General features: G+C 37.1%; 5 protein-coding genes and 1 long non-coding RNA gene across 10 annotated transcripts in view; 3 read left to right on the forward strand and 3 right to left on the reverse strand.

The window, feature by feature from the left end:
* The first annotated feature begins 14,063 nt into the window (after positions 1–14,063).
* LOC109193297 lies at positions 14,064–16,366 on the forward strand. The gene is made up of 3 exons (XM_019344163.1): positions 14,064–14,426; positions 15,308–15,510; positions 15,915–16,366. Exons 1-3 carry the CDS (start codon positions 14,331–14,333, stop codon positions 16,231–16,233), a joined length of 618 nt encoding a protein of 205 aa, XP_019199708.1. The 5' UTR covers positions 14,064–14,330; the 3' UTR covers positions 16,234–16,366.
* Positions 16,367–21,376: 5,010 nt separating this feature from the next.
* Positions 21,377–23,739, reverse strand: LOC109193298. Its single transcript, XR_002056252.1, has 2 exons — positions 23,680–23,739; positions 21,377–21,559 (listed from the first exon to the last, which is right to left on the reverse strand). It is a non-coding gene; the product is annotated as an uncharacterized LOC109193298 (long non-coding RNA).
* Positions 23,740–37,166: 13,427 nt separating this feature from the next.
* On the forward strand, positions 37,167–40,239 carry LOC109193351 (pentatricopeptide repeat-containing protein At1g71420). Its single transcript, XM_019344222.1, has one exon. It carries the CDS (start codon positions 37,308–37,310, stop codon positions 39,564–39,566), a length of 2,259 nt encoding a protein of 752 aa, XP_019199767.1. The 5' UTR covers positions 37,167–37,307; the 3' UTR covers positions 39,567–40,239.
* LOC109193352 (protein hook homolog) lies at positions 40,205–43,997 on the reverse strand. Of its 2 annotated transcripts, none has more exons than XM_019344224.1 (5): positions 43,811–43,997; positions 42,222–42,813; positions 42,005–42,133; positions 40,677–41,917; positions 40,205–40,564 (listed from the first exon to the last, which is right to left on the reverse strand). In XM_019344224.1, the coding sequence occupies exons 1-5, from the start codon at positions 43,922–43,924 to the stop codon at positions 40,484–40,486; spliced, it is 2,157 nt and encodes a 718-aa protein (XP_019199769.1). In that variant the 5' UTR covers positions 43,925–43,997; the 3' UTR covers positions 40,205–40,483. The 2 variants fall into 2 exon arrangements, with proteins under 2 accessions (XP_019199769.1, XP_019199768.1); XM_019344223.1 differs by having other exon boundaries at positions 42,005–42,139.
* An 8,116-nt stretch (positions 43,998–52,113) lies between these two features.
* On the forward strand, positions 52,114–56,077 carry LOC109193342 (uncharacterized protein At1g51745-like). Of its 2 annotated transcripts, XM_019344208.1 has the most exons (4): positions 52,114–52,468; positions 52,547–52,758; positions 53,495–54,483; positions 54,797–56,077. In XM_019344208.1, exons 2-4 carry the CDS (start codon positions 52,571–52,573, stop codon positions 55,870–55,872), a joined length of 2,253 nt encoding a protein of 750 aa, XP_019199753.1. In that variant the 5' UTR covers positions 52,114–52,468; positions 52,547–52,570; the 3' UTR covers positions 55,873–56,077. The 2 variants fall into 2 exon arrangements, with proteins under 2 accessions (XP_019199753.1, XP_019199752.1); XM_019344207.1 differs by having other exon boundaries at positions 52,114–52,758.
* Positions 56,078–70,660: 14,583 nt separating this feature from the next.
* The window catches only part of LOC109193338 (protein EXPORTIN 1A), an 11,788-nt gene continuing 10,359 nt past the window's right edge, over positions 70,661–72,089 (reverse strand). Inside the window, exons 29-32 of one of the 3 annotated variants that reach the window (XM_019344199.1) lie at positions 71,940–72,077; positions 71,719–71,856; positions 71,504–71,608; positions 70,661–71,215 (exon numbers count right to left, since the gene is read on the reverse strand). In XM_019344199.1, the coding sequence (XP_019199744.1) occupies positions 71,093–71,215; positions 71,504–71,608; positions 71,719–71,856; positions 71,940–72,077 (504 nt within the window). In that variant the 3' untranslated portion in view covers positions 70,661–71,092. The other 2 variants (XM_019344200.1, XM_019344202.1) reach the window with 2 other exon arrangements.

A 72,089-nucleotide genomic window follows, 5' to 3' on the forward strand; every position in this document is an offset into this window, starting at 1 on the left:
GGTAGTAAAGTACCACGGAATCCCCCGGAACATTGTGTCCGATAGAGACCCCAGGTTCCTCTCACAATTCTGGAAATCTCTACAAACAGCCATGGAGACAAGGCTGAACTTGAGCACTGCCTTCCACCCCACTACCGACGGCCAAACCGAGAGGACCATTCAAACTCTCGAAGACATGCTAAGAGCCTGCATGTTAGACTTCCAGGAGACATGGGAAGAATACCTAAACCTCATCGAATTATCTTACAACAACAGCTATCATGCAAGCATCCGCATGGCTCCCTACGAAGCACTATATGGTCAAAAATATAGGACACCCTTGTGTTGGGAAGACATGGTCAACCCAGTGACACTGGGACCCCAATACCTACAAGACACCATAACTAAAGTCAAACACATACAAGAAAGGATGAAGGCCGCCCAGGACCACCAGAAATCCTACGCCCACCTAGGAAGAAAGCAAGCCGAATTCTCCACTGGAGAGAATGTCTAGCTAAAAATCTCACCCACTCGAGGGGTGATGAGGTTCGGAAGAAAAGGGAAACTCAGTCCCCGATTCATTGGTCCCTACGAAATTATAGAAAGAATCGGGAACCTGGCCTACCGCCTCGCCCTACCCGCCGAACTGGAACGGGTGCACAACGTATTCCACATATCTCAGCTAAAGAAATACATACACGATCCGAGTCACGTACTGCAACCCGAGGCCGTGGACCTGGACAACACACTAACCTACGAGGAGAAACCCATAAGGATCCTGGACACTAAGACAAGGGCCACTCACCAACGAACCATAGAAATGGTAAAGATCCTCTGCTCCAACCATGGAACCGAAGAGGCAACATGGGAACTTAAAGATTCCATGAGGGAACGCTACCCCGAACACTTCACACAAGGTAACCAAGGCGAAATTGTAGGATAAGAAAGGAAGTCGACTCAGCAAACCAAAGCTTCGGGGACGAAGCTCTCTTGTAAGGGGGGGATGGTGTAACAACCCGTGTTACGGCCTCTAACCCAAACTAATTATTTAATTACTTACCCTAAAAAGAGAATTAAAATCCATTAATTAACTAAGAAGAATCCACCATAGACCATGGACCCTTATCCCTAAACCAAACCCTTAGTCCTATAAGAAATAGAATTAGCAAACCCATACCATTCAGACCCTAAATAGGACTCTTAGATATATAAATAGGGACATAGGAGGCACCTAGAATTCACACCACCATAGATATCGCCACACAAGAATTCCCAAGAATTCTCTTATCACCAACATAGGAGAAATCAAGAAGAAGAGATTTTAGAGAAAGGCCCTTAATAGCTAAGGAATCTAATTAGGGCTAAGAGGTAACCCATGTCTCAACAAAACCTATTTTCCTTGCTACAATCTTCTTCTTTGGCTCATTCTCTATGTTTGTGTCTTGATAAATCCTTTATGATGATTATGATATGATCTTAATGATTGATGAGATAATTATATGTGTGATCTTGATGATTATAAGAGGATCTTAATGATTGTGTGATATTCTTGATAAATCTTGATGTTTCTTGATTTTAAAGATAAAGCTATGATTTTGATAATCAGAATATAGTTAGAGCCCTAGGTAAAATTGGGAATTTCGTATTGTGATATTCTTGATATATTTGGGTGGGAATTCGCATGTTCGGGTGTTAATTACGTTTAGAAGTCATGATAGGATGTGTTCAATCTGATTCTTGGTTTTGATCTATTATTTGACTACGTGGTGTCATCGTTTATGTTCGAGAGTGTCTCAGCATGGTTTCGGGTTCCACAAAGGATCCCGGGACCGAAATGTTGAAAAGGAGTCAGTGGGGGTAGGTGGGGGTAGGGGAACCCGCCACCTTCCCGCTGCCCAATTTGGCGTCGCCGGCAGCGGGCAGGCGGCGACTGCCCGCCGGGTACCCGCTGCCCGGTTTCTCGCAGCCGGCGGGTGGAGTCCACTCGCTGGTTTGTCCCCACCTCGGGATGTTGGCTTCGCCGTTTGATGTTTCCCCCACCCTCGAGGTGTCCCAACGGACTCCGTTTATCGTGCCTAAGTCTAGTTTGATGTTTCTGGTACCGTTCGAGGATAAAAGTGTCTTGTCTAATGCATGCTAGTGGAATTGGTACCCCGTTAGCCTAGGTGAAAGATGTATGAACCCCTTAGATTTACTCCTAGTATGTGGATGACCACGCATAGGTTTCATTATACGTTTCCTCCCCTTTCCCAATGTGTTAATGTGGATTGCATGTGCTTGTTATGTGTTATGTGTGCATGACTCCCCAATATTGGTTGCGGTTAAAATTGGTTTTACATGAGTTGCGGTTCACATTCATAGCTGCGGTCAGAGGTTCACTTTTGGGCTGCGGTCCACCGTTGGGCTCGCCAACGGTTTTACATGAGCTGTGGTTCATAATCTTAGCTGCGGTCAGTGACACACTCTTTGGGCCGCGGTCTACCGTTGGGCTCGCCAACGGTGTGTAGGGCTGCGGTCCACCGTTGGGCTCACCAACGGTTTGATGAGTTGCGGTTCATCGGTTGGCTGCGGTCAAGCCCTTCATGCTGCGGTATGAGGCAGGGTGCTGCGGGGCCGTGTTAGCGCTATATGCGCTGACCCTCATGTATGGGCATGCAATTGGTCCTGTGGCGCCACCAAAGTTTGCTTATGTGATAAAGATATTGATTGAAAGATGACATGAATGATGTGAAACTAACCTGTGACCCTAGGATATATATGATAATGTCTTTATATGCTTGATTATAACTGTTGAATGTGCTTATCCCTATCTGTCGAGTCTATTCCTGGTTTTAAAGTCAGAGTCTCCTAAGTATATATCTTCCTGCTTCAAAATGATTTTCCTATATATATATATATATATATATATATACCTATATTGTTTTTTAACGCGTTGGAGTGGGTTACCAGCATCATTCGCTGAACAGATATATTTGGCTTTCAGGCAGAGATGATTAGCTACCGGAGCGCGCTAGAGGACCTCGGTTTAGATAGATTAGTCTTTCCTTTCGGCCTGCGTGCCTTGATGATGTAATGACATTGTTGGAGGATAACTAGTTAGTGTAGCCTGTGCATCTGAGTTCTCCAGCTCAGATGTGGCATAACACCCCAGACCCTTATATTTAGAATGCTCTGTTTGGGATTAATTAATAGAATTGCTTTCATAATATAAGATTGAAAAGTTTTAAAAATTTTGGGATGTTACGCCCTCTGCGAGGTGAGCTAAAGTAACAGAGGATTGTTAAAGGGCAACCGCCCCCACCTGTAGTGGGGTGAGATTCAGAGGAGGGGCGGACCATTTTGTTTACCTCCTTAGGGACCCTCTGCGAGGTGAGCTAAAGTTGCAGAGGATTGTTAAAGGAAAATCACCCCCTCCTGTAGCGAGGTGAGATTTGGAGGAGGGGCGGCGGAAGCTGGCACACCACCGCTGGGATGGTTGAAGAGTTGATCTCTCAAGTGCCCTCCCGACCTGTTGGAGACGGTCGGTTGAAGGCTAGGGGCCCCGTTTGGGCCGTTCTCGGTTGGGGCGTGTTGGGTACGACGGAAACCGGTCGTGTTGTGAGAGTTAGAGCTCAGCCTGGGACGCCTTCTCACGTTGCGGTTGGGCTCGGGGCTTGTGGCCCAGCGACCTCTGTGAGCATGTCTCTGTCCCGGCGGGGCTCGAGTCCCGCGGCTCGGTGACCTCCGGGAGATTGATTCTTGTCGTGGCCACCTACGGGAGCACGACTCGGCTGGCAGTGGCCCGTTGGCGGTTAGCCTCGGGCCCAACCTGTCTCAGGCCGACACACAATTGCCCCAACCTCTCCATGGCAGGCCTGGGTTGGGTTGGCCTCCTTCCATCGCCGACGTGACGGTGGTCTGCTGCGCCCCCTGGAAGGAGGTGGAGGCGGGGCCGGCATCCTCTGGGTGGCGTCTGGGTCAGCTTGCACACCTGCCCGAAGGCCTTCCGCGACCCGGGCTATAGTCGTGGAGGCTCGTTGAAGGACCGCCACCCATTCCTGGAAGAGAGCGAGATTTGGAACGGGGCGGCGGGAGGCGATGCACCACCGCTGCGGTGCTTGGTGAGTTGGTCATCATGGCGGCCCTGTACCTGGTGAGGTGCGTGCGCGGGTTCGTGGTCCCCGAGTATGCTTTGATGGTGGGAAAACGGAAATCCTTGGGTAGGGGTTCCTCCATGATAGCACCCACGAACGGGGTGGACAGTACGTCCTGGCCCCTGGGGCTCTGGAGACCCGTCCCTCTCGTTGAACTTCTTCTGGAGCTCGTCCATCCGCTCCGTACCAGCTCGATCTCTTCCCGATGGGAGTTTGGGGCTCAACCATTCATTTCTCCTGATCGCTCAACCCGGGAGGCCTGTACACGCCTCGGGAGAGCTCTGGTCTCCTGGCCTGGTGACCTAAGTGATCTCGCCTATTGTCGCGGCTGGGCTCGGGGTCCGTGGCTGTCACAATGAAGGAACGCTACCCTGAACTCTTCACACCAGGTTACCAAGACGTAAGCATAGGATAAGGGAAAAAGTCACTCAACAAAGACCAAAGCTTCGGGGACGAAGCTTCCCGTTAAGAGGGGGAGAGTGTAACACCCCGTGTTACGGCCCCTAAACAAATTAATTATTTAATCATTTATCCAAAAGAAAGAATTAAATTTTATTAATTACTTAGGAAGAGTCCACCATAAGCCCATGGACCCTTATCCCTAAAACCAATCCCTTAGTCCTATAGGAAATAGAATTAGCGAACTCATGTCATTTAGATCCTAATTAGGACTCTTAGGTATATAAATAGGGACATAGGAGGCACCTAGAACTCACACCACAATAAACTCTCACCACACAAGAATTCCCAAGAATTCCCATAGGAGAAATCAAGAAAGAAGAAATCAAGGCCTGGCAGCATTAGGACCCAGAACTAAATAAAATACGACTCGACCTAACTCAGGGAAAGGACGGACCATTCGAAATATGCGAGGATGGCAACCTCCGCTATCAAGGAAGATGGTGCGTACCCACGGCACACCCCCACCTAAAACAACAAATCCTGGAAGAATGGCACAACTCACCATACTTGGTGCACCCCGGAGGCGACAAACTATACCAAGATGTAAAAAAGATGTTCTGGTGGCCCAACATGAAAAAGGAAATCACAGACTTCGTGGGCAAATGTCTAAACTGTCAAAGGGTAAAAGCCGAACGATGCAAGCCCAAAGGACTCGTACAACCCCTTGAGATACCACAGGGAAAGTGGGACTCCATATCCATGGATTTCATTGGGGGATTGCCCACAACACTAACAGGCAAGGATAAAATCTGGGTAATAGTGGACCGGCTAACCAAGACAGCACGGTTCATTGCTATGAAAGAAACATGGACAATGACACAACTAGCCAAGGCCTACCTAAACCGAGTAGTGAAGTACCACGGAGTCTCCAAAAACATTGTGTCCGATAGGGATCCCAGGTTCCTCTCACAATTCTGGAAGTCTCTACAAACAGCCATGGGGACACGGCTAAACCTGAGCACTGCCTTCCACCCCACTACCGGCGGTCAAACCGAGAGAACCATTCAGACTCTCGAAGACATGCTAAGAGCCTGCATGTTAGACTTCCAGGGGACATGGGAAGAACACCTAGACCTCATCGAATTCTCTTACAACAACAGCTATCACGCGAGTATCCGCATGACTCCCTACGAAGCGCTGTACGGTCAAAAATGTAGAACCCCCTTATGTCGGGAAGACATGGTCAACCCAGTGGCGCTGGGACCCCAATACTTGCAAGACACCATAACTAAAGTCAAACACATACAAGAAAGAATGAAGGCCGCCCAAGACCGCCAAAAATCCTACGCCGACCTGGGTAGAAAGCAAGCTGAGTTCGCCACCGGAGAAAAGGTCTGGCTTAGGATCTCACCCACACGAGGGGTGATGAGGTTCGGAAGAAAGGGGAAACTCAGCCCCTGGTTCATCGGCCCCTACGAAATCATAGGAAAAGTCGGGAACCTGGCCTACCGCCTCGCCCTACCCATCGAACTGGAGCGAGTACACAACGTATTCCACATATCCCAACTAAAGAAATATATACACGATCCAATCCACGTGCTACAACCTGAGGTCGTGGACCTTCAGACCTCACTAACTTACGAAGAGAAACCCGTAAGGATCCTGGACACCAAGACAAGAATCACCCGCCAGCGAACCATAGAAATGGTAAAAATCCTCTGGACCAACCACGGGACCGAAGAGGCAACATAGGAACTTAAAGACACAATGAAGGAACGCTACCCCGAACTCTTCACACCAGGTAACCAAGACGTAAGCATAGGATAAGGGAAGTGGTCACTCAGCAAAGACTAAAGCTTCGGGGAGGAAGTTTCCCGTTAAGGGGGGGGAATGTAACACCCCGTGTTACGGCCCCTAAACCAATTAATTATTTAATCATTTACCCAAAAGAAAGAATTAAATTTCATTAATTAATTAGGAAGAGTCCAGCATAAGCCCGTGGACCCTTATCCCTAAAACCAATCCCTTAGTACTATAGGAAATAGAATTAGCGAACCCATGCCATTTAAATCCTAATTAGGACTCTTAGGTATATAAATAGGGACATAGGAGGCACCTAGAACTCACACCACAATAAACTCTCACCACACAAGAATTCCCAAGAATTCCCATATGAGAAATCAAGAAAGAAGAAATATTAAAGAAAGACCCTTCATAGCCAAGGAAATTAATTAAGGATAAGAGGTAACTCATGTCTCAACAAAACCTATTTTCCTTGCTATATTCCCCTTCTTTGGCTCCCTCTATGGCTCTATATACTTGTGTCTTGATGAATTTCTTTCTGATATTCGTGATATAATCTTATTGATTGATGTGATGATTTTATGGGTGATCTTGATGATCTTGATGTTAAAAAGAGGTTCTTGATATTTATGTGATGATTCTTGATGAAATCTTGATGTTTCTTGATGATAGAGATAAAATATGATTTTTATGAATTAGATGGGATTAGAGCTCTAGGTTGGTTTGGGAATTTGTATTGTGATGTTCTTAATTTATATTTGGGTGGGAATTGGCATGTTCGGGTGTTGTTCGTGTCTAGAAGTCATGTTAGGATGTGTTCAATATGATTCTTGCTTTCGATCCATTAATTGACTATGTGGTGTCGTTAATTGCGTTTAAAAGTGCCTAAGCATGGTTTCGGGTTCCACAAAGGATCCTGGGACGCGTATTTGATAAAAGAGTCAGTGGGGGGTAGGTGGGGGTAGGGGTACCCGCCACCTACCCACTGCCGAAGAATTACCACCAGGCAGCGGGCAGACGCCTGACCGCTGGCCACCCGCTGCCCAGAAGGCCATGGCCGGCGGGTGACCCCCACCCACCGGCTACCCGCTGGTCCGTTACCCACCTCGAGTCCTCGGCTTCCCCGTTTGATGTTCCCCATTCCCCGTGGTGTCCCAACGGACCCCGTTTCTCGGGCTTGAGTCTAGTTTGATGTTTCGGGTGCCATTCGTAGGATAAAAGAGTCTTAGGAATTGCATGCTAGTGAATCGGTAACCCGTTGGCCTAGGAGAAGAATGCATGAACCCCTTAGGACTACTCTTAGTATGTGAATGATCACACGTAAGTTTATTTATACATCTCCCCCTTCCCAATGTGCTATTAAGTGCTACAATATGTTATGTGATGCATGATTCCCCAATTTGGTTGCGATCAAATTGGCTATACGGGCAGTTGGATGGGTTGAGAACCATACCAACTGTTAACCAGGCCGGTTGCGATCGGTCAGGTATACAAATATTATATAGGGTTGCGGTCCACCGTTTGGTTGCGATCAAACGTTTTGCATGAGCTGCGGTACATAATCTGGTTGCGATCAGAAATACACTTCTGGGCTACAGTCCATGGGCCTCGTGTGCGGATGGTCCACCGACTGGACGCGCCAGCAGTGTGTAGGGCCACCAGCCTGAGGAAGACCATAGTCCACCGAATGAGTGATCAGGCAGTGTGCAGGGCTATGGTCGGCTACGATCCACCGAGTGAAGGGCCAGCGGTGTGTAGGGTTGTAGTCTTCGAGGATCTTCGCCCACCGACTGAGTCCCTCAGCGGTGTGTAGGGCTTGATCCACTACGATCCACCGACTGTGCTCGTCAACGGTGTGTAGGGTCGTAGTCCCCAAAAGAGGATCACAGTCCATCGACTGAGCCCGTCAGCGGTGTGTAGGGCTGTGATCCGCCGTCGAGCTTTCGGCGATCTGTACGGTTGGTTGCGATCAACCCCTTCATGCTGTGGTATGAGGTAGGGTGCTGCGGGGCAATGTTAGTGCTATACGCACTAACCCTCATGTTCGGGGCATGAGATTGGTCCCGTGGCGCCACCAAGGTGTGCTTGTGTGATTTGAATGATGACTTGAATGACGAGTGAATGATGATTGAATGATGATGCGGATGATTTGAAAGTAAACTGTGACCTTAGATTCATGTTCTTTATGATGTTGTCTCTATATAATTGTTTATCATAATTGAATGTGCTTACCCCTACTTGCTGAGTCTATCCCTGATTTTAAAGCTAGAGTGCCCTAAGTATATATCTTCCTGCTTCAAAATGGTTTCGTATATATATATATATATATATATATATATATATATATATATATATATATCTACCTATATCGTATTTCAACGCGTTGGAGTGGGTTACCAGCATCATTCGCTGAACAGATATATTTGGCTTTCAGGCACAGATGAGTAGACACCGGAGCGCGCTAGAGATCCGGAGCGTAGATTAGTTAGTTTCCCTTTTCGGCCTGCGTGTCATGATTATGTATTGGCATTGCTTTGAGGTTGTTTAGTTAGTTTAGCCTGTGCATCTGAGTTTTCCAGCTCAGATGTGGCATAGCACCCCACACTCTTATGTTAATTTTGGATTTAGTAAGAATTCACCTTTATTATATAAGCTTTAAAAGTTTCAAAATTTTGGGGTGTTACATAGTCCGAAAGGACTTGGCTCATGCGGGTAGCGCACCCTAAGGGGGCACGAAGTCCGACCTCGCGTACCAACCCCGACGGAAGAGCACGGTGGCTTAGTCCGGCAGGACTAGGACCAAGCGGCTAACATACCCTAAGGGGGCACGAGGTCTTACCTCACGTACCAACCCCGACGGAAGAGCTCGGTGGCTTAGTCCGGCAGGACTAGGCCCAAGCGGCTAACATACCCTAAGGGGGCACGAGGTCTGACCTCATGTACCAACCCCGACGGAAAAGCCCGGTGGCTTAGTCCGGCAGGACTAGACTCAAGCGGCTGACATAAGGCATTGTGTTAAAAAAAAAAAAAAATATATATATATATATATATATACACATGCCACTTGCCGTGCCTCGGAACATGGCCGGGGTACCTCACCTTAGCACCTCGGCACCTCGTCGGGGCGCGCCTTTACAGTAGCTCGGCGGTGCCAGGGCACGACGAGCAACACCTCGGTGCAATGCCGAGGTGCCTCGTTGTGTCACCTTGGCACGTTGCCGAGGTACACCGTCGTGACACCTCGGCACACCACCGAGGTGTATCTCTCCAGTACCTTGGCACAAGCCGAGGCCCTTGCAACCACGATCAAGGAGATGTCGCGACCATTGCCCTCCAAACGGCTGACAGACGACGAAAAGTGTTGGGAAACAGTAAGTAAGTGACAAAGCGTTGATTGTGCATTCAAAACACCAAGTTAATAAGGTGTGCCCACCTCCCGGAAGCAAGAGCATAGAGTATGCCCACCTCCCGGAGGCAAGAGCATAGAGTATGCCCACCTCCCGGAGGCAAGAGCATAAGGTGTGCCCACCTCCCGAAAGCAAGAGCATAAAGTGTGCCCACCTCCCGAAAGCAAGAGCATAAAGTATGCCCACCTCTCGGAGGCAAGAGCATAGAGTATGCCCACCTCCCGGAGGCAAGAGCATAAGGTGTGCCCACCGCCCGGAAGCAAGAGCATAAGGTTTGCCCACCTCCTGGAGGCAGGAGCATAGAGTATGCCCACCTCTATCTTATCCTTAAGAGTTTTTTTGTGGAGAATGAGTTCTTTCACGATAGAACTGTTATGTTGGTTGGGGGTCGGCCTATTTTTTGGGCTCGGGACGTCCGCGCTAGGAGGTCGGGCCAGAGCATGTTTCCTCTCTTTCGTTGTCGACTTATCACAACGAAGAGAGTGGAGGACTCATGACGGATGTATTACGATCGGAGCAAGACCTGGAGCCCCGACCCACGGGGCCTCGGCCTTATGGGCCTCGACCCCTGGGCCTCGACCAACGAGGCCTCGGCCTTGGGACCTCGGCCATTATTCCGCCAACCCAGCCTGGAGAAGTCGTCCGGGAGAGGTCGTCTGCGAGAGGTCGGCTGTGGAGAGGTCGTCCGGGAGAGGTCGTCCGGGAGAGGTCGACCGCGGAGAGGTCGTCCGTGAGAGGTCGGCCATGAGCGAGGCCGACCTAGAACCCGTCAAGGAGGCGCGGTCAACGTGGATCCAACCACCCCCCGCCTTAGGGGGTGACGGTTAGGGGTGGGGGTTGTATAAAAACCCCCCACCTTGTCTCATTAAGGGACACTCTACATTTATTACATACTTTGTATAAGCGAAACTATTGTAATAGCCTATTTATGGCATTTGATATAATATACGGTCCTCATGACCTACGGTCCCTGCGGCCTTACGACATCGTTTCGTGTTATTTATTTATTTATTATTCATATTCTTATCCAGATTTAGTGATTCGAGTTCACCCCGGGTAATTAAATCCATCCGTATGAGCCCTAAATTTTGGACAATTCTATATATATGATTGTATGACTATTTATATTTATGTGGTATATATTGTCGTAATTTATTTACTGATGTCCATCCTTATAGATGGAAAACATCAGTGTATATAGACATCCTCCTACCTCAACTGTAGAGAAACATGGAGTAGAAGTCCAAGGTATTGAGGCAAATCCTCAGCAGCCTATGGAAAATCATTATGTTGTTCCTACAAAGAAAAAGAAAGAGGTGGGGTCTAGATCAAAAGTTTGGGATCATTTTGAAAATATTCTTAATTTTGAGGGCAAATTGATTAAAGGAAAGTGTATGTATTGTGCAAAAATCTTTGCATGTGAGTCAAAGAAACATGACACTTCTTCTTTTACACACCATATGTTGGGCTACCTAAAAAATTAATTTATCATAGACTTGCAATTTTGTAATTATGGACGCGAAGAATTGTGGTTTAGTTTCTGATTGTTCTTGTATAAACTTGGGCCGGCCGGAGGCCTATTTAAATTACTTGTTTAAATAGTGCCCTTGGGCCGGCCCCTTACTCCTCTCCGTGGGCTCATTCAAACCTCTATATGAGGGGCGGGTGGCCCACCCATGTACACACCGGGGTATGCCCCGGTCTACTCTGTATGTTTTCTACTTTAATTTACATTTTTGATTTTCGAAAAATCCTCATTCTAAGGATACAAGGCAGTAACTTCTAACATTCAATACTGTTTCAACCTCTACAACAAGGGGTTATGAGGGGGTTTTGGGGATCTGGGCTTTTAATCAAGAGGCCATTAGGAGGGCCTTGTGTGAGGTGATAATAATAGATGGGCTTCCATTTAGCTTTGTTGAGGGACAAGGGTTTAGAAGGTTTATATATGTCAATCGTTATACCCTACACCACGGCGCGCATAGCACTGTGCGCCGCGCGCCTCCCAAAACGACGTCGTTTTGGGAGGCGCAGTAGGAAGTTGCTGTGATTATGTGTATTTGTTCACACAATTATGTGTATTTGTTCATACAGTTATGTACATTTTTTATACAATTATGTACATTCTTTTTATACAATTATGTACATCCGAATCAGAAAATTTGTGTGTATTATGTTAAGAGTTGATGTGTATTATGTTAAAAGTTTATGTTTATTATGTATTATGTTAGATTATGTGTATTATCTTTTAAAAAGAGTATGTATATTTTGTTATGTCTATACTGGATTTTATTGGATAACCTTCTACAAAAACACAGTGGGTGTAGACAGAAGATGGCATGTTGGTGGTTTAGGTTGTGAGGAGTCTGATGTTAGGGTAGAGGATATTGAGGAAGCAGTGATACATTATGATGGAATTATGAAGTCATGGCTGAATTCATTTTTGGTGTTAGGTTATTGATGAACATTTTTGAATTCATTTTACTTTTGCTTCTTCGCCCCCACTCAAAAGAAATCCTGGCTCCGTCCCTGCAATTATGTGTATTCTAGTATAACATTATGTACATTTTTGAACAACGGGTTTTTTTTTAAAGAAAAAATTACTGCCATTCACTGGGGCGGGAAATTTCAAAAAAAAAAAAAAATTAAAACGACGTCGTTTTGCATCTGGGCGCACAGTGCAACGCGCGCCGTGGTGTAGGATATAAATTGCCTATATGTTGCTTGCACTAGGTTTCAAATCCCTTTTAGATTGACAATTTCAAGAGACATATACCAAATATACATAAATGGAAGACTAAACCTTAAGAAGCTTTTTAGGTTGAGCACTCAAAAGGTCAGTTTGACTACTGATATTTGAACATTGAGGATAAATCACAAATATTTACATATGTTTATTTTTTATTTTAAAATGTGTGCATTACACGCCTATAAAAGTTATTTGAATAAGGGTCAAATAGGCCACTGAATTGCACACCAAAGTGCAATTAGGCCATCGAACTCAAAATCAATGTAATTGGACCCCTGAACTACATAAAATCATGCAATTATGTCCAAAATGACCTGTTTACCTGAAATGCAAGTTACCAATTTTAAAAATAATTTGTAAATATATTTTAAAATAAAATAATTAATTAAAATTATATAATTTAAATAAAATAAATAAAAAATAAAAACTAAACTGCCGGAGACGAATCGTCTCCGGCAGTCTTCGTCTCCAGCCATGGAGACGAAGGCTTCGGCTTCGTCTCCTGGCCATGGAGACGAAGCTCTTCGTCTCTATGGCCGGAGACCATCCCTTCGTCTCCGGCCATGGAGACGAAGAGACCTTCGTCTCCATGGCTAGAGAGACTAACCTTTGTCTCAATGGCCGGAGACGAAGCTCTTCATCTCCGGCCATGGAGACGAAGACCGCCGGAGACGCAGTTCTAGTTTTTTTATATATATAATTTTAATTAATTATTTTATTTAAAATTTATTTTTGAAATTGGTAACAGTCACGTCAGCACAATTTAAGGTCAACGGGTTATTTTAGACCTAATTGCATGATTTTGTGTAGTTTAGAGACCCAATTACATTGTTTTTGAGTTCGATAGCCCAATTGCACTTTGATGTGCAGTTCGGTGGCCTATTTGACCCTTATTTCAAAGTTATTTAAAATATATTATCATTCAATACAATTTTATCAGTTAATACCCAAAATCGTCCTCGACTATAGTGGTTTTTCTCAATTTCGTCCTAAACGACTTTGGTGACCTAATAACGTCCCAGACTTTTGTGTTTCGCTCAATTTAGTCCCAGACTTTTGTGTTTCTGCTCAATTTAGTCCCTCATTTGTTATTCTGTCCATTTGGTGTTAAATAAATAGGCAATTCAGTAATTTTAATATTGACATCTTTTTACTCATAGACATGTGAACTGCAAAATCCTTTTTTTTTTAATGAATTACTCCCAGAATTACTCCTAAAACTGCGAATATAAAATTTGATTTGCAGGTCCGGGAGTAATTCTGGATGTAATTCGTACAAGAAAAAGAAATTTCACACTTCACAAGTTGAAAGTAAAGAGAGATCAATATTGACATTACTGAATTGTCTCTTTATTTAACACCAATTTGACGGAATAACAAATGGAGGACTAAATTGAGCGAAACACAAAAGTCTGGGACGGTATTAGGTCACCAAAGTCGTTTAGGACAAAATTGAGAAAAACCACTATAGTCGAGGACGATTTTGGGTATTAACTCTTTAAAAAAGTTTTTAAAAGACTTTAAAGAAATAATGATGGAATACACCCTGAATGGATTTTATGAGTGAATCCTAAACGTTTGAAGTTACCATTTTGGTCGGAAAATATATTTCCAAATGGAAGAAGTACGTGTCGGACAGAATTTCTATTTCCGGGGGAAGAGAGAACTTTGCTCCGTTTAGACTCCAAGGACATGATAATCTCACCGTTCACAGCATTCACGTTTCCTTCTTCCATACACTTTCTCTGTCCTCTCTTTCTCTTTCCTGAGCTTTTAGTATAGAGAAGAAGAGTCACGCAGAGTCTGCTCTTTCTTGCTCAGTTGCTCTGACAGAGAGGGAGAGGAGAGAGATAGAGAATGGAAAGAAGGGTGAAAATAATTTGCTCCATTGTTGGATTTCTAGGGTTATTGTCTGCTGCAACCGCTTTTGCTGCTGAAGCGAAGCGGATTAAGGTACTTCTTATGTATATGTATGTATATACACATATATTTTACATTGCGCTTCTATATGTGTAGTAATCTATCTGCTCCAATTTTATCTCTGTTCGTTCTATTTTGGACTGCAATCCTGCTCAGGTGGGCGGGGGAGTATATTCTCTCTTTTCTCTACGAGGTTAGAATTTATCTTTGAGATGGAGAATGTGGTGTGTAGATAAGAATTTGGCAGGTTATTACTATCATATGGGGGGATATTTTGTTTCTTGAATTTTCTTCTTGTTTTTTTTTTTTTAACTAATTGCTTCTCTTTCAATTGAAGTACTGATGAGGTAAATCAGTTGATTTGAATAATTTGATAGTGAACATGAATGAACTAAGTTGAGTGATTGGTGACTGTAATCCTTAGAAAACATGCTGAAACTGTGAGGTAGTTGCTAAAGTAGGGAGTTTAGATCTCATTGTGCTGCCAATATGTTGAAATAATGTCTACAACATGATAGATTGATTTAGTGGCCTGTATAAAGGATGGGGATTACTTGGAAGATGTCCTGAAACCACAGAAAGGTTACATAAATGCATTTTCCTTAACAATTGAAAAACCTAAACAAGACTTAGCTGTGATAGACTATGGAAGTGAATAAGCCCTTAGTTTTGTTGTTAATGGCATGGCCTGAAACAAATATGGTTTCTTTGTTAGCATTCAGCCTGTATGCAGTCATTTAATTTGATCCACTTGCATAAGTGGTAGGTATATATTGTAGTCTTTTCTTCATGGTAGGGGGAAGAAAAATAAGGCTAAAAAGCTACGGAGTATAAGAGCAGAGCAGTTATTGTGGAACATGGTCTAAGCTTTCTGATACACACCCTGCTAAGTTTGCTACCTAATTGTTCTTCAGGATTCTCAGGTTCAATATACCTCAACCTCTGAATGCGTATATCCTAGGAGTCCCGCTCTTGGCCTTGGGTTGACTGCAGCTGTGGCTCTACTGGTAGCTCAAATCATTATCAATGCTGAGACTGGATGTATTTGTCGCAGGAAAAACCAACACCAATCAAATACTAATTGGACACTGACACTTGTGTGTTTTTTAGCTTCCTGGTAATTTAATATCTCTAATACTCCACTGTGATACTTCACTTGAGTATATTGAACCTCTCTAAGTAAAAGACAGATGTCTCCCACTCGGGCTTAGCTCACAGGTTTAGTAGATAGTATATAGGGCAAGAGACCAAGGTTCGAAACTCAGTTAGGATTATGCCTAAAGTGGGCAGATCCATTGTGCGTACTGGCATTTGGGGCAAGAGAAGTTGAGTCTTCTAACAACAGATGAAGCCCATTTTACCTATATTTAAGAAAATACATGTATGTTTGGGAAAACTATGGTCTGTTGTTCCACTACAAAATGAAATATATGCTCTTTGGTGGGTCAATTGCCATCTGAACATCGCACATATCTTTCCTGATAAATGAATCTCTTATATACAGTTATTTGTGTTTGGCAGGTTCACATTTTCCATAGCATGTCTACTCCTACTAACAGGTGCAGCACTAAACGATCAACACGGTGAAAAGAACTTCTACTTTGGCTATTACTATTGTTATGTTGTAAAGCCGGGAGTTTTTGCTGGCTCAGCAATCCTGTCCCTTGCAACTGTTGTTCTTGGAATCATCTACTATCTCTCTATCATTTCTGCCAAAAACATGAACAATCCTCCAAATCAAGGTGGCATTGTGATGGGGCAACCACAGTTTCCTCCACAGAGCACCCAGGAGCCAGTTTTTGTGCATGAAGATACTTACATGAGACGACAACTTGCTTAATTACTCCTAGTCAATAGCCTTAGTACAGCAATGCTAGGTGTAAAACTTGATCTGTTGTTTTGTTGTCAGCACTTAATTCTTATGTGCCCATTTTCTTTTGCCTTTTCACTTATCTGTTGTGCACTGCTTAAAATATGGTTTTTGTTTGCTGGGGGAGATTTCGGATTTTTGTCAGTTAAAACATGTTCTTTTAGCCTCTGAAACATGTTTTGCGCAAGGATGTAACAGCCTACGCCAATCACACTCTTTCGCCCCTTACATTGAACCTCAATGGTATTTTCTTTTCCACGCTTTTTGTGCCCATTTAAAACCGAGTAAAAAAAAAACAAAAAAAAAAAAAAACAAAACAAAACAAAACAAAAACAATAGAGTGGGTGGCCACTCTCTTAAAACAAATTATTCGGTGTACCTGGCTCCACCTTGCAAGGTGGATCCAGATTCAAAAATATACAATTTACATACTGAATGTTCATAATTTACATACTAAATGTTTACAATTCAAATTGTGAAACATTTAGTATATAAATTGTGCACATTTAGTATGTAAATTTTGTATTTTGGACTCAGCAAGATGGATCCGAGTCCATGGTATAACTGCTAAGGTCAACCACATTAGTGGATTTTGGACCAATTTTTGAGGTTTTGTGAGTAATGTGAATGAGAGAGAGGGATGAGAGAGAATATGTGAGCTCCTCCTACAAATATTGGTTTTTTTTGTGGGAACCGCAGGAGAGAGAAAGGATGAGGGAAAGGCGCACATGCGTGCGTGGGCGCACAGGTTGAAAGAATTTCTCCAACAAATTGAGACTTTGATTAATCTAGATCTTCATGAAACTCTTACAGGGCATTTGGTTAGAATGAGAGAATTAGGGGGGAAATGAATTGTAATTTCGTGTGAAAAGAATAATGTGGAAATTTAAATTACATTATTTGGTATGCAAGAATAGAATGATTGGAAATTGAAAGGGAAGAAGTAAATAGAGACTAATAATATAATAAGAAGGGTTAAATAGTAATACCTTAAGAATTGCAATTCCATGGTTGGAGGGAATTGCAATTCCTTCCAACTAAAACGAGTTTGGCAGAAATGGCAATGGAATTGCAATTCCCCACCCCCACCCCCACCCCCTTTGTATATATTGTATGTATAGACCCCTTATATATATATAGAGTAAACGTGTGTAAATGTACAAAAGTTTATTCAAAGGGTAAGTGTAAAATTATTTTACACGTTAAATCTTATTGGCTATTTTATTTAGTAGTGTTGTTATTAGAATTAATTAAGGGTTGTTAGTGTTAATCTTCATTTGGACCCCTTGATATCTCTCAAAGTAAATTTGAGTGGACAATATGCATTGTCAAATGAAAAGAAAGTCAGCAGCAGCGCACAAATGAAGCCTTCAAAACAAAGAGCATGTGGTTGTGGTTTATCGAAAAAAAGAGGATGCTAATATTAAGGATCAAAGTGGAGGTTTAATATGTGCTATAAAAAGAAACCACACCAAAGAGGAAGGTTGCCAACTTTGAGACTACAATTCTGATTGCATACTTTCCTTACAAAGCTTCTTAATTTAATATGCTATGTTATTCAATTGTTAAGAAGAATTAATCTGGGATACTTGATCTGTACGTGGTACTGCTGAAGCATCTTGTGAAGATTGTTTTGGCATACGTGTTTCGGTCCTGAATAGGTGTTAGAAAGAGTGGTAGTGGTAAAGGCTGGAGGCCATTTATATTTACCTCTTGTAATACTCCTTTTGGTGAACATCTATAGTGGATTGGGCAGACGCGGGTTGCCCCGCAGACGTAGGAGAAGGAGCTCCGAACTGCGTAACAATTCTTCTGTATTTTTACTTTATTTTATGCTTTCTGTCTTCGTTATTTATATTTGTTTAAAGAAATTAAATTAATGAACGTAACTGGTGCATAACTTAAAAAACAAGTAAAAATACGTTACATCTTGCTTTCAAGACTCACGGTGTAATTTCACAAAGGATGAATTAGCATAGATGGTTAGGTTTATGTTAGTTTGTGAATAGTAATGGGTTTAAAACTTAGTACATTGATTTTATAAATTTTATTTTTTTGGACATTTTAAATATTAATTGTGAGATTATAATTGTGATTTATGAGATTAATTTCTAATTCTAATTGGATTCTCTATATGTAACATTGTGGTTTTCTTTTAAATATTAATAGTGAGATGCGTGGTTTATAATGTAACTCTTTATTTGAACTATGTTTTTGTTTTGAATATTTTTTATCGCTTTAAATGTATTTTTATTTTTTATTTCTAGTCAACAATACTTATGACTTGGCCGGCCTCTAAGTGTTTCATTTTTGTTTTCACCCCGACTAAAGAAGATTTAATTTATGGATTCACCCCTGAATTCCATCATACCAAACACCCCATTAAAGTCTCTTGAATAACCAAATAATTGGCGTAGAAGCTTTTGTAGAATGCTTGATAAATTTTCTTATGTATCTCGTTATTTTCTCTTGAGCATTCTTCACTTATTTATACTTGGATTTCTACAAATTTATCTATAGGAGGGAAACATTTTCAAATTGTTATAATGTGTTTTTGCCAAAATTTGACTAGTGTAGACTTCTTTCTCAAATGCTATGTGCAACTTGTCCCCAAAGTCCAACTTTCATAGTTTTCACACCAATCTTTCTAGAAAAAAGACAAATATCTACCTTAAATAATGTGTCAACGTCTCTAAAAGCAGTAAGCATCCCTTGTACTGTAGAGGATATTTGTAAAATAGTTATGTTGCTTATCATCTTTCTCTATTGATAAGCTTTATTACTTCTCAAACCCAGCGTTGAAAAAAAACGTTAGGCGCCCCTAGGAGCTCGATTTTTTATTATTTTTTTTTCAAATAAAAATCGGAGTTCGGCCGCCTAGATCGCCTAGGGCGCCTAGGTGGCCGACCGCGGAGGAGGCCGATTTCGGCCTTCCTCGACGTGACTGGGCGCCGCCTAGCGCCTAGACGCCAATCGGCGCCTAGGCGATCTTTTTGCAACACTGCTCAAAACTTCTGTTGCATAAATCCTCTACTCTATATAAAACTTGTGCTCACTACAAGAAAAATGCACATAGACAACGGTTAATAACCGTTGTCGTAGGGGTATAATTTCTGTTGTTGAAGCCGGTGTTGTTGTAAGTCCCGCGCATAGACAACGGTTTTTTAACCGTTGTCTTTTCTAGAAACAACAACGGTTTTTTAACCGTTGTCTATTAAGTGTTGTCGAAGCCGGTGTTGTTGTAAGTCACGCACATAGACAACGGTTAATAACCGTTGTCTTTTCTAGAAACAACAACGGTTTTTTAACCGTTGTCTATTAAGTGTTGTTGAAGCTGGTGTTGTTGTAAGTCACACACATAGACAACGGTTAATAACCGTTGTCTTTTCTAGAAACAACAACGGTTTTTTAACCGTTGTCTATTAAGTGTTGTTGAAGCTGGTGTTGTTGTAAGTCACACACATAGACAACGGTTAATAACCGTTGTCTTTTCTAGAAACGACAACGGTTTTTTAACTGTTGTCTATTAAGTGTTGTTGAAACCGGTGTTGTTAAAAATCACGCACATAGACAACGGTTTTAAACCGTTGTCTTTTCTAGAAACGACAACGGTTTTTTAACCGTTGTCTATTAAGTGTTGTTGAAACCGGTGTTGTTAAAAGTCACTCACATAGACAACGGTTTTAAACCGTTGTCTTTTCTCGAAATGACAACGGTTTTGTAACCGTTGTCTATTGTGTGTTATTGAAACCGCTGTTGTTAAAAGTCACGCCCATAAACTGTTGTCTATTGTAAAATAGACAACGGTTTTTAACCGTTGTCTCAACGGCAACGGTTTTTAACCTACTTAAATTTTAATCATATAAAAAATCAATTTATCCATTCACCATCGCCAAGTGTAGTTACATAATTTTGCACAAGCTAAGGTTCAAAATACAAAAGAACTAATTAACAAGTCTAAATACTTCCATGACCAATTCAAATCGAATCATCGTCCAAGTCATATACTACAAAAAACAATTCCACGAATCAAGTCTAAATGATCACAACGTTCTAATGATCAAATCATACCTACTCTATATAACTTGATAGAATATCGGCCCATTCAGAACGCACCAGATCAATAACCGCTTTGTCATAATCAAGTTGTTGGAACTACATGTAAAAAGTGAGTAAATAAATTAGTACGTAGTCAACATAACATTATAAAAGATAGCTAGATAGATAGATAGTGAGACTACAAAAATAAGCCAAAACTACTGGCATAATGCAGTAGTATATGCAGTGGTCATTCATTATCCTTTTGCATTTGCTTGGATTTGGACAGCTCTAATATATGCCCAACAGGTACAGCTTGGATTTGGACAGCTCTACTAGTGTTCATCATATGCAATGGTATGTTGTTAGGCAGTTAGGCTAGGTCTCATGGCAATAAACCGAGCTGAGCCACATTTTTAATTGTTTGGGTCTATATTCATTAGTAATTTATGAGAACATTTAATTTAATTGTAGGAACAATCCATGTAGCCTACGAAAAGAATTCCCACTTTTTCATATACAAATTTGTGCATGGACTAAATTTAAACTTATACATTTTGAGTGCCTGCAAAAAGGAGTGAAAAAATGGTCCCATATACATTCTGGACATCATTTTAGTAATCACAACTTAGGCACCATCAGTCTGTTATCACACACCTCATTAACCATTTTTCATGTTATATCAACTTCTAAATGATGTCAAGACTTGCAAGGATAGAACTCTGAAGGGCAGGATGTGCAATCCTTCCAAAAATAGCAATAAGTGTTTTAGACAAGATTCTCATCAAATATGGAACGCACAGAGGCAGTATAGTAGGGTAGTCCCACTGATCAAAATGAAGAACAGAACAAGATATTTCTTCATGACACTCTAAATTAAGTATGTTGATCAAAGTCACAAAAAGAAACAACTAAGTTGCATATAGTTTTGGCATCATAAAATGATCAGTGGCATAGTATTTACCTGAGCCGCTTCATTGGCTGCATTTTTGGTCCACAAAGAAAGTTTGTCCTGTCTCTGACGCACACTGGCAACCACTCCACATATCTCCTCTGCTTCATCAAATTGCTCTCCAAACAATAGAATAGTAAAACATTAATGTGTATAATATTAAAATTTAAAGAATAAAATTTTTCCACCAAGGATATATTACAGTTTCAAGCCACATGGTGTCAAGAATTGCCTTCTTGCTGCTGCTGACAGTCCACTTGCCTCCATTGGCAAACTCAGGATCTTCCCATTTTGGCTCAATCCCAACTTTAAACAAATGAAAAATAAATTCATATCGCTTAAAAATATTTAAGTAACAAGACAAATAATATATATATTCAGGTCACAGAAATTGGTTCTTTCTTGGTTATTCAAGCATGAATATTTGCACACAATTTTGGTTCAATGCAGTGAAGTAACCTGTCAAATACTAAATTGCTTAACCTGTCACAATTTTGGTTTGCACACAGTTTTATTAGGGGAAAAAATCCAAAGAAACTTAACAAACAGACCTATGAACTTCTAATCAAGAATTTTCTTAACCTGTCAGAAGAATCACACAAGTGGGTCATACTTAATAGCATAAAGTAAACTAAAAGATCAACAACAATGAGTATTTATCAAGATTATAAAATGATGAAGCTTAAGGGTCCATGAAAGAAGCTAGGGTTTGAAGTCTTATCCACAAATATTATCAGAAATCTAAAGGGAAGCTCCAAATTTCTTCTTTTCTTGAATCCTGAGGCTCCTAGTTGGACCACAAGTTTCTAGGTAATATAAGAAACAAATTCTCTCAATTAAGTGCTTTCTTGTTCACATACAATGTCTACACCTAGATGGAAAAACAAAATTCACTTCATAGCTTAGATTGATACTGCAGTTGCGATTATAGAGTGGTTCATCAAGCATACACAGAGATTGAATACAAATAAACAACTCGAATACAATGCCATAACAGCTTGATTAATAATCTGCCACTGGACCAATGTGCATAAAGCCTACTGAACCAAATATGATTTTACACAAATCAAATTTACTTCAAAGACACAAAACAAAAAGCTAATAAGCAGAGTCATTACTTTAAAACAAATCAAAATTAAGAAAAGATAACATCTTGCTAAACTTCACAGATTTTAGGCAAAACATAATCTATAACCACCCATAAGTGACTACAAACTTAAATCTGATGCAGTATGCCTGGTAATCATTATGCAAAGCATTGTCAACTCATTATTTTATTCAGCTGCTCAGTTGCATATTTGTTTGCCTCAATTTTTGAAATCCATCAAATTCAAAGTGGCAAAATAAAAACCTGCCATAAAAAAGAGGAATTTGCACGTGTAATTGAAATATCATGCCTTAGTAGTAATAGCTTGATCGACGTGATGTTGTGACTCGTTAATAAATTGTTGCCAAAAAGATTTGCACTAGAGTGGTGTTATCAACGTTTTTTATGCTGGAACCTGAAAGGGGAGCATAGGAAAAGCAAGTGAATTTTTTTAAAATGCATTACAGCAATCAACCAAGATGCAGATGGTGATGGGCCTTGACAATGAATAAGAAAATATTGATGTTCTAAGACACTTCAAATATTTCAAATTGTAAAATCATTAGCAACTCTAGGAACCTGTGGGGTTAGAATGAAATAAAGTCAGGAAATATCTAGAAGAGGGGGAGAAAGGGGGAGCACAGGAAAAACAAGTGAAATTTTGAGAAAGCACAACAATGCATGGGAAAACATTGATGTTCAATTGTTAACAGCGACAACATTCCAATTTGTAAAATATAAAAAAGGGACACTTTCTTAAGTGCACCACTGAAATGGGTGATCAGACATGAAACATCATAATGTTCAATTAATCATAGCCATACAGATGAACGTGCTCTTTTGGTAATTGCTTTGATGTCTTCCTTCCCTGTCCAACATCGGGGCATTGAATCGGAATCACGGCAAAATAATGTAGAAAACCTATCAACAATTTTGGAACACTTCTCAATATGTTCACACATTTATAGTTCCAAACTTCAAATAAGAACACACTCAAACTATAAAACGAATTCATGTTTCCCCTAAAAATACTAACCATTGTATCTGATAAACACACAGCTAACATTATAGAAAAAATTCTGTTGCATATATAAAGAGGACTACAAGTTTTCAGGCATAAGAAACAATTGTGATAAACACACAGAAATTTTTGCAAATCTGTTGCAAACACACCGGACTACAATCTGTTGCATTCTCAGAAATTTTTCACATCGTCAAACCCCAATTCCCCAACCCTAGCTTCAATCCAAAATTGTTTAGCATAAACACACGCATTGATAATATCAAATAATATTTGGATGAATTTCACAGCTTATTACGTTACAAGAGAAAAACTAACCTTCAATTTTTCACACAAGTTTACTGAGTTCTTCACGGCGGCGGCGGCGGTAGAGGAGGGAGGCGGCAATGGCGGTAGAGGTTGTAGGCAGCGACGACGTCGGAGGTTGGAGGCGGCATGAGAACTGGGAATGACGGTGTTAGTCGGTGTTACTGTCCAAGGAGAAAATTTGCAATGGAGAGAAATTTTGAACGATGGTCGAATTTTGTTGAAAGGAAATTTTGCAAAGAGGGAATAATTCGCGCTAAGTTAAAACTTGTAAAGAGGGAAAGAATTGAAGAAATTATTTTTATTTTACAAAGAGGAAAATAACATAACATATATTATATATTATATACTCCGGTACTATGTACTAATATACTTTAAGGAAAATAACGAAATTTTATTTTAATTTTATAATAAACTTTCATTTTTTTCAAATTAAATAAGTACATTCATGGTTTTATAGGGACGGGGTCCACCATAAACCGAGTATATAGGTATAGAACGGGGGTAAGAAAATATTAGTTTTATTACCCGGGATGCAGACCCAAAATAGTACCGAGTATATAGGTACAGAACGCGAGATTTATAAATTTCTATGCTGTAGATTCTTAATTTCTATACTGTAAATTCATAAAATCTTTACTCTTGATTCATAGTTTCTAAACCGTAGATTCATAATTTAAATACAATAGATTCATAATTTAAATACAGTAGATTCATAATTTCTATACAGTAGATTCATAATTTCTATACTGCAGATTCATAATTTCTATATTGTTGATTCATAATTTCTAAACTGTATAGTTATCAAATTATGAACATATAGTTATGTGATTTGTGAATACAGAGTTCAACAATTAGGAATATGAACATCGAAAATTATGAACATAGAGTTCTGTAATTGTGAATATAGAATTCAATCATTATGAATATGAATTTCAAAAATTATGAATATAGAGTTCGGTAATTGTGAATATAGAGTTCAATCATTATGAATATGAATTTCAAAAATTATGAATATATGGTGCACACGGTTGTACAGCATAATTTGCCCTTTATTACCCTGATGTTTATTACCCAGACAGTTGGCGGCCCAATTATTACAAAGATCGCGGCGAACGAAATGGGCTATAGCTAACTGTACGAAATCAAGTACTATTTCATATCCATTCTCCATGTGTCCCATGCATGCCGGAAGGGTCGATTACTAACATATAGCTAACCTTGTTAGTCATGCGCTAGCCGGAAGGGTCGATTACTAACATCGGCCCCTATCATACCGCCCTTACCCGACCACACCATACCGCACCATTCTGAACACCACACCGCACCGCGCAGGGTCGTTCTAGGCCATGTCGGACCGGCGCGACCGCACAGGGCCCCCAATTGTTGGGGGCCCGATTTTTTAAAACAAATATTATAGATATAATCTATTATTTTTTTATACTTGATAATTTTTTTATTTTTTTTTTTGAATTCATAGATTGGTCTTAATTGTAATTGAAAATAAAACTTGAATGAATTGACATTGAAATTTTGGTGAATAATTTTATATTTTTTTTTTTTTGAATGCGAATAATTTTATATTTAAATATGAACAAAAATAGAATTATTAAATTAACTTTTGAATTCTATTCTTTCTTTGATAATTTTTTATGCATTATATTTGGACAAAAAAATTTAATTACATTTTTATTCTTGTTAACAACCTTAGGAGAATACTTTAGTACACAGAACGTGAGGTTGTTAATCGCCGGCCGCTCATGACGGTGGTCAAAGCTGCCAGCCCAAAATTATAGGTAAAATATAAGGTGTAACACTTTAAGACACAAGAGTTGGTGTGGCTTGGTGGATTTAGCTTTGTTTGTTATGTTAAAGGTCTTGGGTTCTATCTTTAGTGGTGGCATCCTTAACTTATTTTATTTTATATAATCATTGTGTTCTTAATGTTGTGCTGGTAAGGTCTCGGGTTTTATTCTTCTTGGGGGGAATTTTTCAACTATTTTTTAAAATTGTTGTCTTGGTTTTCACAAACAACATAGAAGCAACTCAGTTATATACCAGATGTTGCACTTTCAAACAAAAGAGTTTGTGTTGCTTAGTTGGTTAGACCTTATTTGTTAAGTTTGAGGTCATAGGTTCAACTCTTGTTGTTAACATCTTTATTTTTATTTTATACAATTGGTAAATAATGATGCACAAAGACAACGGTTTTTTATAACCGTTGTCTTTGTAGTGTTGTGTATTCAAATACGCTTAAAGACAACATACCAAAGACAACGGTTAAATAAAACCGTTGTCTTAAACAAATAAAGAACGCGCAACGACAACGGTTATATAAAACCGTTGTCGTTCTAGTGTTGTGTATTCGAGTGCGCTTAACGACAACACACCAACGACAACGGTTAAATAAAACCGTTGTCTTTTTTAAATAAAAGAGCGCACAAAGACAACGGTTTTAAACAACCGTTGTCTTTCTAGTGTTGCGTATTTCAGTACGCTTAAAGACAACACAACAATGACAACAGTTAAAAAAACCGTTGTCTTCTTTAAAAAAAAAAACGCACATAGACAACGGTTTTAAAAAACCGTTGTCGTTGTGGTGTTGTCTTTTCACAAAATGCACAAAGACAACACACTTATAACAACGGTTAAGTAAAAACCGTTGTCTTTGACAAAAGTGTTGCATCAGAGACAACGGTTTTGGACCAAACTGTTGTCTTTTATACAAAAGACAACACTTTTCTTAAAAACTGTTGTCTTTCTAGTGTTGTCTATGTGCATTTTTCTTGTAGTGGCTCTTGAAAGTCCTTATGCTAAGAAGTCTTACTACTGCTTACATAATCTCCTAGTCACTTCTTAAACTTCTGCTGGTTGTAAAATTCTTGCTGCTTCAAATGGATGATATTAACAAAAAAAAAAAAAAACTCTTGCAGGATGCTACTTAGAGCATTCACTATAGAGGATTATTCCAAGTTATTTCAGAATGAATTCTTTTAAAATAAGGAGCAAAGCTAATGTGGGAAGGGGATAATTGAAAAAGAATTCTCCTGCAAATTATAGAATAATGTCAAAACTAAAAAAAAAAAAAAAAATCAGTTTTTATGTTTAGTAACTTATACTACATCAATCCTTTGATGCATGCTTGATGAAGTCAGCAATACATCATCAACAAATTTAAGTTGTGTTGAAGTCTTCTTATATTTTGATCCTTCGACAATTTTTGTAGTGATAACGTGTACTCCTGATTATACTAATATTAAAAGGAAATGTTTAGGCCATAGGGTTCATATTTTAATCATATTTTAATCGTACTTTATACTTGTATCATCAAAATCTATTTTTATACTTATTCATATACTAGTTTTTTACGCGCATTGCGCGATTGGGATAATGCCCAATGTTTTTTTTTTAATAAGTACTTTAAAGTATATCAAGGCAATATTATATTGGAATTGCTCATGCATAGATAATTGAATGTTGAATTTACGTATTTAAATAGGTAATTCTAAGTTTACAAATGCAAGATAATATAGTCAAGATTGATTATAATTGTCAAAAAAATAATTGTATAGGTATAGTTGAAACCAAATATGGGACATAAGGGTGAGCAAATAAAAATTAGGGCATAAAATATTAAATATATACAAATATTGAAAAGCTAATTAGTGCAAATTTCCAAACAAGGACATTGCGAGGTTTTCAACTTCAATTTTTTGTGTGATTTGAATACTCTTTTTGTCAATAAATCCCCAAAGTAGTTAATATGATTGGCTTAATTATATTTTTTTATTTTTTTATTTTTTAAAAATGATGATGATGATGATTATTATTATTATTATTATTATTATTATTATTATTATTATTATACCCTTAGATCATTTTACATGTTAATCTAAACAACTAATTTTTTCAAATATCTTTTTACCAACCGTTGATATAATTCGCTGGTCAAATCCGCAAACTGCTGATTGTCAAACAAAGATATTGCGAGGTAGTTCTCACTTCAATTTGTTGGGTGATTTGAATACTCTCTTTGTCAACAAATCCTTCAAGTAGTTAATATGATTGACTTTATTAATTATATATATATTTTTTAATTTTTTCATATATTAATAAAATACTTGATAAATAAATATATAGCATTATTTTGAATTATAACTTTGACTTTTAATTAAAAAAAAAATAGTGCACAAAAAAAAAGATAATAGACAATGTAGTGAATATAATCAATTGATGAATTTGAATGTAAAGAATTTTTACATTCGAGAAAAATAAAGATAATATAACTAATGAAATTATTTCTCTTAATTAATTTATTGATAATGAATAATTTTTTTTTAATAAAGACATTGTTGGGACAATGTAGCAAATATAATCAATTGATGAATTTCAATTTTGAATGTAAAGAATTTTTATATTGGGGAAAAATAAAGACAATATAACTAATGAAATTATTTCTCTTATTTAATTTATTGATAATGAATAATTTTTTTTTAATAAAGACATTGTAGACACATAATTCTAAATTAAAGAAATGCATATGTATTATTTTTTGTTGTAACTACTAAATTATTATTTTTTTAATTTAATAAGAGTAAAATAGAGTACTAATTATGCTAACTTTGATTGGATGAGATTCGAACTTAAGACCTTTCTTATTGAAATCAATGAGTAAGTTAACGCTGAACTAACAGAAATTAACGGAAAAGATAATATTTAATGGAAAAGTTAACGGATAATCATATTCATTAAAGATAAACTAGGAAATCTCAAGGAAAAAATTAAAATCTGATCAATCTGAGCCATTCATTTGATTAAAAAATTTGACCGCCATTTTTTCTACACATTATAGGCCTAACTCTCTTGGGCTCTTATTAGTATAGTAGATAGTAGATATAATAATATATATTAGTATATGGTAGATATATATATATATATATATATATATATATATATATATATATATATAATTAGGTTCTGGTGCGGTTAGAGTGCCCAGGTGCGGTTGTGCGGTCTAATCTGGACCATTCATCTCGCTTAAATCAACGTCCAGAATTGTCAAAATTTTAAAAAAAAACGCGGTGGTAATTTTGTAATTTTTGCATGTAGGTCAAAATTAAGGTGAGCGGATCTGTGATTAATGTGCGTGGGGTTTGTGCTTAATGTGCGTGAGGTTGTGCTTAATGTGTGTGGGGTTTGTACTTAATGTGCGTGAGGTTGTGCTTAATGTCAATAGTTGTTGAAACTTAAAATCTGTGAGTTAATATATTAAAGTGCGTGGGGTTTGTGCTTAATGTGCGTGAGGTTGTGCTTAATGTGTGTGGTGTTTGTACTTAAGGTGCGTGAGGTTGTGCTTAATGTCAATAGTTGTTGAAACTTAAAATCTGTGAGTTACTATTTAAAGTGCGTGGGGTTTGTGCTTAATGTGCGTGAGGCTGTGCTTAATGTGTGTGGGGTTTGTACTTAATGTGCGTGATGTTGTGCAGACGCTATCATTTGTGTAGACGCTAACATTTGTGTAGGCGCTATCTTCTTCCCGACACGCGTTTTTTTTTTTTTAATTTTTATTGATTTGAGCCGTTGATCTAAATTTGATCAACAGCTCAGATCTAACCGCACAACCGCACGGGAAGCTATACCCGCACCTGAACCCTTCCCTATATATATATATATATATATATATATATATATATATATATATATATATATATATATATATTGGTGAGTTGTAATTTTTTGTGATCAGTTAAGATTTTCTATTTAATGGTGTCGTATTTTTTTTTCTTTTAAATAGGTAAAGCAAAATAGTAAGCATGGTAGGAGGGACAGATACAATAAATGAGGAAATTTCAATTTTAGTCCACTGACTATTAGAGTTGTGTTAATTGCAATACCTGACTTTCAAAAATGTTAATTTAGTACCTTGACAATGCAATTTCTATCCATTTAATTTGGTCACGCTGGTCAAATTGTCGGCCAAATCTCACCGGAAAAATTTAATAGGTCAAATAATGAGGGTATTTTAGTCATTTTACTCATTTTTTCTTTCTTCTCCCATGAGCTTCTCTCCATTTCCAACTACGAAGGTCTCCATGGACGTCCCCAAAAAAAGGGCAAATTATTGTGTGGACCAAGCCACAAAACGACGTCGTGTTTCCATATTAAAAAAAAAAATTCGCTGCTATTCGCTTAACGCCGTTAGTCACTTCGTTTGTCATTTTTCCTTTCTTCTCCGGCGATTTCCCTTTTTGTTGCGTTTCTCTCTCGATTTTCTTCGCGATTTCCTTCGATTTCTTTCCTTCAATTTTGCTACGGTTCCCCTTTCTCTATAGATTTGCTTTTTCGATTGTCATGTGGTTTTCATTCCTCTCGCGATTTGCTTCTTCGTCGTTGTCTGTGATTGAATATTCATCTTTAATCATGGATAGTATTGGTGATATGAACAACAGAACAGACGATGCGAATGATTTTGAGGATAATATTACAGGTTTTTGCACTATTTTTATACATTTTATGTTTCGTTTTTCATGTCTTTTCAATTTATTATGTATATTTTTTTATGTATTTGTAAGTGATTTGAATGTTTTGGTTGATGTTGATTCGATTTATCCAATTTGTGTTGTTCTTAGTCATGCAAATTCATGTTTGTGATTCGTGTATTGCAGTGAATGTGTTGTGATTAGGGTTTGTTTAGTCGTTTGCATAGTGTACATTATATGTGTTCATAATGTATATTATTTTAATGTATAATGTACATTATTTTCATGCATAATTTCCATTACCTTTCAGTTGATGTCACTTCTAGGGACGCAATTGATGGGAGCTCACTTACCGTAGTCCTTGCAAGTTCTTCAAATGTTATTGATGAAAGTTCGTCTATTCCAGTTTTTTTTTTTATTAATTAGTATTATTAGTAGTATTTTAATTATTGATAGTTGTGTATCAAATGATCATGTTGCAATGATTCGTATTGTATTCTTTTTTATTTTTTCTTTTTTCTTTTTGTGTTTATCTTATGTTACAATGAACTATTTTTGCCCATAGCGTACATTATTTTACAGTGTTGGTGTTTAAGTGCATCAGAATGAAAATTTCATTCAATCTGAAAATTTCTGTCTAAGATGGGAATCTTATACTCACATTGTCTACGTATTCTCAACATTAACTGTGTTGGAACAATACCTAACCAATATATATGTTGAAGGTGGACAAAAAGAGTTGTTTAAGATAGGATCATGGATATTTCTTTCGGTTCAAATATGTTTACGGTTGCATCTTCAATTTGGGTTATACAAATGGGTAAGAAGTTCCAAAGATTAATTAATTATTTGAAGTCAAGATAACTGCAAAGTTCGTCAAGTTTGTGAGGCAGATTTTATGATTTTAGAAGAATGATTGAAGTTGAGGTTGGTCCTATTAATTTAGAAGAATTTGAAACACCCTTACCAAGTGGTGTAATACAGAATCTTGTACGTAGAGGTGTGAAAGGAGATTGTAACCGAAGGTTGATTAGTACATCGCAAAAGAAGCATAATCAAGCTAGAGCTCGAATGAATTATAGCAAGACAATTGAATCAAACACAATGGCTGCAGTTCAACAGGTTGTTTCTGAGATTGTTGGTAGTGGATATCTTGTTTATTCAAGTGGTAGTAGTAGTTCAAAGTTGGTTTGTGTTAGGTCTGGATCTCAAAATATTTCAAATGATAATTGACTGTAGTTGTAATAGAATTTTGTAGGATATAGACTTAATTTAAAATTCCATGTTTGATGTTTTGGAGTGATGCACTTTATTCTAAAATATTATGTTCTTTATGTATAAAATTGGTTGGTGAGTTGATTATTGAGTTTGAATACAACCAGTTGGTGCAATTAGTAGTCCACTGAAAGGCCTAGGCCATCTATGTAGTTCTTTTGCTATAATTTGCTGAAAATGTACATTATTTTTGTCTTTAGTGTACATTATTTTTACCTCTAGTGTACACTATTTTACAGTGTTGGTGTTTAAATGAATCAGAATGAAAATTTCACTCCATCTGAAACTGTACATTATTTTTGTACTTAGTGTACATTATTTTTTTCTCCTACTATAAATTATTTTATAGTGTTGGTGTTTAAGTGCATCGGAATGAAAATTTCATTTAATCTGAAAATGTACATTATTTTTGTTCTTAGTGTACATTATTGTGCCCCTAGTGTCCACTATTTTACAGTGTTGGTGTTTAAGTGTATCAGAATGAAAATTTTATTCAATCTGGAAATGTACATTATTTTTGTCCTTGTTGTACATTATTTTTGCCCCTAGTGTACAATATTTTACAATGTTGGTATTTAAGTGCATCAGAATGAGAATTTCATTCAATATGAAAATGTACATTATTGTTTACCTTAGTGTACATTATTTTTTCCCCTACTGTACATTATTTTACAGTGTTTGTGTTTAAGTGCATCAGAATGAAAATTTAGATAAACAAAATATAATATGATTAATGACATTAAAACATTGCAACTGTTAAGCTTGTAATTTACAGCATAATAACCTATCAATGTTTGACAAACTTTACATCATTTTGTCACTGCATAATGCACCTGTCAACCTTGTTAAAAAAAGTAAAAAAAATCAATGAACCAAAAATTAATATTCCCCCAGCTATAGCAACGTACTCAAATTTGCTAAACATTATTTGTCACTTCAACATTTTTCCAATAAACCAACAATCAAACTACTCAAAACTACACATTTGTCTTACTCAAAACTAAATAATTGTCTTTCAAGTACCAACAGTGAACATTCAATGTCATTTTGAAACATAGATTTCTCTTGCTTTCTTAAGCACTTCCTCTTTGTTATCATTGATTGGCAGCAGTAATATGCATGAAGATCTTCGGAAAATGGCCTGCACATATATTCAGAAACAAATAAAAGTTAATATATATGTCAATTCTTAATAAGGAAATAATGTAAACTACGGGCAAAAATAATATACATTTTCAGATTGAATGAAATTTTCATTCTGATGCACTTAAACACCAACACTGTAAAATAATGTACACTAGGGGCAAAAATAATGCAAAAATAATGTACATTTACTTTGTTGAATGAAATTTTCATTCTGATGCACGTGAACACCAACACTATAAAATAATGTATACTATGAGAAAAAATAACGTACAATAAGGACAAAAATAATGTACATTTTCAGATTGAATGAAATTTTATTCTGATGCACTTAACCACCAACAATATAAAATAATGTACACTAGGGACAAAAATAATGTACACTAAGAACAAAAATAATGTGCATTTTCAACAAATTATGGCAAAAGAACTGAATAGATGACCTAGGCCTTTCAGTGGACTACAATGATACAAAGTCAGAACTCATAATTGAAGTTCAACATTCTGTCTAAAGTTATATTCTTAAAGAGAAACCTCTTAATTATCCACTATATTATTTCAACTCAGAATTGACAACAATGAACACAAAACACAATAAAGAAAATATTATATTAAGCAACAACAACCAAAAAAAAAAAAAAACAGATTAAAGCCTTAAAGAGTAAATGAGAGGCATACTAACAGTCTAACATCCTAGAAAATTGATAACACCCAAAAAATAGAAGCTGATTATAGGAACACTTAACACATACAGAACAACTCACCAGCAAATTCATTTTCTTAAAAAAAAAAAAAAAAAAAAAAAGGTAAGACCTTAGAAGTAGTATCTAACAATTGTGTTACAACCAAAGCAACAAAATCGAATACTGAATGCAAAAATCAAATTAGAACTTCGAGGACCTTAGACTCTAATTATGCCATTAGAAAATATCATTCACAACAGATTGCAAATGCAAGGACTCTTAAAATCTCTTAATCCAAACACTATTTGAACTTAATTATAAATTCTATTACTCCATTCCAGAATTACAGCACATAAAGAACTAAAAATACTTCATTCTATAATAATTTAAATAACACATTATCACATATCATGCAACTTTGGTATGAAAATAGCAAGAAGGGAAAGCTTAAATAATTGAACTCTATGCCTACCCAAATCCTTCAAATGATTCACTCTGGTAACAGGGATGATAGGGGCAGCCAAAATGCAATGCAATGTAGTAACTATGCTCATAACTTTCATAATTTTTGCCATTAAAAATCAACCAAAATGCAGAAAAGTACAGTGTACAACAATAAATCACAGAAAAATGAATCTACAAAATGCAACAAAAACCCTAGGTAGAAACCACTATGAAGGTATAAACCTTAAGTAGAAAATAATGTACATTCATGTTGTTTGAAGCTCTAATAGGGGTGGGTGGGTGTTTAGTAAGAATAATACCTTAGGAATCTGTGCAGCAATGAAGGTTTTCTCTCGTTTCAGCAGTGTAAACGACGAAGCGCAATGGAGATGACAAGGCGCAGTGGAGAGGACGAAGCGGCGTATAAACCCTAGGTAGAAATCAATATTAAGGTATAAACCCTAGGTAGAAAAAAATGTATATTCATGTATTTGAAGCTCTAATAAGAAAGAATACCCTATGAATCTGCAGGAGTGAAGCTTTCCTTCGTTTCAAGAGGACGAAACGCAATGGAGAGGACGAAGGCACGAAGCGACGAAGCTCTGAACACAGGTCGGTCTTCGTTTAGGATTGTTGCTGCTTCTCGATGAAACTGCTTCGTTTAGGATGCCGTTAACGTCGCTGTCTCTTCTTAAAGAAGAGACGGCATCGTTTAGGATTGTGGTCCACACAAGTTGTGTGGACCACGGTCCATGCAATAAGCATTGGAAAAAAACAATTTGAGAATAATTTCATTTCGCATCTAACAAGTAATAGCTCATAGTTATATTATCCAAAATTCTTGTTATCTTCCGTTGTAAGAAATTAGTAAGCTGCTCCATCGGCAACTGAAATAACTGCAAATCTGCAATCAGGCACGGACAAAAGACGAAAAAATTGTTGGAAAAGAGAAATATAATGTAATAATGTAATAGAGAAAATAGGACTATTTTTAAATCTGGAGTTAATTAAAGATTAGAGTTTTTACCCATTTTGGTCCCTTGACTATGGCCCATTCTCAATTTTGCATTCAGACTTTTAATTGCACCCAATGTGATCCCTCGACTTTTAAAAATTACCCCAATTTGGTCCTCCGTTACCTTTTCCATCAATTAACCGTTAAGTTGGAGGGTATTTTAGTCATTTCGTTGTGTTTTGTGGTTTATGCTTTCTCTACGTCTACCCATCCCTATAGCAGCCAGAGCAGCCAGAGACATCTCCACCCGCCGACACCCCTTGAACCCCAGAAACAGCGATGCCACTACACGTCATCACAACTCCGACCGCCGCCAGCCACCGCCATTGCAGAAGGCTCTGTTCTGCACTCGTCGGAGCTACCCACGCTGGAGTTCTGCTACTGCCGGACGAGAACCAGTCGAGCTCACTGCCGATCACCCACACTTGCTGCTGCCGTCGATCTGCTCTGTTTTACTGTACATCTTCGCCTGCTGCCTAGCGGGAGAGGGAGAGAAAATCGAGGAAAAAAGGAGAGGGAGGTGATGGAGGAGATCGCCGGAAGAAGACGACAGTACTCCATTGCGGCCGTGCATAGGCAATCGGAGTCCACCGTTGGAATCAGTGATGCTAGGGCTGTTGATCGCCATTGCCAATTTGTTGATCGCGCACCTGTTGCGAACTCTCAAGTCTCCATCGTCAATGGAGGTTCTGATCCCATATTTCCCTGCTTCGTCAAAAGAAACACAGTTGACTCTGATCCCATATTTCCCCATTTCAACGCACAAGCTCTTGTGATCACACCTCACCACCGCACAAGCTCTTGTGATCACACCACAGTTGGCTCTCATCCCGCTTTCTCTCTAGGCGGAATTTTCTTCCAACGCGCTTGGCTTCAGGGCGTTTTGGTCTCAAAACCGTCTCCCTCCAATAATGATGTCGGCCGCTTCCTCCTCGACGATGGCATCGGCGTTATCGAACTCAAGCTCTATGGTGACTACTGACTACCTACAAAGCGATGCCTGGGAATTAGGTATGTATGTAATGGTTGTTGGAGGATATGGTGACTACTGACTACCTCCAAATGCTGGTCTCACGGCTCTCTGTTTGAACAACTGATCGGAGAGAAAGCTAAGCCCAAGAGAGAACAAAAACCACACAACACAAGGAAATGACCAAAATATCCCCAAACTTAACGCCTGGTTAATGGAAAAGGTAACGGAGGACCAAATCGGGGCAATTTTTAAAAGTCGAGGGACCACATTGGGTGCAATTAAAAGTCGGAATGCAAAATTGAGAATGAGCCATAGTCAAGGGACCAAAATGGGTAAAAACTCTTAAAGATTATTAGGACTTGACTTTGGAAATTACTGGTAATATAATAAAAGTGCCAATAATGATCGACAGACCAGAAAAGAAATAGCTCACGACAGGTAACAGGATGTCGTCGTCGTCGATTACGGAGGTCAGGGATTCCGACGAACGCACACCGCTTCTTGGGAGACCTTCGATTGTAGCACTCGGTGCGGACGTCCATAGAGCGGCGCGCAATTTGCGAAGAAGAGAGAGTATTCGTCAGGAATGTGTTCGTCATCGGAGAGGAGCTCACAGGAGAAGAAAGAAAAAATGAGTAAAATAACTAAAATACCCTCATTATTTGACCTATTAAATTTTTTCAGTGAGATTTGGTCGGCAATTTGACCGGCGTGACCAAAATTGATAGAAATTGCATAGTCAAGGTATTAAATTAACATTTTTAAAAGTCAAATGTTGCAATTAACAAAACTCCAATAGTCGGTGAACCAAAATTAAAATTTTCTCTATAATAAATTTATAATTTTTTTTTTCTAATTCAACACAAAAAATGGTAAATATGTAATTGAATAAATCATATATTTTTTAATTACTTAGAAAAGAATCCTACCCAAATAGGCTGAGAATTATTTTCTTTGATTTAAAGAAATCTATTCCTGACCCGAGCTTTCTCAAGTTGAAGGAGTTCACCCAAAAAAAAAAAAAAAAAAATTAAATCTACCTTTTAAATTCTAAAAGTTTGAATTTTCTTTGACTACCAAATTCCTTCTTAACCTTTGATTTATTTTATTGTGGTTTATTTCTTGGTTTTCAACAGTCTAGCTTTGATCCCCGGCCAAGCACAACAGGGGTGCTTACCTCACTGAAAAACATGTTTACAACTATATGCATACAATTTACAGAGAAGGCCATGTATTAATCAAATTTAATTTGTTTGACCATCTTTAACTATTCGACTTGATTAAATAATTAATATGAAGTTTAGTTAATCAACTTTTTGTAACAATTTATAAATGTTAAAATTTAAAAAGTTACTCAAAATAACTTTTTCTATTAATTTTTTTTAAATAAATTATATCCTTAAAAGATCGTTTTTGCATCTAATCAGCTATGAACTTAAAGTTAATTTACCAAACATCTTTCAACGACCACTTAATATTATGTCTTCCTATCACCGGAGATGTTGCCGGCGGCTAGCTGCAACTTCAGCAGTCGCCAGAATCAATAATTACCATGATCTGTTTATGTTTTCTTGGGGAGATTTCGGCTTTTCGTCAATTAATTAAAACATGTTCTTAACCTCTGAAATATGGTTTGCACAAGGATGTTACAGCCAAGACCAATCACTACACACTTTCGCCCCTTACTTCAAACCTTAACGACGACAGGTTTTACGGCCGCCACTGAACTTAACACCATTCTCGAGAGGTTGCGCGTTGGGCCCTCGCGCAGCCATCTCAATGAGGCCCTTTCAATTTTCTACTCTCCAAATTCCAGTCCTTCACACTCCCCCAAATCATATGCGATTCTCTTCCACGCCTGTGCGCGTCTGGGCTGCATCGACGTCGGCCAAGCTCTCCACCAACACATGCTTACCCACAATCCCATTGCCATCCAAGACCTCTACACTGCCAATCACCTTCTAAACTTGTATTCCAAGTCTGGCCAGTTGGACTGTGCCCATCAACTGTTCGATGAAATGTGCAGGAGAAATATTGTATCTTGGACGTCTCTTATTTCGGGTTATGCCCAGAGTGGGAAAGCTGATGCATGTTTCAGTTTATTCTCCAACATGTTGGCTCATTATAAACCCACTGATTTTGCATATGCAAGTGTGCTCTCGGTGTGTGATGGTTTGCGTGGGAAGCAAGTGCACGCTCTTGCATTGAAATCTGGTTATAATGTTTTTGTTTATGTGGGAAATGCGCTGATCGGGATGTATACCAAGAACAATGAAATCAGTGTATACAGTGATGAGAATGAAGCTTGGAGGGTGTTTAATGATATGGAGTTTCGTAATATTGTTTCATGGAATGCAATGATAGCTGGTTTTCAAATGAGTGGCCAATGTGAAAAAGCTATGAAGTTTTTCACAATGATGCATTCTGATGGATTGGGATTTGATCGCGCCACTCTTGTCACTGTACTTTCTTTATTGTCTAGCCAATGTGACCTTTCTTGGAGTTTAAAATTCTGTTCTCAACTGCATTGCATTGCTTTAAAAACTGGGTTTGTGTTAGATATAGAGGTTGTGACAGCTTTGATAAAAGCTTATTCCTTTCTTGAAGGAAACATTGGTGATTGCTATAACTTGTTTCTGGAGGTTCGCGGGCATGAAGATATTGTCTTGTGGACTGAAATTATGGCAACGTTTTCTGAAACAGAACCCGAGCAGGCTCTCTTCCTTTTCAGTCAGTTGCATACCGAAGGATTGATTCCAGATAGCTATGCTTTTTCTGTTGCACTGAAAGCTTGCGCTGGATTTGTGACAGAAAGGCATGCCTCGGTAGTGCACTGCCAAGTAATAAAAGCTGGGTTTGTAGATACTTTAGTGCTTGAAAACTCATTAATTCATACATATGGTAGGTGTGGCTCAATTGCTCAGGCTAGGCAAGTTTTTGGTGAGATGAGATTAAAAGATGTGGTGTCATGGAACTCCATGTTAAAAGCTTATGCATTCCACGGGGAGCCGGAGGAGGCATTGAAGTTGTTCGAGAGCATAGACGTTGAACCTGATGCAACCACCTTTGTTGCACTGCTCTCGGCTTGCAGCCATGCCGGGATGGTTGAAGAAGGGACTAGAATATTTAATAGTATGTCTGGAAAACACAGAATTGCTCCTCAACTCGATCACTATGCGTGTATGGTTGATCTACTAGGGCGAGCTGGACAGATTTTTCGGGCAGAGGAGATAATAAGACAGATGCCTATGAAGCCAGATTGTGTTGTGTGGAGTGCATTACTTGCTGCCTGCAGGAAACACGGCGAATACCAACTGGCCACCGTTGCTGCTTCTAAGTTAAACGAGCTAGATAGCGGGACCTCATTAGGTTATGTCGTAATGTCAAATGCGTACTTCTCGTTGAATAATTTTGGTGAAGCACAACTCACAAGGAAGCAAATGAAATGGCTTGGAGTTCGGAAGGAGCCCGGATTGAGCTGGACTGAAATTGGCGGTAGGGTGCACGAGTTTGCTTCCGGGGGGCAAAAACACGAGTTTGGAGAAGCTATTCGGACCAATCTGCTGGATCTTGTAAAACAGCTGAAAAAACTAGGCTACACTCCGCTAACTAGTCTGGTCCTACACGACATAGAAGAAGAGCATAAGGAGGAGCAACTGTACTTCCACAGTGAGAAGTTGGCTCTCATGTTCATACTCATGAATGCTAAAGACCCTCACTGCAAATCAGGTGTGGTTAGGATAATGAAGAACATCCGCATTTGCTTGGATTGCCACAACTTTATGAAATTGGCGTCACAGCTGGTTCAGAAACAGATTATCGTTAGAGATTCCAACCGTTTCCATCATTTTCTGGGTGGGATATGTTCTTGCAATGATTATTGGTAGTTGCTTCAATGCTACTTCCCTAGTACACAGCATTATTGGTAGGTTGGGATGAAAATGAATGAATGAATGGTCACCCAGTTGAATGGGCCAGAAGAATCTGAACACCAAGTTTCTGTCATTTGGTGACCTCACTGTATATCAAAATTGTCCATACATTTGGTGACCTCACTATTTGGTGAACACCAAGTAACACGAGTCTTAGGTCCAACCTGAAGCACTACCGTGATGGTCAAAGACTCAAAGCGATTAAGGCAATCAACAGTGTGCTGGAAGTAATCCAAACACTTAGTAGTGGCAGATTTTGATGGAGTCTCACTTTGATACTGGGGGATCCATAGAGTCTCGCTCATAGAGGAAGAGTACGTGCGCTATTGCGCTACGGTTTACGTAGTTGATCGGATCAGATGGCCCTTCGGGCAAGCAACCAAACCCGGCACATCCAATTCCATTCCGATCAAATACTTGGAGGTATGGCTGAGTGGCTTAAGGCATTGGTTTGCTAAATCGACATACAAGAAGATTGTATCATGGGTTCGAATCCCATTTCCTCCAGTACGGAAATTCAACAGGTGGATAAATTTACGTGAGAGTTGTATTTAAAGAGATCATCTCAAAATTAGAAAATTAAGAAATGGAAATGCAACAAGATTCTTTATTGATTGATTATCAATCATTTCTAAGCATTTGGAAATTTGCACCACAATTGACAACCGTTTTACAACTCCAAACAACTCCAAAAATGAATGATATAGAAGGAAATGTTTATGATATGATGATATCTTTCTCAAAGGAAATTGTTTATCATAAAGGAAATAAAAAAAGGAAATGTTTATGATATCTTTCTCAATATATGCCAACCAAGAAGGTAGAACATTCTGTAATTGTTCTTCAAAGTTCCTTCTGTTGATTAATTCATCTTAATCTTCAGATCTGTTTCTAGATTCACCAACCAAGCAGTTCTCAGGGACATGTTGTAGAGCTGGCCTACTCACAGCAGTCTGTTCATCAAGTTGAATGGGAAAATTTCCAATTCAGTATGCAGAACCACGTAATTATAAGCATTGAATAAGTGATAATAATAAGATGCTAGAAAGTGCATGGATCTCTCACCTTGGTGCTTTTTTCTGCATTCTGTATTTTCATCTCTTTCATCATCTTAGTGAGCTGTCTGAGACTTAAATCTTCCAAGGGCTTTTGATTCTTCACCTCAGCATTGCCCTTTTTCTTCAGCTTTTCTTTTGTAACAACCAATTTCATGCCACTATTATCAATGTTCTCCTTGTCATCTGTGACATGGTTTAGACCCATAGTTGTTACTGGTTCCCTTGGTGTCATCGTCTTGTCAGAGGGTGTTTTCTTCACCAGTGAGGTGTTGTCTGAATCTGTTTCTGCCACATCAGAAACAGAAATGTGAGCAGGAGGATCCAACATCAAGGTGGAGTTTGGATCAACTAGATCCTTGCTTGCAGGGTCCACTAACTTCTCTTCTTGCATCTCATCTGAAGAAGCATCTTGTTCAGAAATTTCATCATTCATGCACTGCCCCTCATCATCTTCATTGACAGATGGCTGATTGGATAAAGCCATGTTCCAGTGAAGATCAGCAGCATCTTCAACATCAGTATTAGATTCTTCCTCATTGTCAAGAACCATGCCATGATCTTCAACCTCACATTCAGAATTTTCTTTAGTGTCAAGTTCCTCCTCATCATTCACATCCTCCTCTTCAACATCAGTATTAGAAATTTCCTTAGTGTTGATGATGACCTCATCCAATTGCTTGGTTAGAATTATACCATTACCCACAACCTCAAGGCCAAGGCCCCCCTTGCACAAATCATCAACCTCAAAACATTCAGAATTTTCGTTAGTGTCAAGTTCCTCGTTACATGAAGCAGCACCCAACTGCTCACCAATAACAACAACCTCCTGGAATTTGGGTTGAAGATTAACATCTTCAACTTCACTGTCAGAAATTCCATTAGTGTTGTTGTTGCCCTGGTCCTCCTGCTCCTCCTCCTCCTCCTCCTCATCCAATTGCTTGTGGCCTTTGTTTAGCTCATCATCCAAGTGTTTGCATTGAATTGTATTCTCACCAACATCAACATCTTCAACAGCATGGTCAGAGATTTCATCTCTAATGTTGTCCTCAGCCTCCTCCTGCTGCCCCCCTTTGAAGTGAGAGTGGTCTTCAACCATTTCATCACCAGCTTTTTCCACCACACATTCAGAAACTTCACCAGCCATGTTATCACAAAAGGCATCCTGACCTTCAAGCCCAAGATCAGCACCTTGTTGTAAGTCCACTTCAACATCATTTGATTCCTTGCCAGCAGAGAAATCTACAGTTGCTGCATTTCCAACCAGAGTGAGAAAAAAATTTCCATAAAACACTCAACAGTATCCAAGAAAAACAAAAAATTAAAATGTAAACTGACCATAATTTTCAATGAGCCCATTGGTAATCTCTTCAGTAGCATGTTCTTCAGAGTTTTGATGCATATCAGCACTAAGTTCCTTGCTTGCCACATTTTGATTCTCATTTCCATTAGAGAATGCACTTGAATCTGCAGCTGATCATAATAAGAGTTCAGAGATGCAGTTAAACATAGTAAAAGATATAATGTTTTTTTTTTTCCTATTGTCAAGGCATACCAGCTTTCCCCTGTTCATCATCCAAGTGGAGAGAACACAGTTTAGAGTTGACTTCCAAAATATCATATGTTTCATCGGTAAATGAATCAAACGTAGCCGTCTGTGACATTTCAGTACCCTCTTTGCTTGACTCTTCATATTTTGAGGCTAACCTAGATGATCTGCGAGTGCTGTATACTGGCCGAACTGAAGTGTTCTCCTTCACTTGCCTCCTTCGGGTTGTCATACGTGTACCTGGTGTCTTTGGAAGATCTTTCTTTTCATTCAAAGTCTGCTCCCCATCTTGTTCTGTCTCTACACATTCCTTCAGCAAGCTTTCCATTTTTGAGCTAACTGAAGTTGTCGCTGCCCTTCTTCTAGCAGTTGGTGCTGCTGGAGTCTCAATCACATCATTCTTCACTTGGTCCTCGAGGGGCATTCTTCTTGTTGATCGACGTGTCCTAGTCATAGTCTGAGAAATTTCAGGGCGAATTGCAGCTCGTCTACTAGTGCGAGGAGCACTTGACATCATATCAGACTTCTCAGGTGACTCAACAGACGAATTTGCAATCTCAGATTCTGATGGCTTCATGACCTCTTCAATACCTTCAACCTTTAATGCACATATACATGTATATACATAAGCAAATTGCTATACAACAAATCCTTCCTTCCAATATAACATCTATTCCGTATGATTATTGAAAACATTTAAGTGTTTTATGTACATAGACTCAACATCAAAAAAACCAGAACTTTGAACAGCTAGCTTTTTCTCAAAATTCAGAATTACTATGGGGATCCAGTTACTATTGTGATCTGAAACTTGAGATATCAAAGGAAAGAACAGTCGATATGTACATTGCCTTCAATCAGAATTACTATGGGGATCCAGTTACTATTGTGATCTGAAACTTGAGATATCAAAGGAAAGAACAGTCGATATGTACATTGCCTTCAATCAGAATCATCATACTCAAACTAATCCCCGTTCCCAATTCGCACGGACTGGCGCAATTAATTTTCTCATATAAGAGGTGGTTCGAACTCCCGACCTCTCTTAACGGACAAGGGGTGGGTCACCACGCCAAACCTTTATTTAAGAGTAATTATTATGACTCATTAAACATAGAATATACGGAGTATAATATTTTTTTTTTATCATTATTCCCATCAACATTTGAATCATTTACATACAGAAATTCCATCAGGAAATCAAATCTAGTACAGAATCATTTCCAATCCAAAATCAATTAATTTGATTCCAGATTAAAAATCCTCTGCCCTCACTGTTAACATGGAATGGAATAATAATTTGCAAGCTAATTTATCAATTCATTTCTATTTCTATTTGAAATTTGAAAAATTACAAGAACAGTATTAGAATCGGAAATTGAAAACATGAAATCGGAGGGCTTTGACAGAAAAATACATGAACTCAAGAGCTTTATCCATTCATTTTAATTTCAGACCAATTCAAAAACATCAACAAATAAATACAGATAAATTTAAAAACATTAAAAAGCAAAAGCAAAAATACACACATTAAAAAACATTAAAATAAAATACAGATTATAACAACTTCAGACCGATTCAGTAAAAGAACTTACGAACTCAAGAGCTTTGAGAGCGTTGGCCATGGCGACATTGGTCATGTTAGCCGGAATCTTGTTCGACTTGCAGAGGGCTTGGAGTTGTCTCCTGGTGAGGGTTTGGAAATCCATGGAGGACAATCGAGATCGAAGTGATCTACTAGGGTTTGGTGTTTTGCTACTGGGGCTGGCTAGATAGTAGATGCTATAATGAAGAGCAGCGGCAAGGATAAAGAGCTATATATAGTGCTAAACCTGGTCGGCAAATGTCAATATAGCCGTTGGAGCGGAGATTCAAAATTTGAATTTCATTTTAATTGTATACTTGCGATGGGCTGATTATGTTTCAAGTTTCTGGTACATTCCTCTATGGGCCGTTCCGTATTGGGCTATATATAATGTACAAATGGGCATTCTTGGGCCAGGATCGTGGTTTATGACGCGCCTAAGGCAAATTATTGTGTGGATCATGGTCTACATAATTGTATAGACCATGAATATAAGGTACATTTTTAATATATTAAAAGTACATTATTTTTGTATTGGAGATACATTATTTTTTATACTGAAGACACATAATATAAAATAATGTACCCTTAGTATATTAAAAATGTAGTTTCAAAAAATGTACCTTATGTACATAAATAATGTACCCTTAATATATTGAAAATGTACTTTTTATTTATGGTCTACACAATTGTGTGGACCATGGTCCATGAAATAATGATTGGCGCCTGAGACCTGAGTCATGGAGCAATCGTTATACCCTGCACCACGGTGGACATAGCAATGTGCGTCCCGCGCCTCCCAAAACAACGTCGTTTTGATAAGTTGTGTGGGGAGTCGACGCGACACAGTGTATGTGTATTATGTTTGATAATTATGTACATTATGTTATATAATTATGTACATTCTGTTATACAATTATGTACATTATTTTATATAATTATGTACATTTTCAAAACATTATTTTTTTTTAATAAGTTAACAACAAACACGAAAAAGCGGAATTTAAAAAAAAAATGCAAAATCGACGTCGTTTTGCACCAAGGCGCATATTACAATGCGCGCCCGGTGCACGATATAAATTGCCGTCATGGAGTCTGTTTGCGGCAATTTATATCGTGAACCAGGACCCACATAGCATTGTGAACTTTGAATTAAAACAACATCGTTTTAATATTTAAACTTTAACAAATTTTGTAGGAGTTGATTCCACCAGAAATCTCTTGTCTTTGGTGGCAATTTTAAATTTAGTCCCAGACTATCATTTTTGTCATTTAACATCACAGACTATTATTTTTTTTAGACACTTTTAGTCCTTCTCATGACTTTTCCTATTTTTAGTAAGGGAATTTTTATCTATCCATATTTTTCTTTTGTTGTTTTTCATATTTCAGCCGGTTTAATTGGTTTAGGACTTTACTAAAAAAACAGTTGAAAATATGGTTACTAAAAATCAGAGGTTACCTAAAGTTTTAAACCAATTAAATCGCCTGAAACCGAAAAAATAACAAAAGAAAATATAAAAAGATAAAACTCCCCTTACTAAAAATAGAAAAATTCATGAGAATGACTAAAAGTGTCCAAAAAATAATTGTCAGGGACGTTAAATGAAAAAAATGATAGTCTAGGACTAAATTTAGAATTGTCACAAAAAACAAGGGGCTTTTGGTGGAATTAACTCAATTTTGTAGTTTTCTGTTTCTCATGTTCCAACACAAATTTAATTTATTCTAAGTAGAGAATCAATACTCTTAAAGATACTGAATTTCATATCACAAGATAGAAAAACTCACAACACAGACATACACATGTTATATATTTACTTATTCTCAAATTTGATGTATGTAGATAATATATGTCCTATAGCACGTAATTTCATAGACATAAATTTGTAAAATAAGACACAATATGTTGTGTGTTACACAACTACTAATCTCTTTATGGTACAAAATTCATACGCTTAACGTACAGAATTGCATGACATGAAACACAGAAACACATAACACAAGATACATACACATGTTTTATACTTACTTTAGTTCAGGTACAGAATCAATATTCTTTAAGGTACAAAATTGCATAACATAAGACACAAAAAAGCATAACACGAGACACAAAAATGCATAGCGCAAGACACAAAAGCGCGTGTTATATTTACTTTATTTCAGGTACAGAATTGCATAACATGAGACACATAAACGTATAACACACGACACATACACATGTTTTATAGTAAAAAAAAAAAAAGAAAATTGTAACGTGAATTGAACAACAAATGATCGACATCAAAATTAAAATTCAAAACTATGTCGTTTAGGACTAGGGTCCACAATGTACTGTGGACCCTAGTTCACGGTATAACGAAGTCACATAGTCGACAAATTGTACCATAGACCATGATCTATCTTGCATTGTGGATCGTGATCCAAAAATAACCTTCAAAATTTGTACTTGCAGTTGACACATTCTGTAAATGCAGTTAATCATTTCTGTATCTATAAACAAATTGAAGGCACATCGTAATGACATACACATAACATGATAACTATAGACACATAAATTATTAACTGCAAATACAAAATATGTTAACTACGTGCATATAAGATGGTGGTTAACATGTTAAGTGTCTATAGTTAACATATTCTGTACTTGTAATTATAGTTTATGGGTCTGTAGTTATTATATTATGTCTGTAATTAAATTATGTGTCATTAATTGTAAGTACAGAATATATAAATTATAGACACATAATTTATAAATTAAGATTTACAATGTAATATGAACCCAACTGGACTCACAATTGCACGCAGTTCCCTCATCACCCTTGCTAAGCTAGCTGCAACAGGTCACTATTTTCTCCCCAATCAATGGTAGCACAACACGCTTAAGCAATTCCACTGGTTTAATTTTTGTTTCATCTGGATCTTTTGTAAATTCGTAATACTGATAAAGATTGCGTACTAGGCTCTTCTTGGTCAATTTTATTCAAAACATCAGTTGATGCCTCCTTGTGACCGTCGTGGTAGTGGTGATGGTATTACACTGGGTAATGACATTATTTATTATAGGTCCATCAAAGATGTAGAACATTCGTGTTAATATTTTTGCGTGAATCAATGCATTATTCTCACCTTGAGGGAATTAGCTAGAGAGAATTTAAAGTGAGAAAATAATAAATTAACGTGAGAATTTAAATTACATTATTTGGTAAACTAGTAATTCACCTGCGCGATGCACGGGGAAAAATTATGTTATTATAAATATAAATAAAAAAATAGAAAAAATAAAAAAAAAATTAAATTGTTTAAATAATAATATTTTTGAGCTTCTATTGGTCAAGTATTTATTATTTTTATAGAATACAAAATTACAATTAAAATTTTGTATGGTTAATATAATCTCTAATTAGGTACATATTCAAATAAAATTATAGAGAGAATTTACATAATTATATTGATTTATTCTTAATTGTATTTCATCTATATTATAATTTTCACAATACGAATAATAACTAAGATAATTACATTTAGAAAGCAAAAGTAAATTTAAACTCTAATTGAACACATTTTTTTATATGATTATATAATATATTCTTTATGCACATGTCATTCCATAAACCCAAATGTCATTTTATAAGTCCAAGACCACTTTTTGTGGAGATAATTCAAATATTTTTTTTTTCTTTTAAAAGTCCTAAGTTTAGACATTCAGAAAAACATTAAAGACCCATACGATATATACATTTATATATATTTAAATTTTTATTTATGGCTTAAATGATTTTTTTTTTTATTCTGAAGTCCAATAATTGACCCACGGCCTGCAACATTTGCTTTCTTCATCCCTTCTTGCTTCTAGCATTTGAGAGGGAGAAAAATTATATGTAGAGGCTTGCATTAATTGCACTATTTCATATATCGAATAGACTTCTATAAAAAATTTAATTAATATTGTAATCCCAAGAACCACCATAAATAACAAAAGCATATCAAATAGACTTTCATTGTAAAGCCAGAGATTTAATTAATATTGCATCATTTCATATTTTCTATTAATCGGGAATCGGAATCTTTAATCCTAATATCATAACATTTAATAACCCCATTAATTCAATAAATGTAATCCTTTGTTATAGGCGAGAAAAAAATAACTATTTTATTTTTCAAAAAAAAAATTCAAATGTTGTGTTTTTTTTTTTTTTTTGTTTTTTTTATAGTAAAAGATGTTGTGGCTATTTAATGTTGGTAATTAATTTAACATTTATTATTTCCCAAACCATATAGCTTTATTATATGTAAGATGTGAATATAATAATTGAGAATTGAAAGAAGTGAATAAAAATTAAAATGTCATTGTATAATAATAATCATAATAATAATAATAATAATAATAATAATAATAATAATAATAATAATAATAATATAATAATAATAATAATAATAATAATAATAATAATAATAATAATAATAATAATAATAATAATAAGAAAATGATAAAATAGTCATTTATCATAAAATTATAATTCTTAAGGGGATCTTAGGAATTGCAATTCCATAGTTGGAGAGAATTGCAATTTCCTCCAATCAAACAATGAAATTGTAATTCCATGAAGTTTGGTAAGAATGGAATTACAATTTCAACATACCAAACACCTCAAAATTAATGTACAGTAAAGTAAAGAGAATACTAGAGATACATACGGAGTAATATCATCAATTATTTATTAATTATTTTTTAATTCAATATATACACAAAATATATAATTTCAGCATATACGAAGAAAAGATATTATCATAATATAATTCATCTAGTAATGTTTACATCTATTTATTTACAACGACAATAACATTTTTAAAATAATTAGTACAAATTATCACATACAACAAAATAAGTGATTTATTTATTAAACTAGTATTCAATGGTAAAAAATAATTTTAGAGGTTTTTTTTTTTTTTTAATATGTCATTCTTTTTTATGAAATAGTAAATCAATTTAAGTTAAATATAATCTTATCTAAATCAAGTTAAAGATTTGACTAACATTATACCAATTAGCATTTTACACGCGATATACGAAAATTCATGTTTAGTATTAAAATAGAGTTAATTTCACTTTTAGTCTTATGACTATTGAAATTTTGTTAATTTCAATCCACGACTTTCAAAATTGTCAATTTAGTACCTTAACTATTCAATTTTTATCAATTTTGGTCGCTCCCGTCAAATTGCCAGTCAAAACCTCACCGAAAAATATTAATAGGTATAATAAAGAGGGTATTTTAGTCTTTTTACTCCTCTTTTCTTTCTTCTTTAAAATACCCTCATTATTTTACCTATTAATATTTTCCGGTGAGTGTTGGCCGGCAATTTGACCGGAGTGACCAAAATTGATAAAAATTGAATAGTTAAGGTACTAAATTGACAATTTTAAAAGTTGTGAATTGAAATTAACAAAACCCTAATAGTCATAGGACCAAAAAAAAAATTAACTCTATTAAAATATTAATAAATTAAAAAATTAAAAAATTTCGTTCAAATTACATTTCACAATTTCATATAGTGGTAAATTTTAATTATCATATTTGAAAATATATAGAGAGATAAAAAAAAAAAAGAGAAATAATTTATAATTTGTTTAATAATAGTGCAAACAATTTGTTTATAAAATTAAAATTTACAAAAAAAAAAAAATTAAAAATATAATACTAGCTAACACTAACATATATTGGTATATAGAAGGCCAGAAATCTTTGCCTTGGGAAGTTTGTGGATGAAATTGAAGATGAACTTTTTTGGTTTTCTAGTTGATTATCCCACATTTTGATTGCAGATTTAGGAGAGCAAAAACTTAATTTGAAAAAATATGTGCGCAGACTGCTGAAAGAAATCACAGATTGCTTTAAATTGGGGTGTAAAACCTGAATTTCCAGTTTTATCCTTCATTTTAACACCAACTTAACTCTAAAGCTAACAGAGGACCATTTTGGTTTAAAATTCAAAAGTCGGAAGACCATTTTGAGAAAATTAAAAATTAAGGAACCAATTTGATAAAATGTCATAATCGGATGGCCATTTTGGGAATTAACTATATACACATATAATTTGACATTAGTAAATAGTTAATTTCAATATAATTTACAATTAAATTAATTGTTATATATGATATGATGATTTTAACAAAATGATAATTAAAGAATAAAAAAAATTATGGTAGATGTAGGTGTATGGTAATAATGGTGGATCCATTAATGTTAGAATTTAGGAATAAGGGTCAAATAAACCATCTAACTATATACCAAAGTTCAATTAGAACCTCCAACTAAAAAAAAATTCAATTAAACCCTTAAACTTATTAAATTTGATCAATTAACTTATTTAACAAGTTATCAAAAGATAACCGGTCAACTTTAATCACATGACATCTTATGTGGGATCCTACTCATAATTTTTTAAAAAATTTATTTTTTAACTAATTGTTTTAAACTAATTAAAAAAAAAAAAAAAAAAACAAACAAACTTTCTGACGGGCCGGGTTGGCTTTGGCTGCCATGGACGACTGCCAGACAGCTTTCCATGGCGGGTTGTCCATGGCAGCAATGATGCGATGGACAAGAAGCCATGGCAGCTTGGCTGCCACGATATGTTGTCATGGTTTTTTTTTTTTTTTTTTTTTTTTTTTTTTTTTTTTTTAATTTAAATTTTTATATAAATAAATATTATTATTTTAATTTTTATAAAATATAATCTTTTAAAAATGTTAATCTAAGTGGTATCTTATGTGGCATCCTACGTGGCAGGTGACTCTAAGAGCATCCACATCTGAAGAGCAAGAGGAGTTATTTCACAATTTTCAAGGCGTCTCATCTTACATGCTATGGAGGTGAGATAAATAAGTGAGAGAAAAAGTTGGAAGCCTCTGCATGAACCGGGAGCAAGGAACGAAAGAATGTCAGGGAAGGAGGAACTGCTGTGCGCGTTAGGCGCGCAGCAGTAGCCCACACGGGCGCGTGCGGTTTTTTTATTTTTATTTTTTCTCTCTCCTCCCACATTCTCTTTCCTAATCACTTTTACATTCTCCCCCAATTCTCCTCAACGGATGCGAATGCTCTAAGAGTAACATACTATTATAGGCCAACTAGGTTAATATCATAAATTTAACAAGTTTAAGGTATAATTAGAGGCTTTTTTAGTTCGAGTTTCTGATTACTTTTGGTATATAATTGAAGAGTCTATTTAACCCTTATCCCTAGAATTTAATAAATAGTAATGAAATTATGATAATTTTGTTTAATAACAATGAATTGTACAATATTGGAAGTGCAATTTATAAACCTATATAAGCACATAAATAGGGACAAAAATCATTGACATAACCTGAATTGATATATATATATATATATATATATATATATATATATATATATATATATATATATAGAATAATGGTCATATATGGTCATGTTGTTAGGTGTGGTTGTGTGGCGAAATTTCAGAATATACTTACAGTGTTAACAACATGCACCAACAGTGTAAGGGAAACACACCACAATGAAATGCAAAAAAATATCAAAAAATATACAACAGATCCAAAAAAATACACCATATAACTCACCAACCCCAATGGATATATATATATATATATATATATATATATATATATATATATATATATATATATATATTGTTTTTAGATTAGATAGACATTTAAATTTTTTATATTAAATTACAAACTTTAAAATGTATGGCCAAAAATCTACAGCGAAATGCTTCCGCCGCTACAAAAATCAAACAAATTGTCTCCTCTTGATTTGATTATTATTATTATTATTTTTTTTTTTAACTCAAATGACACATCGGAATGAGTTTGTGTGGGTGGTAAATGCTAGGGAGTGTAGCAATGTTAAATGGTGTAACAAATAGAGGTTTTGAGTTTTAAAAAAATTGAAAAGATTGAAAATTAACAATTTTTTTTATCAAAAGATAAAAATTTGTATGAGACTGCCCCACATATCTCAATCTGTGATACGTGTTGAATATTTGATTAATAAGGTCAAAAATCCAATTCATTAATAAAAAATTTGACACATTAATTAAAGATTCGACATATCTTACGAATTGAGACCCATGAGACACTCTCACACAAGTATTACCCATATCAAAATTGTTACAATATTTATTGGATTTTTTACATTTCTTTTTGTGGTTAATTACAGTGATGTGGCCGTTTACCTTTCTAGAATTACAGTTTCCTCAACCCCCCACCCCTCCCCCCCTCCTCGACCCCGGTCCACGTCGCTCCAGTCGCTAACGAAGGGAAAAAAAGTTGTTGAAATCCCTAGATATGGAATTCCCAAATTCTTAAACAAAAACCCTAACCCTAGCCCCATCCCCAATTTATCCTTTCACATCTTTTATACAAACCCAATTTTTTTCAATTCGATTCAGTCTCTTATTTTGCCAGAGTCCAAGCAATCAAAGCCCTTAAATTGCCTCCTTTAGTCATCTACATCCTAAAGAATTTGTAAGCTCTCTTCCTCTTTTTTTCCCCCCTTTTCCCCGTAAATCATCTTTCGGTTGGACACGATTAATATGAAGTTTTCAATATTATCGGTATTAGAAGATTGTATGGCGAGAAGTAGTTGAGAATTAGGGACGAAACAAGTAGAGAAAGGTAAAGAACACAGTATTTTAGCAATATTTGTATATACATCATATACAGGGGCAATTTTTGTATGATCATTATATATAGAGAGTGAGGGTGTAGTAGGAAGAGATGGGGAGCTCGGAAACAGAAGAAGGAATACTTGATTGTGGTGCTGGGTGCATTGTTTGGGTCCGGAGGCGAAATGGGTCATGGTGGCCAGGTAAAATTCTCGGTCCAGATGAGCTTTCAACTTCACATGTGATGACACCACGATCTGGAACTGCAGTGAAGCTTCTCGGAAGGGATGATGCTAGTGTGTAAGTTTGCTTTTACTGAAATTGTATTATTTCTGGAAAAGTTTTGACACTGATTTATGGAGAACAATTGAAGCTCTTACATTTGCTGTGGATGCTTCTTGATTGTGGGGAGCTATAAACAATTCCATTTGTCTTGGTTTATTGTTTTTCACTTTTTCCGAGTGTAAAGATAGAGATATTTTTCAACTTGCATTAACAGATTTCGGCAGTTTTAGATAATTAGATGGGAATACCCAGTGATTTAAAGAGAACGAAGGATTGGGGAAGGTTACTCTGAATAAAAATGGGCATAATAGTTGTGATTCATGATGGCATGCAGGTATTCATGCCTCTCTCGAATCAGTAGCCTTTCATGACATAAACATCCTAGTTAGGCAACTAGGTGACACAACTGAGAAAATCAATATCCCCGAATTTTTTTCTTTTTTTGACAATTAACTCATTGTTCGAGTTGCTTTCTATAGTAAGATATCTGTTTGTCAACCATTATGAAACTTACCTGAAAAGTGATTGTTAAGCTGGGAAGAAACTGTGCTATGATGGGTTTGATGAATACATTAATACTAATAAAATGTTTCTCTCCAATTGTTGGATTATATGGTAAACTATAATTTCTTCGCATATATTTTGTCTGTGCAGACTGTGCAGTCATTCAGGCTCAAAAATAAGCAAATGCTTATAGTTTTTGGCTGCAATTATAATTTTTGTTATCGTGGTTTTTTATGTGTCTTTTTAGGGATTGGTACAATTTGGAGAAGTCAAAGCGTGTGAAGGCTTTCAGATGTGGTGAGTTTGATGACTGTATTGAACGAGCTGAGGCTTCTCTAGGCATGCCTCCAAAGAAAAGAGAGAAATACGCACGTCGTGAAGATGCAATAATTCATGCTCTTGAACTTGAGAGGCAACTAGCAGGGGCCAAAAATGGGAAAACAAGTTATTCATGTAATGATAAAATAAATAAATCACCAGATGACAATGTAAGAAGAGATGTAGTGACATCCCCAGAATGCTTCGAATATCAAAATCAAGAACAGTTATCCCTGAAATCTCATAAAGCTTCTGAGAGTTCTGGTCTCCAGCTTAAGGATGAAAATGGAGTCTCCACTCTGTGTGGAGATGTAGGCCCAAAGGGAAACCAACTTAGTGGGGATAATTATTCCATTTTACCTCCTAGAAAGAGAGGTTTGCATGACTTTGGCCTTAGCACAGCCCCTTCAGAGCATAAGCCTCCAGTTGATTCAAGTGGCACTAACAAACCTTTCACTGAGAGCACTGCTCTTCCTGACGAGAGTCCAAACAAAGTCGGCCTCAGTAATGCAAACAAAGAGAGTTTAGATGAAAAAGCTCTTTCCAAGAAGCGTGATAGACGCCGTCTTGTTCAAGTATCAGAGAGTACTGAAAAGTTGCCAGTTTCTTATCCTCAGCCTGATAGGAGTAATGTTTTAACCTCTGTATCAGGAGAGGAGCAGTTTGGAGTTGTGTGCCATGCAAAGAAAGGAAGGTATACTTATAGAGCCGATGACTCTAGAGATTGTTTTAATGGTAAGATAAATCTTCCTACTGAGACAGATATCTCAACTTCAAAATTGGAAGGAAGCGACTATCCTCACCCAGATGAGTCATGTGAAGAGAAAACTTCTGAATCTACAGAATGTACTGAAACTGATTCTTGCAGGACTGACTCTCAGGAATCAGATTCAGATGATGATATAGCAACACTTGAAGGTATGAATTTGCTCATGTTCATTTCTGTTTGACATGTCAGCAATGTGCATGTTAATATAAAAATATAAACTAGTTAACTGAATATGCCTTGCTGCCATTTCTTAGTGCGATGGGTACAAGAAGTTTAATCCTTTTCTTCACTCTCAAATAGCGTTAAGTAATTGATTATAAGAATCTGGCATTTGAAAAATTATTGTCACAACCAAAATTGCTGTTTCATATCAGCCATATTGCAACAAAAGGGAATGGCACTGAGTGTTAACTAGTTGAATTATGTTCCTTGTCCTCTAATTCTGCTTGTTTGATGATGCAGAAGGTGCCGCATCTATAGAATTACAACCTAAATATTTGGGAAGATCTGAAGCACATGCTGACCATGGAAGCACAAGCAGTGAAGATTCTGATGACTTGTCAGGAGCAGATTCTCATCCTTATCTTAACAATACTGTATCTGCTTGTGTTGGGGTGTCAAAGTGGCTACTCAAAGGGAAAAGGAATAACCGAGGTGTTGTTAAAAGATCTCTGGACACATACGAGGAAAATAATTTCAAAAGACCCAGTTATATGACCAATCCTGTGGAAAAGAGAAGTAATGGTGGTACTGAAGCTAATTCATTGATGAAATCTAGGGCGAAGATGGCTGGATATGGATCTAGAGTTGCAGGTACCTGGAATGTTGTCAATTTGGGGGACTTATCTTGGAATGATCAGCATACAAAAGGAGGAGATTTGGGAAACTCTGGGGAGTACCTTGATCCTTTGTGTAACTATCACCATCTTGGTGGGCCAAGAGTGCTGATAGATGTGGATTTGAAAGTCCAAGCTGGTTACAAGAGACAGCCTGTACCTTTGATTTCATTAACAAGTAAGAAAAATGGGCAGGCAATAGTAGGGCACCCTGTCAAAATTGAAGTCCTTGAAAATGGTGCTTTTGAGAGCCTTTTCGGTGCAGTTGATGATATATGCCCAGAAACATTAGACGATGCATCACACCAACCCATGTGGAGGACTGCTCGTAGGACAGCTGGTGCCCGAGTTCCACGCCCTCATCTATCATCAATAGAGCGCGACAGAAATGTTAGTAAAGCTAGTTCAACAGGTTTTGGTCAAAAGGCAAGTCCAGTGAGGAAGAACACCTCCCAACCTCCATTTGAGAAGGCGTTCTCCAAAAGGCCACATAGAAATGGAACAATGTCTTCTAATCAGAAGATAAGAACGCTTTCATCAATTGCCTCGCAACAGAAACAAAGCGGTGATATGAAGCGTAGCTTCAACAGTTTCCAAGTGAATGGGCTACTCAAACAAGAGAGTATGCCCACAGTAGTGTGTATTCCGGTGAAGCTAGTGTTCAGCAGATTAAATGAGGAGTTGGTGGGACGTCATCCATAGAAACAAGCCTGGTATGGAGTAAGACAATACAGAAGTAACTAGTAATACTAACTTGTAATGTGCAAACAATAATATCATGTCTGATAGATAATGCATCCATGACCCATCTATTGTTGGGTCTTTGTTGTCCAATATCTGTATTTATTACCTGTGAACAGGGTTTCAAGTGCCAATTGTTATATCATGGACTAGTGTCCATATTGCATTGTGAATCCTAGTTCAAAAATTATATGTAGTTAATAGTTTATGTGGCTGTAAATAAATTGAAGGCACATAATATGGTAACTACTGACACATAACATAGTAACTACAAACACATAATATGTTAATTGCAATTGCATATTATGTGTTTGTAGTGCCTTCAATTTATCAATTTATTTACAGACACAAACTATTAACTGGAGGTACATAATATGTGAACTGCAGATACATAATCAAAAAGTTATTTTGAATTAGGGCTTACAATGCAAGGTAGACCTTGGTTTATTGTATAATTTGTCGTCAAGTGTAGCAGGTTTTGGGTAGGAGATCATGTAAGGGAACTAAACTACAATGGGGGGCAAATTATATCGTGCACCGCGGTGCATAATGGATTATGCACCGAGCTTCTAAACGACGTCGTTTTGTTTAATGAAAAGAACGGCACCCGTTTCGTACCGTTCTACAAAAAGTAACTCTATTATTTAGTTTTATTTTGTATACACTGCAGTTTCATTTCAACACAACTACAGTTTCATTTCGATATAACTATAGTTTCATTCGATATTTATACACTCATTTCGATATAACTATAGTTTCATTCGATATTTATACACTCAAATATGTGAAAATGTTATTTAACTTTATTTTATATACACTATAGTTTCATTAAAACACAACTACATTATCATTTCGATATAACTACAGTTTCATTGCATAATATAAACTCAAATATGTGAAATGTTATTCATTTTCATTTTATATACACTGCAGTTTCATTTCAACACAACTATAGTTTTATTTCAATTCAATTGCAGTTTCATTTGATAATATAAAAATAATACGTGAGGCAGTGTCAGTTTAGATACACCGTAATTTTAGTTGGTAATTAATGCACTAAACATGCGCGTTCCGTTAACTGTAACGCACCGTTCGTTTTTTTTTACTTAAAGAAAGTAAAGAAACGGCGTCGTTTTTGGATCGCGTGCCACAAAACTTTGTGGACCGCAGTCTACAGTACAATTGCTGACAATGGGGATGACATCTCATCACCTGTATATGTGACTTTATTTTCGGTATTAGGCTCAAGAACAATATGCTTCTATGCACAAAGGATATACAGGTACTTGGGATTTATCTAGTTTTTTTTTTTTTTAGTAAAGCTAGTTCAACAGGTTTTGGAGGAGATTATCAAACCCAGCGTAATAATACACAATGGTTGAAAAACAGGCAGGAAAGCATGAAACGATTGATGAAGGGATAAACTTTTGTAAATTCACTAAAGTGTATTGAAAGTTTGAACTTTGGGTGGGTAAAATACTAAAATGTGGGAGGAAAGAAAATGGGAGAAAAAAAAGGTATAAATAAGTCTTTAAACTTTTACTAGAAAACAATTAAATAATTAAATTTGAAAAGTTCTAAATTAATATGAATTTGACAAAATAGTGTAATTCGTTATAAAATACTAATAATGGACATTATTATGGTGCTTAATGGCCTAATTTGTAACCGCCAGTATTCATGAGTAGATTTGTAATAGTTATTCATTATAGGGTATATATATTGTAAAAGGATGTAATGAGAATGCAGGCTGATTTCTCTTTCTGATCACTCTTACTTTACTTTCTCTTTTACTTTTCCTGCTTTAGTTCATATACTAAAATTGCTTGCAACACTCCGGTTAAGAGCTAACAGGCCAACGGACATCACACTTTACAACACGTTATCAACACGACCCACCATTATCCAGCACCACCGTTCAATGGTGCAGATTGAGAGAAAAAAAAAAACGGCGGTCGATCGGCCAAGAACAACTGGTTTCAATATATCTTGTTTGATTTATGTATTTTCGAAAAAATATGCGGTGTAATATTTTCTTTTTATGCTAAATCATTCGAATTTGTCATTCTAGAAAGATTCAGAATCTTCAAAAAAAGTTTGTGTTTGGGTTCGAGAAAAATGCAATAAAAAAAACAGAGTATGTATAAAACCTCTCCTTTTTTTTTTTTTTTTTGCGATTTGATTTCGAAAAAATTTCATTGTTTCTAAATATGTAGTAAAAATTGTTCATCTCTTTTTCTTTATATGAAAGATATACATATGCATAGAAAAAAACAGATCATATATATAGATAGATTCGAATGGAAAAAAATATAGATATATATCGTATATATGCACAGAACATTTAACCATTTTTTTTTGGACAAAAATCATATAAACAGAAGTTCCGTATATAGGAGAAAGAAACAAAATACACAAGAAATATATGCAGAACTGCTACTGTATACTACCAGAAAGCATATACACAGGTTATCAAAAGCCACAGATTTAGGAAAACATAGACATATGCAATTTTGGTCATAAAAGGCTTATAAAATTACCATTCACCGGGTGTGTTTTGAACTGCTGATAACGTGTTGTAAAGTGTGATGCCCGTTGGCATGTTAGCTCCTAACTGGTATTATATCTGGATTTAGTTTTATATTATATATATATATATATATATATATATATATATATATATATATATATATATATATATATGAGAGTAACCAAGTATGATTTTTTTTTTGCCTACTTGGATATTGGATATTTTATTTGATATTCTTGATGTCAAATCCTAAACTGGTTATGTTTTGCTTTACCCACATTATCTAAAGCTTGTGTTATACAAATATTAAATGGGTATATTTAAGAATATTAAACAAAATATATAGCATCAATATTCAATCCACGTGAGCTCCAGAAGAGTCACTAGATCATTATACATAATATTAATTCTAGTAACAATCTCGAAGGTTGTACCATATCCCCTATTGAAACAAATGTTTTATTTAGAACATATAAACTTTGAAGATTATTATCTTCAGGTGGAGACTGAAAGTACATTTACTCGAATCAATCCCGAAGATTGGGTCTTAAAATACTAACAATTGTACTTTTTGCAACATATACATACCATGTACTCTTTTCCTCACTAGGTTTTTCTCATTAAGTTTTTTCTAGTGTGGTTTTTAACGAGGCATTGGTATGATGCCAATGGCCCAATGAGAAAAGTTACAAAATAAATGCTTAAATAGACAAACCCCAAAATCCTAAAGATTATGCCTTGAAGGCTTATGGTTGTATTCTTTTCCCCATAACTAAGTTTTTTCCCACATGTTTTTCTTAAGGTAAGGTTTTTAATGAGGCAATCAAACAATATATGATTTTTATATATCATGTACTTTTTTCTTCAACTAGGTTTTTCCCACGTGGTTTTCCTAGTGAAGTTTTTAACGAGACATGATTATGACAAAATAATGTCCAAGGGGGAGTGTTATAAAATATTAATAATGGACACTACTATGGTGCTTAATGACCTAATTTGTAACAGCCAGTATTCATGAGTAGATTTGTAACAGCTATCCATTATGGTGTATGGCCCTGTTTGGTAAAAAATTGACCTATAGGTCAATTTTGACTTATTTGACCACTATTAATTGTTTGATTTAGTTAAAATATGAGTTAATACCCAAAATCATCCTCGACTATAGTGGTTTTTCTTAATTTCGTCCTAAACGACTTTGGTGACCTAATATCGTCCCAAACTTTTGTGTTTCGCTCAATTTAGTCCTCCATTTGTTATTCCATCAAATTGGTGTTAAATAAAGGGACAATTCAGTAATGTCAATATTGATCTCTCTTTACTTTCAACTTGTGAAGTGCGAAATTCCTCTTTCTTGTACGAATTACACCCAGAATTACTCCCCGACCTGCAAATCAAATTTTATATTCACAGTTTTAGGAGTAATTCTGGGAGTAATTCGTAAAAAAAAAAAAAAGGGATTTCGCAGTTCACATGTCTATGAGTAAAGAGATGCCAATATTAAAATTACTGAATTGTCTATTTATTTAACACCAAATGGACAGAATAACAAATGAGGGACTAAATTGAGCAAAAACACAAAAGTCTGGGACTAAATTGAGCGAAACACAAAAGTCTGGGACGATATTAGGTCACCAAAGTCGTTTAGGACGAAATTAAGAAAAACCACTATAGTCGAGGACGATTTTGGGTATTAACTCGTTAAAATATCAATATAAATGTTTGGTTAATTAGCTTTTAGCAACTCCAAAAGGCTAAAATTCAAAAAGCTACTCCAATCAACTTTTTCAATTAGCTTTTTGAGAAAATAAATTATACCAAACAGTTATCAGCTAACAGCTAATTTACCAAACACTTTTCTACAATCAACTAATGTTATCAACTATTTATATCCTCTAATTAACACAAATTAGCTAATAGCTAACATCCATTTTACCGAACAGGGCCTATATATATTTTAGCTAACATCCATCTATTTATATCCTCTAATTAACACATATATATTGATTTTAAGCCCGAGCTCGTGTGCGTCGGCACCTGCGGGCACGAATGTCGTCCGGAAACTGGCTGGCCTTGCGGACTAAGTTATGCCAACTTCCGGTATCATTTTCCACCAAACTATAGCCATTTGAGAGATGTGGTGTTTACTGAACATGGCATTGTGGATTCGGCGGCCGAAACCAATGTTTCAGTTGTGGCCGAAACATTGGACAACATGGGTTCGGCCTTGGGGGCCGAACCAACAACAGACTGTTCTGCCTTATGCTTCAGACCGTTGTAAGATTAAATTCAACAGTTACGGAATTAAATCCTCTATTAATTCCAATTTTTAATATTTGAATTTAAATCTGAGATAATGGCCATGTTGTTTCAGGAGTTACAAAATTGGTTTTAATACCAATTTAAATGCCATGATGAATGCTATTCATTCTTTCATCCCTATATAAGAAGGGGTAGAGGGCAGAAGTTTTTTTCAAGAGAACAACAACAACAAGTAGAGAGCTCAGACACAAGATTTTGTTTTCAAGCCTCAAAACACTTCTGCTTCTACTCTTTTCTTAAGCCTAACTGTGTTCAAGGCTTTGCTCTAGTTCACCAGGTTCGTTCGTTTGGGTGCTTAAACGTCGAACCGTAGCGCGTTTATCCTGGGAAACCTAGGCCACGACGCTCCTAGCACTTGTGGAAGGTGGCAAATAAGGTTTTAAGGAAAGAGTGGTCTCTTGACTCACGCTAAAAACCCTATACCCATACACGAGCCATCTTTTCCTTCTTTCGGTTTTGGATTATGCTTCTAAGCAAAATCCTTCTCTCTATTTGATTTAGTTGTGGATTGGATTTATAATCTGAGGATTATTAGTTCCAATTTCGGTTGATGTATATTGGTATATCTTTTTCGTAGATATATATGTATATATGACCGTTGGTTCCGTTATATATATATATATATATATATATATATATATATATATATATATATATATATATATATTTCGGATATATATCGAATAATATTTTATATATATATTTTGTGTGTATATATATAAATATTATTTTTGGGATATTAAATCGATTTTTGTTCATTATCACTAACAATCTTAAAACCTTATATTTTTTATAATGAACAAATCGATGGATTCCAAGAGTATTGCATTCGTGAATGTTGCTCGTGGTGCACATTCAAGTGGTTGGAACGGCAACGATGTTGCACATCCCGTGATGCCAGTTGATGGCAGCAACGTTGGAAATGTTGTTTCCATGGGAGTTGCAAAAACACACGATGGTGCTCCAGAGAACGTTGGTTCACGAACCGGTAGACCTGTGGCTCGTGGCACACAAGTGGTACCTATTGTGTTGCCTAGTGGATCGGCTAAAAGCCACGAAGGATCCTATGATGGTGTAATCACTACATGGTCTGAGGACTATTGTAGTGTGACCAATATCTTCAACGATAATCAAAGGAAAGGCAAGCGAAAGTTTAGCTTTCAAGATGATTATGAGAAGAAGGAGAAATGCCACTATGAAGCGAACCGTCATCCTGGTGAAAAGGTTGAGGACAATTTCGCTATGTTTAAAACATGTGGATGATTGGACGAGTGATGTTACAACCGAGGTACCCCCGATGTGCGCTATGGACCACCCTTCGTGGAGTGGGCGGTTGAGAATGGAACAAGGCACACGGGTTGAAGGATTACTACGAGATAGGAAAAAAAAAAAGAAATTGTTTCCAATGTATTTTTTCTATTTATTTATTTGTGGAATAAATATTGTAGTATCCTTGCAATATTTTTATTTGAATAAAAATATAATTGTTCCATTGAGTTGAATCTTGGTACATACGAATTATTTGTAAGAATAATGTCAAATGTATAAAATGATTCAATATGGGTGCATAGTGCATCAAGTAGCATTATGTGGAAAAATGCTAAAAAGGGCTTAACGGTCAGAACGAAATGTAACAAGCGTGTTACATGTTTGAAATCCCGTAAAGGACTTCGGTTCTAGTTCATGTAGAACGATAAGGATTTCAAGGGTCAATTTGTCAAAAATTGAGATAACTATATAATCGTGAGCGTCACAGCTCAATTATTGAATATTTTAAATAATATTCTGAGAACGATTATATGAGTTTGATTCAACTAGTCTATTTTTTGGTTGATTTGATAATGTTAATTATGTCAAAATTAACTTGATCAAAAATCCAAATTATACTAGTATGAAATATAATTTGAGACAAATTGTTTGGACGTCAAATTAAGCTTGAGCTTAACGAAAAATGCTAATTAAATTTAGCATTGTTGAAGTGCTAATTGGAGTGCTTAACGGCACTGGACGTCCAAAAATGGCGAATTAGCACTATGGAAAAGGCTAATTAAATTTAGCATTGTAAAAGTGCTATGTGATTAGCACGAAAGGAGGTTTGGTTAGTTGTGGAATTAACTAATAATCCTAGTGCTAAGTAGCACTGGAATTTTAAATTAAGCAACTGAACGTTGCTGTGAGTTTATAATTTAAAGCAATAGAGATTGCTTTGGAATCGGTGCGTTAGTTTGGCAGCAATGATTCGTGCCTCATTCCTAAGCACTGATTCGTGCTTCAACTTCGGAAGCAATGATTCGTGGTTGTGGCTTCGGTCAAACACGAACAGATTTGTACATGTTGATTTGTTCACACCTACGAGATGTGCTAATTTGTAGCACATGTTTATTATTTATAAGAATAAAGAGAAAAACCAAATTAATCGTGGATTAATGCGGTTACGAACGATCGATGTGGTGAACATGAAACACCACTGGTGACTTCTGCGCAAGCGTTAGTATCGTACTCGAGCGTACGGTACGGTATTCACCTCAATCGAGCGTTGTTGCCGAACATAAATATCAAGACGTTGATAAGTTCGGGTCTACCTCAAGGTATGCGGGGTGAGACAATACTTTGGACAAGTTAGTACATGTTAAATAAGGTTACCCGCATGAAATTCTTACGAATTGTGGGTACGTAGGAAGTTTTCCTACTAACGCCTGAAATGTGGGGGTGTCTTGCCAAAGGTGTGTATTGGTTCTTAGTGTACTATAGTTTGGATGTACAAAAGAACACGATAAATTGAACCAAGAAATTCATCGTTCGTTAGAAGATGCGTTTATGTGAAGGTTCAATAAAAGGACCTAGCACGTTGAAATAAACTTTTGACGTAGCTATGGTTGAAGGGTATGAAAGATAACCTGAGCTCGAAGCTAGACATAGCAAGAGAGCTATGATTGAAAAATCCTTTGGTCCATATTTTCTGACGTACATGTTAGAGTGTGATGCGCACAATCTAACTTGTCACTAGAAAATAAATTGGATTTTGTGACATGGTTGTTAGAAAACGAGCCTCGAACGTGTGTAGAAGCGTTGACTTCTACAGGTGGACCAACCCGAGAGAGGCTATCGAGAGTGAAGTAGATTCTATCTTAGAGAATCATACTTGGAACTGGTTGTTCTTCCTCCAGGTCGTAAAACCTCGGGATCCTAAACGGATCATCAGTCGGAAGATAAAACCGGTTGGTTATATTGAAGTAAAATGGTCGGGCTTGTAATTATAGATTACATGCAACTCGAGTGCCACGATTACTTCAATATGTATTCTCTGGTGATGAGAATGAAATCCATTAGAATGATACTTGCCAAAGCCGTTTAGCGAGACTTGGAAGTTCATCAAAATGGATGTGTCGCTTTCTTAGTATACATGGAACGACCTGAGGGTTTGTGGTTCCACGATGTGAAAAGAAAGTGTGTAATTGGTGAGATCATTGTATGGTTCGAAACAATTGCCTTAGTATTTAGCATGTGAGGTTTTGATCATGCAATGATGACTAACGAGTTTAGTATAAATAAAAGTGACAAGTGGGTCTACGTAACGTATACGATAGACGATGATATCACTGTTTGTTTATACACGATAAACTCATCGTGGGTAGTAATGATCAATTCTACCAGGAACATGTTAAATTTGAGATTTGACATGAGAGGTGTGAGTTTGGCAGATTTAATCTTCGAGATTAAAATCGTGAGAAGACCGTATGGTCTCGTGTTATGTCAATCTCAGTGAGTTGATTGAATCCTTGAAAGGATGTTAATCAAGTGGCTTGGACACTAGTTAGATACTAACGTATAACTAGCCGATAATCACCGAAATTGTATTTCTCACGGAGAATACATTCAGATTATTGGTAGTTTAATTGTATCTAATTGGTTGTACTAGGCTGGATATTGCCTTAGCGGTTAACGAACTCGGTAGACATACGAGTAACCTTAGTCTTACGCACTAGAAGGCAATAGTGAGAGTTATGAGATACCTAAGGTATGCTCGTGACTTTGGACTGCACTACGTGGGTTATCTTGCCGTACTTGGAAAGTATAGCACGGATATCAAAGGACGCTAAGTCCATCAAAGGCAATGTCTTTACGTAGGCCAGTGCAGTTGGTTGTATGGAAATTCTCGAAACGATTTGTGATAGCTAAGATCCATGACGGGATCAAAGCTGAGAGCCTTACACTCGTGTCGCGAGCGAGTAGGCCAAATGGCTATGCCATTTCTTGGGAATGTTCCTAGAGGTAAACTCGTACCTCCAATTTGTGTGTGTTGCAATAGTCAAGCCAAAATTTGTTAAGTACTGAGTTAGATGTGGAATGGTAAGTCTAGACTTATAAGTCGAAGACATAATACCATTAAACAATTTCTCACAACAGGGGTTATCTCTATTGACTACGTGATGTCAAAAGATAACGTAGCGGCCGCTAACTCGCTAACCCGAGGGTAAGCAAATGGTTGTGGAGAAGTTGGAACGAGGAATGGGTCTAAAGCCCTTGGACTAAAAGTTCTATAGTGGATACCCAACCTAGCTGGCACCTAGGTTCAATGGGACAACTAAATTATGGAACGGAGCGTAAAGAAGAAGAAAAACACAGTAAGTTTATTGGCTTTCATCTCATCCATTCATTTCATCTTCTCTCCTAGGTTATCCACCTTTGCCTTCAATCTCTGAGTTCTTTCCCTTAAGCTTTGTGTGCATCTTTGTTGTTTGAGGAGAATATGTGGTGAAGGAGGTAGTAGCAGAGTTAGAGGGGAAAATGGGATCCACACAAGAAGAAGAAGAAGAAGCTCAAGGTATAAACCATGGACTCCCAAACTAGTTTTTGCTCCGTTAAATGCTAGAAATGTGAAATAGATGTTTAGAAATGCTAGATAATGTTTGTTGATGAGTTGTTTAAGTGTTGTTGATGATCCATGATTGATTTATTGAGGTTTGGAGGTGTATATTGTTGATCTGAGATGTTTTCAGGTGAAGGAGAAGACACTGGTGCATACACTGTCTGTGCACCAGATAGTCTCACGGACCTAGGCAAGGTCCGCTGGCTAGATCCGTGGATAGACGGACCGCGGGAACGGATCCTAGGAGGATACGTTGCCCAGGGCCGCTGCTTAGCGGAGCTAAGTGGCGGGGCTTCCCAAGCCCCGTCACCAAGCTTCGCCAGGCCAAAGTTTGTACTGGCTGGGCCCTCTGTGACTCAGCTATGTGTTGTTCGGACCGGGACTCGTGGGCCCTTGAGCCTCGGACACTCGGGCTTGTTACAACCCGCTAGTAGAAGTTGATTTCGTTCGATTTGGAGTTAGGAAGCATGTTTAGCAGTTGAAAGAATTAAAAGTTATATGCTCTGTATATGTTTGGTTGTTTGTGAACTTGACTCAGTAAAGGGAATTGTAGCATTTGAGTTTATAAATGATTTGAGAAGCATGTTTAATACTTGATAGTAATTGTTGAGAAGATTTGCTAAGTTGTTGAGATTTTTGCATGAAACATTGTATTGGTTCCATTTCATAGTAAATGAGCATGTTAGTATATTTCCAAGTTAAAGTGCATTATTGGCTCTAAGTAAAGCCTATGTTCTATGTTCTATTTCAAAAACCTATATCTATTTTGGAAAATCTCTATCTATTTGCATTAAGAAGATTGCATGATATTTGATTTCTAAAATGTGAGAAAGAGAAGTTGTTGAGATTTATGTGCATTGCAAAGCTTACATATGTTAGAGTTTATTGCATAAGAAAGAAGTTGCATGAGATATATATATGCTATCTATTGTGAGGAAAATAGTATTTTGGAGGCCCGTTAGGACTTGGTCCTTTCGAAAGAAAAGAGAAAGAAAGAAGTTTGAGAAAAGAAAGAAACGGTCACAGAGGACCGACAGAGATTTATGAAGTAACTTGGTCGATATTCCCGAGTTGCTAGGTTGGATACTACCCGCCGGGCTTGGAATCTTGGTTAGGGGGTGTGCACACTGACAAGTACGATACCTGATTCCACAGAGATTTATATAAGAACCAGGAGAGTGGTTCTGTGGGCGAGATAAGTATTAGGCCGGCTAGACGCCGAGCCCGGATAGGTTCGTTTACGATTCGTGAAGTTCCTACCTCGCCCGCGAGTTCAGAAAGAAAGCAAGAAAGAAGAAAGAAGAGAAAAGAGAGTCAAGTGACTCAACAAAAACCTCCACGGAAAATGTTCTTTTTATATAAGAGCGAGAGTATATCTATATTTAAGCATCATGTTATATCTTGTTACATGACTTGGCATGAGTTGCATTTAGAGCATTTTGATAAGTACAGTATTTGTTGTTGATTAAGGGTTGGCATGATAGCATGATCTTACTTGCTGAACTTCAGTTATCTATTATCTATCAGTTTGAGTTTGAGTATTGCATAATGAACTATGTTTAGAGATATCTGTTTATAGCATGAGAATGTGTTAAAGTTGAGTATTTGAGAAAAGCATGGTTATATGAAATATAGGTTGCAGGCATATAGAGAAGTGTTTATGAGTATATATTGAGATTTGTTGACTAAACGTTGAATATAATCATACTTGAGATTACGTGTGAATGCCAAAATGTTTTCCAAATCTATATCGATCTATAGTATTTTACAACGTTAAGTGGCTTTATACTTAGCATTAATTTGCTAACGGATTTATTTCCCTACTTGTTTTTATAACCCCTTTCAGTAGGCCCAGTGTTTGAGAGTGCACGCGGTAGTTAGTGCATAGTTTGAGGTGGTAGAGACTAGAGTAGTTCTACTTTAGTTAAACTGATGTTAGTTGATGTTTTAAACTGATCTTTTGTGGTGCGTGGACACCGGGCTTTGTTCCCCAAGTTTATGATGTTATTTTGTAGCCTGTGCAGTCACCGTGAGTGGTGGTTGTGGCGGTGACACCCTTAGTCGATCTTTTGAATGGTTTAAGTTATCTAAACCTTGTTTAATTATCTTGTTTAAGCTTGTTTATTCGGGATTAAATTTTAGAAAAAGGGGGTGTTGGGGGGTGTTACAAGTTGAGATCAGAGCCGTATGAACCGCCGGGACATAGGAAAACTGAGCTTTAAGATTGATTATAGGAACCCTAAGTTGAAGTACTAGGACGGTCAAGTTAAGGAAAGAAACCCTAAGTGGTGAGATTTATGGCAAGAAAGACGTTAAGTTAAGTGTTTAAGTGTAAGAATTCCAAAGTTAAGAAATTCTTTAAGGATATCAGTTAGGAACGCGGTGAGATTGTGAGTTTCTTACGCTTGCTTAACTGTTTATGTGCTTATCTAATGTGTTTAAAGTCCAGTTTGCTTTACCATGAAAGTTAAAAGTTGAAGGTTGAAAGTTGAAAGTTATGCGAAAGTTGTTAATGTGAAAAGTATAAGAGTTATACTTGTTTCCTGTTTATGTGCTTTACTTGTTGTGAACTTTACTTTTGAGAAAAGGAAAGTTAGAAGTAGTAAGATCTTAGAGGTACTAACTTAGGTGATCTATTCTGATGGTGTAAAGGGCTATCGAAATGCCACCAAGGAGAGTTAGGGAGGAGACTCTACGTTCCACGGGGGCTGGAGCTTCGTCTACCACAGATTTGACTGAGAGTCTGCGTCAGCTGACCCAATTGACTCAGACCATTGGGACTGCCGTACTGAATGGAAACAATGGAGGAGATGTGACAAAGCAGATCACTGAGTGTAACCCGCCGAGTTACCTGGGACAAGAGGACCCCAAGATTCTAGAGAGTTGGATCCGGACCTTCGACAAGTTGTTTGATATGTTGTCAATTGCCCGCAAGACCAGCGTGTGGAGATAGTTGTGTACTACTTACAGGAGGAGGCGGACCACTGGTGGATGATGGAGGGTCCTACACTTCGTGAGAAGGATGACTTTAACTGGGAGATGTTCAAGGTTGCTTTGAGAGAGAGGTTCTATCCTGAGCACGTGAAGGCTGCCAAGTACGAAGAATTCTTGCATTTAGAGCAAGGAAGTATGACTATGCAGGAGTACTATGCCCGCTTTGTGGCATTGGCGCGCTTTGCTCCCACTATTACACCGGATGAGGTCAGCAAGGCCAGGAAGTTCGTCCGTGGACTCCACTACGAGGCCTAGAAACTCGTTACTGCTATGAAGTTTCCAACTCTGAATGAAGCCTATGATGCAGCTGCCGGACATTCACGGATTCAGCAACTACACCGGATTGCCATACTTGGATTGAAGAAGAAAAGTGAGGAGAGTGACCCACAGTAGGGTAAGGGGCACAGATTTAATCCCGTGTCAATGAACGACAATCAGAATGTAGAAAGGAGGAATCCAGTTATGGGACAGGGATTTGGAGCTAGAGGGCCATCCAGTGCTAGGAGTGTTGCATGTATGAGGTGTGGAAATGATCACCCTCGTACCACTTGTGGAGGTGGACCCATTGTGTGTTACAATTGCGGGATAGATGGAGTCCCGGTTTAGACTAGCTTTCCTTTCTAGTGTTATTTGTTGTGGCTTGTGAACCTATTGGATTATGGCGACTCTGGATTTGTAGTTAGCCTTGTTTTAGCCTGTGCATCTAGGTTGATGGCCTAGATGTGGCATGATATCCCCTTTACACTTATGTTAGCTTCCGCAGTTTTATATATTCATGGTTAGACTTGTGTTATTTCCTAAGTTTAAATGCTTTAAATTATGTCTAGTTTTGGGGGTGTTACAAAGGCCATGGCAACCAAGGTGCCATGATTGACAGAGAAGCCGACGAGCTTCTCTGTTCAGTTTGAACGGAGAAATCTGTTGGCTTCTCTGTTCAAATCTTTAAAAAAACAAAAAAAGGAAAACAATAACGCCATGGCAGCTTGGCTACCATGATAGACAGCCGGTGGACTTTTCTGTTCAGTTCAGACGGAGAAACTCGCTAGCTTCTCCGTTCAAATATAACATAAAATTAAAAAATTAAAAAAAAAAAAAAAAGTAAAAACACGCAACATAGCAATGCCATGGCAGCTTGCCATGGTTGGCAGAGAAGCCAGCGGGCTTCTCCATTCAAATATAACACAAAACCCAAAAAAAAAAAAAAACACGCAACACAGCAACGCCATGGCAGCTTGGCAAGCTGCCTTGGTTGACTGAGAAGTTGACGGGCTTCTCCATTCAGTTCGGATGAAGAAACCCGCTGGCTTCTCCGTTCAAATCTAACATAAATAATTATGCTTAAAAAGAACAAAAACAAGCAATCAACAATACCATGGTTGAACCAAGGATTGTGTGGTCCACTGGTACCAAATTGTTCTCTTATGTGAATGGTGATGGATTCGAGTCTCGGTGAAGGCGATTATGGTGACATTTGATGTAGTAGCTTGTATACTTATAATAACAATAACAATACTTATAATAACAATAACAATGTCATGGTTGATGGAGAAGCCAACAGACTTCTTCATCCAAATCTAAACAGAGTAGCCATGGCTTCTCCTTTTAGTTCGGACGGAGAAGCCCGCTATCAACAGAGAGCGGAGAACGGTCGGTAACTATTTTTTTATTGAATTAAAATGTCATGTCAAATGCCAAACAAGCAACCTGTTAAATATGTTAATTGCACTATTTTAAGAAGTTCAAAGTTTAATTGAAAATTTTGTTAATCCAAGAGTCTAGTTGTACACTTGTACTTTAATATATAGTTGAAAAGTCAATTTGACCCTTATCCCATAAATTTTTAATATACTAAGGTTTCCTTTTCTTGCTTCTTGTTTTCATCCTTAACAACTGAGTTATGAAAATAGCCAAGCATAGCAGCTGATCGATAATGATGTTTGCTTAATCTAATTTAATTTACCGCAACACACCTTTTGCCACACTACAATTAGATTTTGCTCACCCTTTTTCCCGTAATGAATGAGTCAGAATACATGTAATAAAAAGGTACTGTATAGCATAGAAAATTAATGCACCAATTCAGAAAATACATTTTACTGCCCTACAAATAAACAAAAATGGTATCTTCACAACTACCCAATTTTGTATACACCAAAACCTATTTCAATTGTACTACCTAGGATGGGTGGGTGCCAATTTCAACTCTCCAATGAATTACAATACCAAGACTAAAACTGGGGAAACCATAAAATGGCATATCCTGTGTTCCTCAATTAGAAGCTAAATTCTCTACATCGGCTAATCCTCCCCTTGTAACGGTAAAGGCATTGTGCTTGAGTCACCCTACACAATGAGAAAATACCGCAAACTGGATAAATTTGACAACTAAACATCCTCCGGTTACGACTCCAGAGGGAGGCATATTAACAACCAAATTAAATAAGCCTAGGCAGCCACTGGTTTTGGTTTTACGAGTCCACCATCTCATCCTGTATCTCATTGGGAGCAATTAGCCCAGGAATGGAAAGCATCCGTTGTCGTTCTCTTTCCCGCTGTGCAGCAGCTTCCTCAGCATACAGATCCTTGTTATCCTTTAAAAGTTGAAGTAAAGGAAAACAAAATGAAAAAAATATATTAAAACATAAACACAAACACTTAAGTAATACATGTAGAGCCTGTTGGTCAGTTTTTATGTTATGAATCCATAGCAGCTATAGACAATTAAAAGAGAAGGTGAGTTGCAAGTGTTACGATTCAAGACATTCTTGTGATGATAATTTTGTAGTAGAGTCAAATTCTCAGACTTGCATCTCAACAATTGTTGGTAATAACTGTGTGACTCGAGTAAGAAAATAAGTAGAGGAAAGGAAGGGGCAAACCTGAGCTGAGAACTCTTTTGATTGCACGAGGAAGTCTCGTATGTTATTCTTGAATACTGAGAGGTCATTTGTTGATTCAAACAGTGCACTAACAAATTGGGTAACCTATCAAGTACATTCAGTTAGTGATTTATATATATATATATATATATATATATATACACACACACACATATAGTGAAATACAAGAACAGTAAACTTATGCTTCACAATACCTCAGAAGAAGTCATGTTGGGGAAGGAAGTACTAAGAAGTTTAATGGTGTACTCCCGTACAAACACTGCATTATTAGGATAAGAATAAGTTACTGTTGATGCATCCCATAGTGGCTCAGTCAACATTCCAGACTCGACCTAAAAAGAAGCCATTATTAGCACAATGAGCATGAATGAAACAAAAGGCACTACCAAAGTAATACGCAAAGGCAGTTCCATACCACACAGAATAAATGCTGAAGTACCAACACGTGCAATTTGAAGCCAGGTTTGTGAAATGTATCTGTCAGAACAGCAAAGGTTTCTTGCTCAATGGTCAAAAAGTATGTCCTATAGAATTGGTTACAGAACTCTGATGCCTGCCAGATAAA

This window comes from Ipomoea nil, unplaced genomic scaffold, assembly GCF_001879475.1.
Source record: "Ipomoea nil cultivar Tokyo-kokei standard unplaced genomic scaffold, Asagao_1.1 scaffold1868, whole genome shotgun sequence".
Classification (NCBI taxonomy): Eukaryota; Viridiplantae; Streptophyta; class Magnoliopsida; order Solanales; family Convolvulaceae; genus Ipomoea; species Ipomoea nil.

Coding starts and splice junctions, on each gene's coding strand:
- LOC109193297 (XM_019344163.1), top strand. CDS start 14,331: ATGGAAAGAAGGGTGAAAATAATTTGCTCCATTGTTGGATTTCTAGGG. Junction 14,427..15,307: donor CTGAAGCGAAGCGGATTAAG/GTACTTCTTATG, acceptor ATTGTTCTTCAG/GATTCTCAGGTTCAATATAC. Junction 15,511..15,914: donor GTGTGTTTTTTAGCTTCCTG/GTAATTTAATAT, acceptor TGTGTTTGGCAG/GTTCACATTTTCCATAGCAT.
- LOC109193351 (XM_019344222.1), top strand. CDS start 37,308: ATGGTTTGCACAAGGATGTTACAGCCAAGACCAATCACTACACACTTT.
- LOC109193352 (XM_019344223.1), bottom strand. CDS start 43,924: ATGGATTTCCAAACCCTCACCAGGAGACAACTCCAAGCCCTCTGCAAG. Junction 42,140..42,221: donor TGATGAACAGGGGAAAGCTG/GTATGCCTTGAC, acceptor TATTATGATCAG/CTGCAGATTCAAGTGCATTC. Junction 40,565..40,676: donor ATGCAGAAAAAAGCACCAAG/GTGAGAGATCCA, acceptor CTTGATGAACAG/ACTGCTGTGAGTAGGCCAGC.
- LOC109193342 (XM_019344207.1), top strand. CDS start 52,571: ATGGGGAGCTCGGAAACAGAAGAAGGAATACTTGATTGTGGTGCTGGG. Junction 52,759..53,494: donor GGAAGGGATGATGCTAGTGT/GTAAGTTTGCTT, acceptor GTGTCTTTTTAG/GGATTGGTACAATTTGGAGA. Junction 54,484..54,796: donor TGATATAGCAACACTTGAAG/GTATGAATTTGC, acceptor TTGATGATGCAG/AAGGTGCCGCATCTATAGAA.